Below are 72,089 nucleotides of genomic sequence, written 5' to 3' on the forward strand. Positions count from 1 at the left end.
GATTATTCTCCGTTGTTCTTTTCTTACTAAAATTTTCTCGAGAGCCCTAAATAAAATAATTTAGTAGATATACATTCAAATATTGTTTTTTTTTGATGAAATGGATCTAGAGAATAGAATTAGATGTCGAATATATCAAGTGCACCTAGAATACTTTATCTTTAAAGTTTGTTTGACTTTACAATTAAAAAGTACTAATCGTGTTCCAAAAAATAAAAGTACTAATCATTTAATCAATAGCCAGATCGGTGCAACTCATGCGAGATATAAAGAGTCAACTACTTTCTGTGTTTTCATCGTCTTTCCAGTTAATCTAGTTTAAGACAAGTTCTAGAGAAATTGAGATATATAACCATAAGTTATTAATCATCAAGTAAATGACTATCATATGTTTTAGATTAGTTTTATGATCACTGAGAAACCCTTGCATTTTATTTGTGTATGTATACTGTTTCTTTCATATATATTCTAAACAAACTATATACATATGTTCAGCCTGCATATGTTCAAATATGGGATTTATACGTTGATAACATACTGTATAAACTAGCGGATATTCCACTATATATTTTAAAATTTAATGCATGTCTATGATTTTGGGCCAAATCCAATCTATGAGAGGTTTTGAGCCCATAAGCCGAATGTTAGGCATAGTAGAACCTTCGGGAAACCGCAAGTGTTAAACTGAATTGCAGTTAGGAATTTTAACAAAATGATGACGTTAAACAATGGTCTCAAATTTTAAAGGGTTGACTTCTTTACACTCCCTTTACTAGCATAACCCACACTGAACACTAAGGTTCATTTCAAACCCCCCTAAACTAATTTAACTTTAATGAAATTTGAAATTTCAATTTTCATTTAAAATTTAGTTTCTCGCTTATATTTTAATTTTTCGTTTTAAGATTCCCGCTTGAAACTTAAGTCTTCTGAAAAGTATTTCGGAAGACTTCCTAAAAAACTTCTAGTGAAACTGTTATATATTTGACCTTATATAGTCTTTGATATTTTTTGAATTTGACTAAGTTTTCATGAGAAGTCTTCTCCCTAAGTTGTTATAAAATTTGAATATTTTTTTGTGTTATTGTGTTTTGCTATTGAAATTGTATCGATAATTTCAAATAATGTCAAGTATTTTTGGCAAGATAATAATATAGACATGAACATATTTACCACATTCTTTTGATTAATATCTCTTCAAATTTACAAAATAATTCACAGCTAAAAGAGTACACCTACAAATCACAAAACAGACCATAGACAAAACTATTATAGATCATTTATCCACAAAGACAAGCTTAGATTCCACTTGACATGGAACAATACTCTGTCAGAAGACTTCCAAGAAGTCTTCTAGTTGAAAGTCTTCTAGCGCATTATATGTTGGAAGTCTTCTAACGCATTATATGTTAGAAGACTTCGGAAAGACTTCCCAGAAGTCTTCCAAAATCTGATTCAGATTTGAAAAACCTGCAAATCCAAAAGCGTTGAAATGAATTATAAACATTGGAAATGAGTGGACGATGAGATATATTTACATTTAAAGAACACAGAAATATATAGCTTTAGATATACCTTTAAAAGAGTAAAAGATGAGAACTATATAATAAAAAAAATCTGCAAAACAAGATGAATCAGTAAGAAAGATATGAGAGGAAAAATATTAAATTGATATAAAATTTTGGTGTTTTCAAGTTCTAAAAGATTTGAGAAATGTTGAAGAATTTTAATTTTTAGGATTAAGATAAAAGCTTTAAACAACCATAGATTACCATTTGAAGAAAAATTAGATATAGAAACTTACCAAAACACTCATATCTATTATAAAAATGAGATATTAGAGAAGATTCTCTCAGAATACTTTCAGGAAGTCTTCATTATATTGTTAGAAGACTTCTGATAAGAATTTCCTGGAAGTCTTCCAAATCTTGACTCAGATCTGAAAAACATGTACATTCAAAAGCGTTTAAATGGCTTTGAAACAGCAAAAATTTTCAAAATAAGGTAAAAATTAAGCAACAAAAAGAGTTTTCAAAAGCTAAGCGTTTTAAGTAACAAAAAGTAAACAAATGAAGAAAAATCGGACATAAAGACTTACCAAAACACTAAGATATGTTATGAAAGATGAGACATTGGAGAAGACTCCGTCAAAAGACTTCCATGAAGTCTTCTGGTGCATATAATGTTAAAAGACTTCGGAGAAAAATTCAAAGGAAGTCTTCCAAATCTATCTCAGATCTGAAAAACCTACTTATCCAAAAGCATTCAAATGACTTCAAAACATTAAAAATCTTCAAAAATAAGGTAAGAATATAAAACAAACAAAAAAGAGTTTTTAAAAAGCAGGAGCTTTTAACAACAAGAGGTCACAAGAAGAAAAATATAATTTATAGATCTACCTTTAAAAGAGTGAAAGATGAAAACTATGTAATGAAAAACATATAAAAACAAAATAAATCAATGAGAAGACATGAAATAAAAATGAGAAATTGATATAAAGTTTGATGTTTTTAAGTTCAAAGAAATTAGAGAGATGTTGGAGAATTTTAGAATGAGAAAAATTATATTTTTGTTGCAGCCATTTGAGAGGAAGAGAGAGAATGTATAAATTTTCTTTATATAAAAAAACAAAAATTTCAATAAAGTTAAATATTTTCGATTCAGAAGACTTTCAAATAAGTTTTCTAGATCTTAAATTTACTATTCACCCAGAAGATATCCGCGGAAGTCTTCTAGTGCATTATTTTTATTGGAAGATTTAAGTCACCAAAAATCTAAACTCAAAATAACTAACTAACCAGAAACAAACACTTCATAAAACTTAAAATCAACTTTAGTATTGTTTAATATACACAGAACTAAACAATATAAGTCAAAATTTAACTTAAAGAAAAATAGTTAAACTTCCAAAATCTAACCCTAAAAATACATACAATATGACAACATATGTTACCAAATCCTTAGCCAAAGAATACCATGACACACTACATTCACTCGTATATTTTGGAAAAAAACTCAACTTTACTAGATCTTAAATTATATTATTTCAAATGTTTATAATTACATTATTTCAATTTCCCCCATCAAAATATTTTTTTATAAAATTTATAAATTATTTTAAATTCTACTATATGAGAAAACTTCCTGAAAGTCTATCAGGAAACTTATAGAACTTCAAAAAACTTACAAAACTTCAGAAGACTTTACGGGGTTATATTCATAAAAATGAATTCTGATTTTTTTGTTTGGTCAAAAGATGATGGTGGTAATTTTACTAGTATTTTGGGCTATTTTTGCATTTGATTCAAGTTTGAGTATATTTTTGGGATTAAAATAAAGTCTTGAGTCATATTTGCAATTCTCATATTATTATCTTATTTTAGTTGAGAAAATTTAAGATGGTTAAAAAACAATTTAAACAATCAAATATTAATTTAAAACTTAAAATATTATTGGATATAATACTTATATTTTTGAACTTATATTATTAAAGAGTTGGACCATTATAACTATTTTAATAAATTTGTCAATAAAATAAAATATGATTCTATTTTAATAGAGTAGATATAGAATAAAACCATCTAAATTATAAAATCATATTATATGGTTTTTTTCTTCTCTTGAGAATGAGTTGTTGCATAGTTATTTATTATGAATAGAACAGGTTCTGATTATTATAAAATTAGAAGCAAAACAAAATTCTTTTTGTCCATTTTCATAGTTAGGACCATAGCTTATGAAAACAAAAGTGGCTTTGCACATTTAATTGTTTTTATGCAGAAGGAAAAGGTTTGTAGAGCAAAAAAAAGAGAACGAAGGTAGAAGAAAAAAAGAAAAATTTCTTGAGAAGCATTTCTTTTATGGTTGGATAAAAAATATCATTAATGAAGTCAATAGCCTTGATAACAGAAGAAAAACACAACACAACAGTGTTTATTATTTTAATAATTTCACAAAAATGCCCAACTGATCTGAAAATACTAAAACATTGGTTCTAAATAAATAGATAAATATGTGAAAATTGGCCAACTGATCTGAAAATACTAAAAAAATGGTTATAAATAAATAGATAAATATATTGGCCCCGAGCTTATGTTTTGTAAGCTTGTAGTGAAAGCCGGTTCTAAACATCAACAATGCATCACCTTGTTCTTTAATGCTAGAAAAGTGTATCCTAATGTTACTGAACCCCCAATCTTTAGATACTCCATGATGATCTCTTAAGATCCACCCTCCTCGGCATGGGCATTCGTGGGCCCCGTCGGTTTCGTTTAAGTTGATTTGGATTTTCAGATTTTCGGTACTATGTTCATAAGTTGCATTCAAGTCTTATTAATTATCTGATCGAGTTTGGTTTGGTTCCTTCTGGATTTGATTTGAATCGGATTTTAATCAGTATCTGAAATCATGCAAAATATTTTTAAAACCTGAAAATTTGACAAAAAAATAAATTATTCACAAATCTAATTAGTTAAATTATCGAAACTAATTAAAAAGTATTCAAAATAATAAATAAAATAAACTAAAATAATCTTTTGAATCCTATAAAATATCTAAATTACCTTAAAATATACAAAAGCATTGATATAGTTTACTAATTTTAGATATTATCGGATCTTAATTCGAATTTCGCTTTGGTTCGAGTTATAACCAAACCCCAAAATACTAAGTTCCTAAGTTCCGTTCAGATATTTTTGTATAATGGTTCAGATCCGGTTTTAATTTTTCTAGTTCGAATTTAGGTAAATACTTGAGCTTGGGGTTAAAACGCCCAGGATTATGTATAAGCATCTTACTTACACTTACTCATCCAACAGATGGTCGTTGCCAGTCCAGCAAGATGGTCGACTAATCGCTGCCTTATGAAGATTTATGAAAGGCAGATTCTTTCATCATTGATAGTAGATATGATCCATTTATTGGTCCGCAATGATTTTAGGTGTTGCATTAAAACACCTCCAAATGTTAGACAAATAGTCGTTTCATTGCAAAAAGAAGAAATGATAAAATAAATGAATTTATTGTAAGATTAAGTGGAAAAGAAAACTATGACAAAAGGCAGCATGAAATGAATCTATAAAAATTTGGTGACACGACAGTCGACACCAAATGGTTTAGGTGATATTCATGACACAATTAAATAGTTTGCTCTAACCCAATAGAGCATGCTTTAAAGTTCAAACCAAAAGTCGTTTGACTTTACCGAACACAACATCTCAACGACTTGATCAACACATGCACAAACAATACTTTATAAATAAACCAGACCACGAGCAAAAAGAGAAGAGCAAATGTGCCAAATGGAACCCAAAGAAACAAAGCCACCACCTAGAAAACAACCGAGGCAGCATCCTTCTGTGCCTTTCGTTTGGGAGGAACTGCCTGGCTTACCAAAGAAGAACTGGCAACCTTCACTAGCCGCTTTCGTGCCTTCTCCTCCTACACTTCCGCCACCTATCCCTGTCCCAGTTAAACTGGTCACCTCCGTTCCTTTCTGTTGGGAAAAGACCCCAGGCAAACTGCTACTCAAGCTTCCGCAACCACCACCACCGGAAACCGCCACGACTACTCCACTGCCACCTCCGGTTCCAGTTCCGGTTAAGCTGGTTACGTCTGTTCCTTTTTGTTGGGAAGAAACTCCTGGAAAACCGGCCCCATCTACCGCAAATGACCCACCTAAGCTTCCACAACCACCGTCTAAAACCGCCACGACTCCTCTATTACCACCTCCGGTTCCAGTTCCGGTTAAGCTGGTTACATCGGTTCCATTCCATTGGGAAGAAACTCCTGGACAACCGTACCCTTGCTTTGTTGATTTCGACCCAACTGACCCTTTTGACCGACCGCTGACACCACCTCCCATGTACGGTTGTGAAGCTGAAACCAGCAGTGATATTTATGATGACGCAAGCAGTGATTCCTTCAGCTTTGTGCCGATATCAGGTGCTTTTACAGTGGATGAATTTGATGACAACCTGAATAGGGAGACGAGCTCGATACCAACATCGCCAGCCTATGATACTGATGATAGTACGAGCAGTTACATGACGGGATCTTCGTTCTTGGAAAAGCTATTTCCACGTCTTCCACAGGAGAATTCTCACCATGTTCAGGTTACTACAGCTTCTAATGACATCAACTTTGGCTTTCCTGTGAGGACGCAATATACACTCCGGGAGTTAATAATGATGAGCCGAAGGAGGAACTACATGAGAAAGCAGATTCCTTCCGTGGTAAAACTCTCAAATATCTTCTCTCTCATTCTCTTCAATACAGCATAACTGTATATCATGCTCACAGCCATATTCAATCACAAAAAAAGGAAAGATTCTGAATGTTGAAACTTGCCTGGGTAAACTAGCAGGAATTTACAAAATATGGAGCTGAGAGTTCCTGCCTCTTTGAGCTGGAAGGAAGTGAGTGGAAAAGATACCAACGAAGGATGTAGCTCCTTTAGAAGAAAACCGTATAAAAGTTCCTCTAGATTTGATTAAAGAAACAGAACTTGTCGCAAAGTTGCTCTCTTTTTCATAGAAGTAGAAACTTGTTTTTGTACAAAACAGAGCGTGAGTTTGAATACCAAACTCTTTCTTCTAACAAACGATAAAGTTACATCTTCTAATTCATTCCTATCTTCCAAACTTCTAAAGAACTAACTTGCAAAAAGAATGTGTAACAATGGCTTACTAACCCAAAATATGGCTTGGCCTCAAGATGTGGATGGTTCAGCAAGCAGTTTGATCCGTTCCATGATCACTGGGATGTCTTCATCAGCCAAAGCCGTAAAACAGCACCTGAACCAACCCGGTTCTATACAATAACAAGCTGTTCCAGGAGTGGCATTAATCTTGGCAACACTCAATAGCTTCTCAAACAGCTCGAGTTCGCCTTTCTCGCTGTAAGATGTGAGTAAACTGCTCATGTCAACCCAACAGTACAACCCACCACCACTCTCAGCACACGGAATCCCTAATTGCTTCAAACCTTCCACAAAGAGAAAATGCTTATCCCTGATCCTCTGCCTGTGGGCTGCCATGTACTCCTCGATAAACCTTGTATCCGATAGCAGAGAGATAAGTATCCTCTGGACTGGAACTGGCATAGACGAAAACCTCATCAGCTTCTTGGCCGCGCTTACAACGTCTTCATGAAAGGAATAGATAACTCCGGTTCTAAAACCGGGAAGGGAAAGGTCTTTGGACAAGCCGTAGATGATATGAACCCTACTCTTATCGAAATCCCCCGAGGCAGAGGCAGCTACTACCTCTGCCATGCTAACAAACTCTTTGTCCACCCCGTAAACAGAACCGGCGAATATTTCATCGGAGATGACATGGATGTTCTTCTCCTGAGCAAAGCTCAGAATAGCATGTAGCGTCTCTCTTGAGAGTATGTTTCCAACAGGGTTCGAAGGGTTCGAAAAGAGGATGCCGGAAACCTTACTCCCTCGCTTCCTAGCTTGATTCAAAGCTTGTTCCAAGGCGGAAACGGTGACAGTGAAATTGTCAGAGCTGCGGCAGTGTACTGGTATAAGCTCGATTCCTGTCCTGAACTTAATATCTCTGTCAAAGCTGCATAATTTTTTAGTTTCTTTAGTAAATTGGCACAGACAGATAAAGAATCAAATGAATCACTAAAAGAATAATACCCAGGATAATAGGGGGAGGGAATGAGAAAAGCGTTTCCATGATCAGCCAAGCAAAAGGCCAATACTTCGACAGCAGGAGTCCCACCAGCTGTGATCACCATGTTTGAAGGGTCAAACGAGACGTTACCTCCCATTATTCGTGACATGAAATCAGCAAAAGCCTAAAAAAAGAGTTTCAATACATATAAAAAAAAAATAGAAAATAGAGTTCTACGGGCATCTCCAACCCCACTACATATATATTTTACTCAAAAATGGAATGAGAAATGGAGTAATGAGTAATGTTTTTTTTTTTGTTGAGCTGATGATTCATCAAAACAACACATACCACTCTGACCTCGAGTAAGCCTTCGAAAGGTTGATACATGGCGATGGTACTGACATCGAATCCACTACCATCAGATTGCATCATCAACGAATCCATCAGATTCTCAGACATCCATCTCTGGAGCAAGTCAAAGCACAGCTACAACAACAAAAAAAAAAAAAAAAACTCAATGAATCAAACCTAGAGAAGATGAAAGCGACTGCTACTCACCGTACTCTCAGCTAAACCAAGCTGTATAATCCCATCCCTATTAGTAACCCGATCGTAGGGATCGGTCTTGACTCTCTCAAGCCCTATATAGTAAGGCGAATCGGGAGGCTTGGCGAGAGGAGCGGCTCTGGAGGAGACTCGAACACGTCCGATGGAGTTCCCTCGGGTGAAGAGGCTGGACCGAGACGAGGTCCTCGGTAACTCCGAGGAGGAGTCGGAATCGGGAGGTGGAGGAGGAGGAGGAGGAGAACGGCGTCGTTTGAGGTAAAGCTGGAGAAAGTAGAAGAGGCAGCAAGGGATAAGAGAGCCGACGAAGAGACCTCCGCGGCCTTGAACCACTCCCTGGAGAGGTACTATCAGCCTCATCGCCTAACTGCTCCTCAGCCTTTCCTTCGTTCGTTGGGGGTAACGAAGAGGTACCGACGTGTCAAGGAGTGTGGAGACTAAAATTGAAATTTCCTTCCGAGTGGATATTAGTAATTTTGTCTCCACCTTTGGTAATGCGAGGAATTGGCTGTCATGTCCCTATATCTCACTCCTCAATCTCTATTAAACAGTTTTCTCAATCCAAATACCCTTATTTTATTTTATGAAAAAAACTATTGAAAATTATCATGACTTTCTGGTATTTTGTTGTTTTTGAATTTTCTATATTTCGATACTAACCTATTTAGATTTTTATTCTTTTCGGTTTCGGATTTGAATTTTACTCGGTTTTGGATCAGTTTCATGTAATTTGTTTGAATATTTTTTTATACTCTTCATACAATTTGGAATGATTATTTTTTTTATCTGAAACTCGTTCAAATATTCTATTAAAATTTATATGTATACCCCCAAAATATCAACAAAAGCAGACACAATTTAAATCAATAATTTTAATAAAACTATAACCATAAACACAATTCGTTAAATTATTCAAATTTATTTTAAAATACTGAGAAATATCGAAAATGTATTTAAATTATCAGAAATAGATAATATTTTTCATGATTATTTTTGTAGTTTTGAACATGTAAATTATTAATAAAATCCTCCTTAGCAAAAGATCCATTAATAATTACATAATAAATTCTGGTTTTTTAGGGAATAAAACTATTAAAAGTAATTCAAATTAATGGAAATAAACTTATATGATATTTTCATCATTGTAGAAGTAGAATTGTGAATGGTAATTTTCATAAGATAACTCACAAGCTACAATAAATGACCACATTTTAGGAATTTGTTTTGATGAATTTTTGTTCATTTTATTTTATACCAATCATGTTAAACTTTTTGTCAGTTTTATTACATATAAGTTTCATTCAATTCTTCTCGGCGACGATTAGTGACACATATTGTGGATGATTGGTTGGACTTTATCTCCTTACTTTAGCTTTATTTATTTTTAAATCACCAAACTTTATTAATCATGTTGTAACTTTAATTTTAGTAGTTAAAGCCTACATCAAGTTTCTATAATTTTTTACTAATCGTGCTTTAGCTTTATTTTTAAAGCTACAGCAAAAAAAGTTAAAGCAATTTTTTTTCTTATGTATTTTAAGTATAAAACCTAAAGCTCTCTTTTATAGACTGTAGAATCTATAAAATAAAAAACCTATCTATAATATAAAGTAAATTAGATAATCATAATTAAATCATCTTTAAATGTTTAATTTAAATTTGGATGTTTTTAAATTGATTGAAATATTTTAAATAACATCGTTATTATTTACATATCACATTTTAAATAATAGTATACTTTGATAATTTATAAAAAAATTAATATAAATTCTTTAATTGATAAAAATTAATTATTTTATATATACATTAAATATTTCACATATTTTATTTTAAAATGTCTACAGTCTATAAATTACTGCTACAACAAATTTAATTACAGCAAAAATCTCTGCAAAAAATCTACAGTAACAACTGTACAGATACAACCAATTTATCTACAGCTAAATTTGTACAGCTAAATTTTTAAAACCACAGCCGAACCAATCTTCACCATTGTTTTTTTTTAAACTTAAAGTGACACATATTGTTATACACTTAATGAACCAACTAAATTATTATTATAGTAAAAATAAAAACAATATAAAACTGGTTATGGATCTCATTCATTCAATTTTCAACTTGGGTTACATCCCGAACCAATTCATCGGATGTGATAATTCAAGAACAGTTCCGAGTATTTAATGTAGGTCCAGTTCAATACCTATTATATTAACAGTTTTCGAGTTTTTATTACACTTTAGAGTAGTTTGTGCTATTAAAACTATGTACAATAGAGGTATTGAATAAAAAAATTCAACAGTTGAATCAGGAGATGTTGAAAAATAAAATTTGATGATGTAGATTAATTGGTGTTGAAAAGATTCAACATATTGAATAAGAAGAAAATGAAGACCACCAACGATACATGTCACTTTCTAAAGATTTTTGATATTTTTATATTCTCTTAGTTATTTAAAACTAATAATTTTATTATAAATTAAATAATTTATTTTTATTTCTTAAAAAAAATATATCAATTTAAATTCTCTATAAATAGAGATTAAGTTTATTTAATTTGGATATAGAAAAAAAAATAATTATTAATTAGTAAAATAGATTCAACAAAACCATTATAGTGGGTATGAATTGAATATGTGTTGAATGATGAGCAGAAAAAAAAGAGAAAATGACATGGGGTGTTAAAAAATGAAGTGGAACGAGTGTTAAATTATGAAATGGAAGATGTTGAATTTTGAAACCATTTTATTTAAGGCAGTTTTTCTTCACCAAACCACTTTCTAGCTATAAACAAACTAAACAAGTTTGTCATTAAATAATATTTACCCTAATTAAATATTATATCTGATTTTTAGAGATGATACGTTCTTTCTAACAAACAAAATAAAATGGGTCTCATATTTCTCTTTCTCTTTCTTCTTCATCTTCTCCATCTTTTCTTCTTGAGTTCTTAATTTTTCTTTGTAAAATGGACGTTGTTTCTTCAGATTTTTTTTTAAAGAAAACATGTATTTAATCACTATCTTTATTATTCAATCTATCTTTTAAGATATGTGAAACTATATCTCGGAGGGTGATGTAATTGCAATGTATACGGTGACGTCAATGACTATGGTTGCGGTGAGTTCCAGTCTCCGTTCACTCTTTCATTCGCTGTCAAAGTCGAAGTTCTTTCATGCGGCAAGTTCCAGTCAACGACTATGGATCGGTCAACTCCAAGTCGAACCTCTCCTCCTCCACGATTAAAACCTCCATGAAGCTCATATCTACCATAATCAAAGCTCCAAGCCACTGTGAGAGCACCGTACAACTCTTCTTCTCCGCCGTTGTGCTCTGCTCCTACTATGCGACCGCCGGCAAATCACACCAGAGTTCATTCACGATCAATCTATGTTCAGTTGCAATCGTTAAACATGATTGATCCGACTTTCTTCTTACTACGATTTGGTCCTTTAGCTTTTGATTAATCATGATTTTGTCCCAAATATTTACATATACACATTTTTCTCTGATTTAATGATATACAATGTACACAAGTGAAAATGTGCACATAAAAACATATAAATATGTACACATATACATATGTACACATGTACATATGCACACATGCACACATGCACACATGTATGCATTCCAGACCCTGGTTATGCAATTATGTATGCAAATACAATATTAACAATTAAAAGCTACTCAAATAATCTTAATTAACTAATTAAGAGGCAATAGTAACATCTAAGTGCTCATATTGTACACGTACATCTATTTCATAGTGTACATATGTACATCAACGGAGAAACAATAGTTTTAATTTTGAAAAATGGATATGAACATGTGGATGAATGCCTATTAAGGAAAACTAATGTTTTGTTTGTGGGTAATAATGTTGTGGTTAAATAGTGTGGTAATTCGTTTTAAATTCGTAAATAGATTATGAAATTGTATATAATTACATATTTGTAAAATTTTAGATCAAATTTACAAATATTTGTACATGTAGATTTGTCTATTTGTACATGTAGATATATTTATTGTTGAGCTACTTGAAATATTTCAAAATGTACATGTTGATATTGGTAAACAAGTGTACATGTGGATATTAAATATTGGTGTACATGTGGATTATGTACACATCACCTAAACTCATGAACTTTAGATATCATCTTGGTGTACATGTAGATATCGTTTACAACTGTGTACACGGATATAGTTACCACAGTGTACAAAATGATATTTTTACAACAGTGTACACATCGCTAAAGCCCACAACTAATATGCAACTTGTTTTAAATGAGTGACAATTTTGTAAATAACTTGTGTTCTTCCTTTTATGTTAAAGAAAACTCTTCAACTTTCTATTCAAACAGCCATCAATTTCCTTTCACTTTATCATCACTATATTTTGATCCGCTCGACCGAGCGGGTGTCAATTTTTAATTTTTGTTTTGTTTGTACTAATGTTATACATGATTTGCAATGTGTGTATTAATATAACAGTTTGAGAAACAACAATATGTTTAATTACATCGAATAATTTCTTTTTACGTTCTACAGTAAATTATATGACCGATATTTATTGAACATTATATAGAAAATCCAAAATTGTATAATTAGAATTATGTATAAAATATCTAGAAAATAAAATTTCTGAATTAAAAGTAAGAAAATAGATAAATATGAATTAGTACGATACTAAAAATTGATACATTAGTTATAACATTTGTAAGAAAATAAAAATATTGTAGGCTATTTATTTCATAGAATATAAGATTTGTATAGTTTTATCTATAGTTTTCAAAATAGAGAAGGTGTATGTATCGTGAAAATATTTTATAAATCACGTTAGGAAGGATCATAACTGCCTTAGCTGATTGTACATGCTAATTTAATTGATTTATGAGTATAATGTTTAATTTTAATTTCTTCTTTGTTAACTTTCTAAATACTATTGTTATACTTAAGATTACGAAGATACCGAATATATGGATTTAAACTTGGTTATGAAAATTTTAATTAGCTAAAATAGCTAGGAGTGTGATCTAAATTGGTAATAAGTATTTATTTGTATAAGTGATAATATATATTTTTAAAATTTACCCGATTAAATAATTTTTAATATGATATTTCTAAACACAATAATTTAAAGTTTATATTGAGTAATTTTATTTTGTTTTGTAAACCACCAATTGTATCATCCATACTTTTTAGAATATGATCCGTATATAAACACAAATGTATTTTATTTTTTTTATGGATCAAAAATTTATGATATGTATAATTAAATTGTTGTATATGTTATTGAAAATATATGGTGCTATATATTTTATATTTTCAACATTTATCATACTGAACTGACATTGAGGTATTATTTATATGAAAATATATGTAACATAATATATTTATATATTATATAAACGATTCTTTCAATGTGATTTTTATTTTATAGTTATTACTAATAAATAATATAAATATAATTACATAACTTTAAAATAAGAAAAAACAATAAATACTATATGTTATGTTTATTAATTATTGTTGCCATATTTTTAGTTAGAATTAGATTTTGAAAATGCATTAATTAAACATAAAAATAAAAAATTCTAAAAGATAAATTAATTAGTAACTTCAGTGATATACTATTGTAAATAATTATGAAAACTATGGATAATTTATATTTATACTCCCATTTTAGCAGATTAGATTTTCTTTGCGATTTTAACACAAAAAACTTACAAATCTTATTTAGATTAACCAAAAACAATCAAAGAAACAAGATTTTTCAAAAAATAGAGTTTTTAACTGATTATAACCAACATATTTCCGGCCACCACCGCCGCGTTTTCGAATACAGATAAGAGAGTTACGACACGGTGACAATGTGGACGACTAGACCTTGTCTCCAATAAGAGCTTATCGACTTTCTCGTATAACTCTTCACAACAGAGGAGGACGAGCAACATGGTTTCCTTCTTTTGCCATTAAAAACCTCTTCATCCCTTTTTTGCCATTAAAATTATTGTTTCCCAAATTTTTGCCATTAAAATCAATTCTCTACCACTAAAAGTTATTTCTTATTTTTTACAGAGAGAGAAAGAAACCAAAATTAAAATTGTGGAATCTATTTAGTTTCAAGAAAAAAAGTAGTTAGCTTGTAATTGTGAAAGACTACCCTACGGATCATGATATTTTGCCAGTCCAAATCAAAATCACTTGAAAAGAAAAACATTTATCCATATCTTTATGGAAGGAAGCATTGAAAACAGTACAATGAGCATTTTAACCATTACATATATATCTGTTATCGATGATATTTTCCATAAGATAGTAAATCTTCTTTTGAAAAGCACATGGAAACATATCAGACCGCTTGATCGGCGCTGCTGCTATGCCAACCTTTGGTGCAAGGAGGTATCTCCATGAACTCGTCGAACTCTTTCACGTGAACATCGCAACACTTCCACTGCACAACAAAAATAAATAAAAGCACAATCAAAAACAGTTTAAAGAATAAAGATAAAAGAGTGTTTTGAGCAAAATCAAAGGTGTTACAAACGCACCCCTCTCAGTCTGTCGTGGAAGACCGCAGGACCTGGATGATAGCTACAAGCCGTCTCGTGATTGTCTCTCTCCTTGAATGTTTTGCCACATCCCTTGTTTTTGCACACTTGGGGTTGATTAATGTCTATAACAACCTTTTGAACTGGAGCTGGGGCTACTAAGGACTCAGTCTTTTCTTCTTCCGCTTGTACTGGTGTGCTCAGGGCCTGCTGCCTGGTCTGTTCTTTGGGCTGGGAGCCTGTGAGGTTAAAGACACAAGGTTAGAGATTTTGTTGGATTCACCAGTGTGAAAACGGAGAGAGAGTGGAGATACCAACCATGGTCTGAGCAGAAGAAGCCTTGGCGGCATCGGGAGCAAGAGTCTTTTGTTGCAGCATCGGCGGCTTGTGGAGATGAAGTAGGAACCGTGACAGGTTGTCTTGGAGCCGGTTTGGCCAAAACTGGTTTCTCAGTTGTGTGTTTACCTGTCTTACATCTTTATTGCAAAAGAACAAACAAAAAAAAGTATCAGTCAGTCTGCGATCAACCACAACACAAAGACATGGATGTTATAATTACCCAGGAATTTCCAAGAACAAAGTGAAATCGTGACTTCTTTGCTTGCAGCAGCTCCATTCTTTCATTCCGTCGTGAAAAAATGGCTGCACGTATGAACGTTTCTAGCTTTAACTCTCTGAGGAGATTGAGTGTAACAAAATAATAACTAGTATTTTGAAGAGTAAATTTGACTTACTCCCTGCTTGGTCAAAAACCAGTCGAAAGCAAAATGTCAAAGCCAAGCCAGCCCGGAAAAAAGTGGTAAATGAAAATATGTAAAGATACAAGAAATCTCCAAACAAGCATAGATGAGAATGAAAGACTTGTAAAGATGCATTCTATTGTTGGTACCTCGCTACCAAGCTACTAAGAAAGATAACAACAGCAAGACCTACTTCTGTGAACAATAGTTCTTATAAATGCACTACATCATTAACCAGAACGAGCCAGCTCTAGTGGTACGGTGGTAAAGGGGTTAAGGCTGTAATTTCCGCCACTAGGGTTCGATTCGGCCTGGGAGGAATTATTTACAATGATTTGGTGGTTCGGCAAAGAGGTGAAAAAACACTACATCAACTTTAGGTTTCATTGCCACCATAGTTGCTACCTTATATCTCTCAGTGGTGCTAGTCAAGCTTTCCATGGATAGAATAAACGAAATCTCCCAAGCTCAATGGGTTGACTAATAAATATGCAAGCAATCAAAAAGTCTAATGTTGGGTAATAATGTCTCAAGACTATAGACCTATATATGATATGTTATAAGAAAAACCAAACTGAATCAAATAAAGGGAGGGAAGAAGACGTACAGAGGCATGAAACCGACAAGAACCGTCTGGATTGTCGTCATCGGTGAACATGGCGTTGCAGCCAATACGTTGGCACTGAAGCTTCGTTGCAGATCTTACTTCCATTATATAGAGCGTCGAAGAGTACCTTGAGTGAGTGAAAACTTTCAAGAATCTTGAGCAGCGTGAAACTGATTCTATGGCTATCGGCTTCAGATCGTCTCTGACCCTAACAAACAAGATTGCAGAGTTAATGCGCAGCTAAAGAAAATAAACGATTTGCTATCCATTATGGGCCTGGAATTGGGCTTACGCTTTGGAACAATCTCGACCTCCTGTCTTCCGTACAATACTATTAAAACATTTATTAAAACATTTAAAAAGAGAAAAACCCAAAAACCCTATTTTTCTATGGATTTAAACAAATTCATACTGACTCTGACTCTTTAAACCAACACTGTTTCTATGTAATTGACAAAAACCGGTTGTTTCCTAACATTTTATGCTAGATTCTCCACCTTCAAATTATGCATTCGTGGCACATGAATGATCTTTAAGTTGAGAAAACTTTTTTTTTTTTGGTAAAATGTTAAATACTAGACCAGATTTTTGAATTTGTGACAGAAGATACATAAAGACTAAATGCAAAAAATAAAACTAAACAAAGAACCTTGACACAAACAATAACCAAATTGAAAAAGCTGATGACCGGACTTGAACCAAACTGCTAATGTAGCGAGGAAGAACCAGAGGGAAAAGGCCAAAGCAGAACAAGTATCTGGTTGCCACGAGAGACCGGAGAGATGGGCGGCTCAAACCCTGATGCAGCCGGCTCCTACAGCTTTCTTAATACCCACAAGCCTCCACCTGACCAAAGAATCATAACCACGGAATCACTTACTTACTCAAGAAGCTTAAACCGGCAGCACGGGGAGTATCCCGAGATCGACGATGCCGTCGTTCGGAGAGGCGATATGAAGATTGCTGCCTCCATCCATACAACCCGTAACCGTGTACACCCCTTTAACCCGAGAGCCCTTATAGAGCAATGGGACCGATTCAGAACACCACCTCCGAAGAGAAACCACCAAGCAAACAAGAGAGCCGATTACTAAACTGACGCTTAACTTTCATCACAGACCCAACCCACTTCCAACGAAGCCAAAGTCGCTTGAAGATTCAAAAAGGAAAGAGAAACGGTGACAAGGAGAACACACCATTGGACCTCAGAAACTTTGGGGAAAAGTCGACAACAAACACGGGTTGAGGACAAGCTTCTACGCGCCGCCACCGAAGACCACCACAGGAGCAGGCACAAGACCCACTCACGGAGAGACTCAACGTGCAACCACCAGAGACCACCAGCGAACTCAAAGCAAAGAGAGAGATCTGAGATTCACGAACCCCAAACCCTAGTGTCACCTAAGGAACACTAACCAACGCCTCACGCGTCACCAGACTCGCGAAACTCCACCGTAGAAGAGGGAAAAACCTCCGGACAGAAAGCCCAGAACAGAAGCTAGAGAAGAGCATGACGAGTGGAGAGCCGTCCTCAAACTACACCGACGACGCCATGCACGACCCAGATCTGCATCGGAGCTTGCCAGATCTGAACCAGAGATCTACGATTGAGCACCACCTCCGCCGAAAAAACGAGACAAGAATACAAAGATAAAACAGGAGAAGCGGAAGAGAAGGGAAACAACAGAGGAGAGGGGCTCCGGCAACCGCCTAAAAGACGCGGCGGCGCCGGAGAAACACAATCGTTTAAACGGAAACCCTAGGGAGAGGCGAGAGAAACTTTATGAGGAGAGAGAAGCCCTTTCGAATTCTTATAGAATCTATATTATTAAAGGATTCTGCCCTTAAATTTCAAAAATATTTACATTGTTATGCCATTCCCTTTTTGAATTTTTTAAAATTAATTTCTCTATTATTCTCTCTCTTTATTTTAGCTAAATTGATATTTCCTTTTATTACTTTTGTCAAGTTTGGAAACAAGTATATTCGGTTAATTTGTGTGAAATCTTCCAAAACGGCATATAAAACAAAACAGAGGGAGTATTTATTATGTCATTTTGTACATATTACTGACATGCCAGTTTTGAGCTCAAAAATATTCTAAATTTATCATAAAATTAAATTTTAGATCTAAATTAACTAAAAATATAAACTTATCTTAGGTTACCAATAACGAAAAAACCTTATTTTGTCATATCAATAAAAAAAAATCTATTACTATTTTTTCATTTTCGTCAAATGATATAATAAATTTTTCATCAGTCTAAGAAGTACAAGTTTTTTTTCAATTTTAATTAATGTTTACAAGTATGAACTATTCAGTTTAAAAATTTAAAATATTATCGGATATTTTTGAAATTTTACTGGATCAACTGATGTCAAATCGCGAACTGATAGCGGGTTTTTAGGTTTTCACCTGGTTTTATTAGATTATTAATTAATACTTTTTCATTAAATCTGAACTGGAATATTAAATCGTCAGATATATCATTTCAACCATATATCTGAATTGGATATAAAAACACTGCTTGAACATAAAACATTATAATTAAACAACCTTTTTTAAACACTGATTGATCAATTTTTAAATTATTTATAAAATTATAAATTTAATCAAATTTATTAAAATTTTAAAAATATCCGCGCTTTTAAAGCGCAGATCAAAATCTAGTACAGAGATGAAACAGGAGAAGCGGAAGAGAAGGGAAACAACAGAGGAGAGGGGCTCCAGTTGAGAAAACTTTCTTTCATAATTTTGATATCTTCCAAATAACTTGGAAAGACATGTCATTCTTCTGGTTTTGAAACTATTTTCACCAATGGAAAACAATCTAATATGACCCGAAATTAGCGCAAATTCCTCATATTAGTGCAAAAACCCTAAAATACTTAATTTGGATACAATTTTTCAAAAAAATACACTTAATCAAAAATATCATAATATATAAATTTAAATTTTAGTAATTATTATTAAAGATTTAATATTTAAGGTGTGTAGTTGAGTTTATAAACTTATATAAATGTTTTATAATTATTCTTAAATAATTATAAATGATTTAAATTTAATATTTTCATCATATATTTAAGATAATTATGAAAAAATATCCCTCTTAAAGTAAATTTGAAAAGAGGTATTACACATATGGTAAAATTGAAATTTCCAAAATACTATTAAAATTTGTATTTCGTATTTGTAAAATTCAGTCTTTTTGATCATCTAAAGATTATTTTTATCTATTAAAAATTAAATAAAATGAAAAATAAATAAAAAGAACCAATAATAAGATAGTTTTATTTCTCCAAGTATATATTTTAATTTTATACATTTATCCTTACAAAAAATGATTTACTGCCCCCAAAAATATTTAATGCATATTCAAATGAAAAATAAATAAATTATAATAAACTATATTTTATTTGTTTTTTTCAGAATAGTGATTAATGTATTTTTTAGTTAAGGGAAAACAAAATAAAATCGTATAAATTTGTATCCTCTTATCTAAGTCAACTGAGATTGAAAGCTAAGGAAGTATTATTGGATTGGGAAATTTAATGGAGTTGAATGTAATTTAAATCTAAAATAAAATCCAGTATTATTGGATTAAGGATTTGATAAAAGTGAAATTTGATCTGCGATTTTAAAGAGTGAGATTAAGGATTTGGATTAAGGATTTGATAAAGTGAAATAAAATAAAGTATTATTAGATTAAGGATTAAGTAGAATTTGATATGCGCTTTTAAAGAGTGAGATTATTTGTTGATAAAAGATGTATTCGATTGTTTAACTTGTTTCTTATTGGTTATAATTTTATTTTAAATCATTTTAAACATGTTTCACGTTGATGCATTTTTCCGTATTCTATGATAAAAATGAAATAGATGTTATTTCAAATCATTTTTATTAGATATATGTTTTATCTATTTGAATGAGTAACCCGTAGAAAACTGCAATTTCGAAAATCTCAACTCCAACTTGATTCATTATATAGTCAAATAAAATAAATATTAATTTTTTGACCTACCTAGATTTGTAATTTTGTAAATTTTTCTTCTATATAAACTGAGTTAATGAAGTGGACTTATATTTGGACATCGTTTATATTAATCATTATTTTGGATTTTAGTAATTGTGCTTCATAAGTAAAAAATGCCATTTTTAGAGAATAAAGCAAAATTTATAGGTTATATGTAATTTTAATTTTCTATAATATTAGTTTAAGTGGTTGCATTAGAATTGTAGTAAAACTAGGTGCTTTCCTGCACCATGTGCAGTAAAAAAATTTTAAAATATTTTCTAACAGATAAACATAAATTATATTTATTTTTTATTAATATTATAAATTTTCTTTTTCTTATTAATATTTTAATATAAATTTGATTTAACTGAACATTAAAATTAAGATAAACAATTTTGTTTATTTTGAAATATATTTAAGAATGTGCATGTGTATATTTAAAATTATAATCTGAGGTAGATTTTTCTATCTATTTATTTTAATTAAATATATTACATAAATATGTAAAATTTCATAATTGTCAAAAATTAAAATTAAACTATATTTATAAAATCTGTAGATATATATATAAGAAACTAATGATTTTACGATTTAATTTGATTTTATGATTTAATTTTTGTAATTTTCTAAAAATATGTATATATTTTTGAAATTTTTTTAATTTAAATGATATTTCTAAATTTAAAATGTCATAATTGAATATATTTATTTTAATGATGATTTATGAGTTATTACCATATAAAGTCCAAAAATATAAATCGAAAATAAATGTAATATATGAGTTATTACCATATTTTAAAAAATTGACCAAAAATATAAATTAACATTAAGTATAATTTTCCATGTCATATTAACCTATAAGACATGTTATCAATTTTATTAGCCATGTCATATTATTTTTGTGAGAATGATTGTAGAGAAGACATGTGGCAAAAATTGTCAATGTCATATTAATCTATAAGACATGTCATCAATTTTAGTAGCCATGTCATATTATTTTTGTGAGAATGATTGTAGAGAAGACATGTGACAAAATCACTTCTCAAATATAGTCTACGGGATATATCAATTCGGGTTCGGTTCTAATTTGGTTTTGATTATCCAAATACTACTCAAAGTACATATTTTGTTTTGGTACACACTCTGGAAGCTTAAACAAATTGCACTAACAATGGTTTGGTGGCATTACTAAGCAGTGATTGTTGAAAAAAGTAACATAAACAAGTTAAAAATAGTGACTAACAGCCGCATAAAACATAAGAAAAATTATTTAATCTTCAAAACTAAAATAACATTGTTAAAACTTTGGAAGAAAATTTATTCATAATCAAACTTCTAATGAAGTTGTCAAAACATAAAAATCTCAATCTTTGAGAAAATACTAAAAATATATTAAACTGAATATTTAATTTAATTATTCATGTTATAAATATTTATTGAGATCTTTGAGCCTCATTCGGATATTACTAAATTTCGGTTCAGATCTTTTCGGGTTCTGGTTACCCATTTAAATTTATTATTTACTTTAAATTTTTCAAAATCTATAAACAAAATAAATTTATATATAAATTTGAATAACATCTGTCAAAATATATAAACTTAGCATATAAATTAATTTTGGTTGAATATTTGGATGGATAATCAATAGATATTTTAAGTATTGTGAGTGTTGTGAGCATATTTTAGCTATTTTAAAATATATTATATATTTTAGATGTTTTTAATATAAAATAGTTAATAAATTTAGAATTATAAATCTATTTCGGATACATTCAGGTACCCGAAATATTTGGCAGGATCGAGTTTGTTTTTGGTTTTCTAAATACCAAAATTTTGAAGCCATTCGAATATTTAATCAATTTTAATTCAGTACTACTTTTCAGATTAGGTTCGGGTTTGATTCGGTTCTTCGGATTCAGATTTTTTGCCTTGGCCTAGTATTATATTTCTTAATTTCTTGTTAAATATATATATATATATATATATATATATATATATATATATATATATACTAGGAAAGGTCCGCGCTAAGCGTGGGATATCGACGATTTGTTATTTCTTTTTACTATATTTTGGTAACAAATGTTGTTTGTGGCATGTGTTAGCGTTTGAAAGTATTAATTTCTAAAAAGAGTTGACAACCACAGTGGAGTAGTGTATTGGCTACACCGTTAGCACTATGTCCATGTTCATATAGTTAACAAAAAAATGTAAGGGAGCTTAAATATATTTTGCACATAGTTTGAGTCTATGCATACTAAGAAGAGACCATAAATTTATAGTTGGTTATGGTATCGGTAATGTTAATTATTGAACTCACTAATATGAAGTTTATACTCTTGCTAGTATGTTTTAAAAATGGGTGGGTTTGGTAGCGAATACGTTTGGATGGACCTTATGAAGTTTGGAATATAAAGTTAGTATGTGATTGAATGTATTACCCTGGGTCTCGTAGAAGCAATGGGTTCAACGTTCGTTAAGTTGTTTGAATAGTGTTTTAGTCTTTTTGTATCGGAGAATAAGGTTAGGGGTGTCAATTCGCGCTGGGAGGCTCAAACTCGCTTAGCCCGTAAATATTTGGTCCGGTCCGACCCTTATAGGGCTATAGGGTTTTTTGGACTTTTTAAAAATAATTTAACATTATCGTTTTTAGCGTTTTAATACATTTGAATTTTATAAAAAAAATCAGTTTTAACTTTTTTTAAAAAATGTAAAGTGAGTTTAAACTTTTATTCTTTATCAAAAATATTTTACTTTTTCGTATGCTTTAAACATATTATAAATTAACCGAATTTAATAAAATTTAAATAATCAAATATAAATTTAAACTATACACATAAGAGAACAAAAATTATGATAAATAAGATCAAACATTTTGGACATTGTATATTGAAAAAACAATATCGAAGAAGAAGTTACATTTACAAATTTTAAAATATGATATTTGTAATAATCAAACAATAAGGTGCATTAAATTTACAAATTTTACATTATATTTTTCTATTAGAATTTGGATTAAAAATATTAAAATAATATGTTATTACTAATAAAGATTTTGATTGTAAGAATGATAATATTTAAAGTAAAATACAAAGTTTTGGGTTTTTGACTGGTCTTAGCTCAAATGGGCTTAGATACAAAATATCTAAAACTCAAATGGGCTTAGACTGAAAGACTCGATTTTTTGGGCTTTTTCTTTTTTTTTGTCACAGAAAAGAAAAAAAAAAAAAAAAACTAAATCCAAACCCAATAATTTTTAGGGTCAGCGGATTCGTGTTGCAGAGTTCGAACATGTCTAAATAAGGTTGTTTGTTCTTATTTATACCCTTTTTCTTTGTTCTGGTGGTGTGAGTATTTACTTGTTAGTCTAGCAATCTCCGAATCTCTAACTTCTAATACCATATTTTGAGACTTGTTTTAACCATCGTACGTATGTTTGTAGTTATGGTCAATTTTAGTATATACTATTTAATAAGGTAAAAAAGCAAAGGATGCAATTTGTGGTCAAACGAAGTTATTACAATATTCGACAAAAAAAAAAAGAAACAGAGTTATTATAGTAACGTAAAAACTTGAATGCAAGCTTGGTAAATCAAGTTATTATAGTAACGTAAAATATTTGGTACGCATTTAACAGATTAAATTCTTTATATTTTAACCAAATTGTTGAGATACATCACATAAAAGTCTTTCTAACATTTTTTTTGTCAACAGTCTTTCTAACATATATGTGTAGAAAGAAACAGAGTTATTATAGTAACGTAAAAACTTGAATGCAAGCTTGGTAAATCAAGTTATTATAGTAACGTCAAATATTTGGTACGCATTTAACAGATTAAATTCTTTATATTTTAACCAAATTGTACATCACAAAAAAGTCTTTCTAACATTTTTTTTGTCAACAGTCTTTCTAACATATATGTGTAAACGTAATGTGTATAAGTTTATGCTGCTTCAAAGAACTTACCAGAGAATTCATCGTGATGCGGGTTCTTTTCAAGCTTTTCTTATCGTAATGTGTATAAGTCTTTTCTTATCTAAATCCTGTCCTATAACTGAATGCCATCAAATACGCAAATTTTGATTGTATGCTATCCTACTGTTATCAGGAATACTAAACTTCAATCTCATTCATCAGTTTCACAGCTTCGATCATGCAACCAACTTGACCCTTATTTACCATCTGTAGTAAGCATTGTCATTTAAGAGAACTTATCAAAAACGTTAAGAGATTTCCAAAGGTAAGAGTTAAGAGACTCACTATTGTCATCTCCCGTAGACATAGTGCCGAAGCTTCTTCACGGAGATCAATTTTATTTTCGCTCCTCCTCGTAGATAGAAACATTCAGTATCATAGAACAATAGGAACTAAACAAATGTACAGTTTACAAACTGAAAAGAACAACAAATCCAATCGAACAGTCAGCAAGAAATTTATAAAACATAAAACATAAGGCAGCAAAGAAAAAAAGGAATTAAAGACAGTTCTGGTTCAAGAAGAAGAAGAAGACAAAGTTAAATAAACCCCTTTTTTGTTAAAGTCAATGGCAAACCTTGAGGATTCATCTTATGCATCTGTTTCGTCCGCTCAAATTCATGATTCATCTTGAGATGTCGTCATCTTCTGTAGTAAGCAAAACAATTTAATTTAACCGGGTAATGGACAAAAAAGAAAAATGTGATGGGAGAGCATTTAGAAGATCTCACCATGTTGGGTTTAATGACAGGAACAGAATAACCATCTCTGCAATGGCGCAAAGGAATCGATCAGAAGCTATAGATTACAGAATGATGAAGCGATTCATCGCCAGAAAACGTGCGCAGGGTGTTTAAGATTTGATCATAAACGATGGAGACCGGAAGAGGAATCGCCAGGGAAGATCTAGACAAATGCAGCAAAAGCCCTAATCTTCGTTTATTTTGTTTCGTCGAGAACCCTGAAGAAGAGATATGGGCTTACAGAATATGGTGTTTTAATTAAAAGCCCAGAAAAGGTAAAAAAAAGCCCACCCGTTAAAAAATGCTAACGTGGCGCAATGGAAGAGTCCCAACTCTCTCATTATATAATAGATTATATATATATATATATATATATATATATATATATATATATATATATATATGTTTTTCAATAATCAGTGAATTGTAATATTAATATGGGTCGATTTGCTCAATAATCATATAAACACTGACAATTAAGAATATAGCCATTCATGAAAAGCTGTGTCAATTTGATGTAGAAATGGACCACGTTCTCCTTTCTCGCACGTGAGATTTGATTAATGCAACGATTGATATCCTACTATACTATGTTTGTCAAATATATAGTACAGAACAATTAATTTATAACAACAACCATTATGAATAAGATAAAGAAAATAAGAAAGCTGAAAAAAATTAAGGGTTTGTATAGAGTACATTTTACCCTAAACCAAATTATATACCCACACCATATACTCTAAACCCAAACTCTAAACTCAAACCAAATACTCTAAACCCAAACCATAAACCCTAAACCCTAAACCCAAACTATATACCATAAATCCAAACCATATATCCTAAACCCAAACCCTAAACCCAAACCATATACCCTAAACCCAGACCACTAAACCCAAACCATATACACTAAACCCTAAACCCAAACCATATACACTAAACCCTAAACCCAAACCATATACCCTAAACCCAAACCTTAAACCCAAACCATATCCCCTAAACCTTAAACCCAAACAATATACCATAAACCCAAACCATATACCCTAAACCAAACCCTAAACCCAAACCATATGCCCTAAGCCCAAACACTAAACCCAAACCATATACCATAAACCCTAAACCCAAATCATAAACACTCAACCCAAACCATATACCCAAACCGTATACCCTAAACCCAAACCCTAATCATAAACCCTAAACCCAAACTCTTATCCATTACGTGACTATGCTATACATGTTATGGTATGAAATACTCGACACACCCACAAACTTTGTATATATGAATATCTCTAAAATTTTCTTAGAGAAAAATGATGAGTGGTGACGGTGTTGGAGAACAAAACAGTGTAACTGATCAAGTATTGAGTAACAAGAATCATGAGACAGAGAAAGAGATATAAATTGCAAAATAAGAGAAAAAGAAATGTATTGTACTATACTGTAATTTAAAATAGTATAGAACATATGACGCATGATATGAGATAGGGATTATGAAGAAAATTAGAGAAGTTTACACGATGGAAAGAGAAAGAGAAAAAAACGGATGGAAGGGAGAGAGAGGGAAGATGTCAAATAGATAGAAGAAAATGGGATGCCGAATAGATAAAAGATGATGGAGATGTCGAATAGAGGGAGGGAGAGGGAGAGAGAGAGAGAAAGTGGTGAGGGATGGAGTAGAGGAGAATGAGAAAGTGGTGGTAGCTATGGTAGAGGAAGGAGATAGAGAGAAAGAGGGGAAGGGAGGGATGGAATAAACAAAGGAACATGGGAATAAGTGGTGGTGGCTATGGTGGTAAATGAGGGAGGGAGGAAGAGAGGAAATAGACAAAGAAACATGCAGAGAAGGAGAAAATGGCGGGGCTATGGTGGTAGAAGAGGGAGAGAGAAAAATAGTGGAAGGGAGGGAGGGATGCAGAGGAAAAAAGAGATTGTACTATGCTATGTTTCTGACTATACTATACATGTGTGTAAAATAGTATAGATTTACAATCGTGATTATAGAATATGATATAAAATTTACAAAATATATGTTTGTTTTGAAATTTTCAAAACATACTATATGTAAAAGAAAATTTATGTTTTTATCATGTTAACTACAAAGTTCAATAGTTGCTTTAACAGAAATTAAAAGCAATTAAAAATAGAAAGGGAAAACATTTTTGTGAGAAGAGTAAAAAATGAAAAAAAAAGAAAAAAATCAGAAAAATGCATGTCAAGGACAATATGACAATTATTATACAAATATCATAGCCCTTCTTTTGTTATGTGTATATACTTGGTTTAATTCCTACAATGGTTATGATTCCATATTTCCCTATTAATATAACACTCCGAGTTAATTTGGGTAGCAATATCGACCATCTATATATATATATATATAACTATTATTGTTTTTCAATAATCAGTGAATTGTAGTATTAATATAACATTCTGAGTTAATTTGGGTAGGAATATCGATCATCTATGTGTATTGGCCATTATAATTTTTTTTTTGGTAAACATGTTAAGATTTATTATCGTTTTCAATTTTTTATAGAGTTTACAGGGAACTACGAGAAGCGAAAACAACAAACTACAACACAACAACGAAGAACTGAATGTAAAATACGGTAACTAAACCAAAGCCGAGAGTTGACGAAAGAGGTGAGAGGACATCACAAAGCTACTTAGAAGCGTGCGACACTCGATGCAGAGAGAAAGTGTTGAGGCGACATTGAAACACACGATTTACGAGCTGGTAATATTGGCCTCCCCAAACTCGCCTCCAAAAACATTTCACCTACCACGGACCTCCGACGTTCAGAATCAAGCACCGATACAAACGTGAGGAAGAAAGTTGCAGCAAACGACAATAGAGACTACTCTGGCCGACCCACCAAACACTTGTCAAAGCATCGGTTGCCGTTTATCACCTCCACCAGACCTGCCTCCTCTACTCCTCCTTATCGAACCTCACAAGCACCCGATCTCCTATTGAGCTCAAGAGAACCCCACCAAACCACCAACACTATAGCAACAATCTAGCCAGCCGCTCTTATTCGGAAAGGCAAATGGAAGAAAGCACGCCACAGCCACCAAAACCTGCACAATGAAAGAAGCTAACACCACAAGGATTGAGTCCGAAGAATCTCTCCTATATAACGTGATGAAGCAACCCACGCCGCCACCGAGTGAGCAGAACAGGCCGACAATACCATGGACCAACGCACTCGCACGAGGGTCAACCTCCGAGAACCGGAGACTGACAAACATCATACAAGAAAGCTCCAACCTACTCACTTCATTGAAACGCCACAAACCAACTCCGATGAACGGGAGAGCTCAGACCTCAAAATAGATTTGATGGAAACGCCTTCTAGCCACAAGGACCAACCGCAACCACCTACACAGAGAGTCCCCCGACAGCAACTCACTACCACTACCGAGATAGACGACCAGAACCCAAAACCTAATCCGACTACAGTCAATCTCTCACTGGTGATGAGAGCAAAGAAGGGCCTGCTAAGAGATCCAAAAATCGTCAGCCTCCCTACGGAGAACGCGAGTTCTCTTCATCGATCACGCAAACCTCCACTGGACGGACCTAATCAAGACCCCGAGCACCACCACCGAGTCCCGACGGACCACCAGGAAAATAGATCTGGCCAGATCTGAGCGAGATCTTAGAGAAACCAGCGGAAGAGACCACCCACTCTCTTACCCTCGACACACCTCGCCTCTGCTCCAAAACTCAACCCTCCGGACAGCAACGCCGGAGACGAACCCACAACCGAAAGCATATCGACAGACTACGGTAAAAGAGAAGGAGGGGAAACAAGAGAGAAACAGAGAAGAACGAAGAACAAGGGAGACAGCCGACGACGACAGTCACACCGGAGCCGGAGCACCGGAGCGCCGTCGGCTGAGCAGATCTAGGCAAGGGTCTTTTGTCGCGAGAGAAAAGGTGATAGAGAAAGAGAGAGAGCTCAACTCATCTCTATTTCATTATCAAACTGTTTAGGGTTAATTTTTTATAGTGACTAGCCCCACCGCTTGCGCGGCCCCAAATCCAGAAAATCCCTCCCCTTCGGCTTGGACCTACGGATTAATGTATATTCCGCTTGCCCCTACTCGTATGGGGAAATCCCTCCGGCTTGGACCTACGGTTGGTATACACCGCTTGCCCCTACTCGTATGAGGAAGGATTTATTTGGAGAGGCATAGTACCACCCTGCTGTCCCTGAGAATCGAACTGACGACCTCGGGTAGGCATGTATGAGAAGATTCGCTGGTAACCACTAGGCCACCAACGCTTCTCAAATTGGCCATTATAATTAGGCTACGTTAACTAACGAAGCAAGAATTTATCCCAGTAACGATATTACGTGAGAAATCTTCCTATCTAGTCTTTTCTCTATACAAGATGTCTGTCTTATACCTCAGTTACAGTGTGTGCTAAACTTCGGGACTTTTCTGTACATCAAAAACTCTAAAGTTTGCTTTGGAAATTATCCCATTTGATTTTATAAAAATAGAAGATTGACATCACACCGCGTGCGTACCCTAACAAACGTATTTTTAATTATTTTCCTTCTTTTTCTGATACGTCTAACAAACGTATCTTCTTCTCCAATTAAATAATCTTGTCGGAAAAATATTTTTATTTAATTATATTGCTCAATCCTCTAGACTGCAATAATTTTCAACTTTACATCAAAGCCCTGAGCTGTTTCTTCTTAGAGAATAAGATCAAACCAAGATCACAAAATCCCAGGAGATCAGATCTTGCTGTCTCAGCATCATCAGGAGCGAATTCTTAAAGGAATCTAATACTATTAAGACTATCAAAGCCTTTTGATGGACGATTGTCGGGAGAAGAGAAGACGTTGTACAAAACTTAGAGTAAGTACTGATAATAACGACATGGAGAAGATGATGCATAGAGAAATCGAGAGACAGAGAAGACAAGAAATGGCTTCTCTTTATGCTTCTCTTCGTTCTCTTCTCCCTCTTAATTTCATTCAGGTCACTCCCTTATTCCTAAAACCCTAATCTTGGTTTTGATTCTTGATGACTCCTGTAGATCTTATACTCAGTCTTTTGTCCTTTTACTTGGTCTTCCATGTAGGAAAAACAAAAAGGGATGATAGCAAGTGTTTTGACTTTGTGCTTTCTGACTTAACCATAGTGTTTCTCTTAACAAGTTTCCTGTTAGATCTATAACTTTCTTGTTTCTTGTCGTGATATTCTATTTTCGGTAGGGCAAACGTTCGACGTCAGATCAAGTCGGTGAAGCGGTTAACTACATAAGGTATTTAGAGAGGAAGATCAAGGAGCTTAGTTTGAGGAGAGATGAGCTCATGTTACTGTCTAGAGGAACCCTCTTGGATGATTCGAAGAATGAGATGGAAGCGATAAATCATGTGGTGGTTCGGCAGTGCTTGGTGGGTGTGGAAATAGTGTTTAGCAGCCGCTGTTGCCGTGGCCAACCGCAGCTATCAAGTGTTCTTCAAGTTCTTAGTGAAAATGGTCTTTGCCTTCGTAACACCATCTCCTCTATTGTTGATGATAGACTCATTTACACTATACAAGCTGAGGTAAGTTTATCTTAATCTTACATAATACAGATATGCATATTTGTTTGCATTTACATGTTACAATATACAGTCTCTATTTCTGAAAAGTGTTAGTTTAATATACATTTTTCTTGTTACATAATAAATATAATTTTATAATTTCAATTCAACTTTTAGTTTAATATTAATTATAAATGCATTGCTTTTATAAACAATTTTATTTATCTCAAATATTTTTGCTTGAATAGGTGTAATTAATAAGAACTTAAATACATTTCAATCATTTTTAATATATGTGAAAAATGTCAAAATAATAATTTTGTGAAATTGTGGTAGTATATAATTTTCAAATTGCTAATAAAACATAGCAAATTTTAGTTTCCATTTAATAATTTACAAAGTGAAATAAAAGTTTTTTGTTTTCTGTTTTGTATTTAGTTAATGTTATTATTTTCTTTAAAAACTACATGTTATGGTTTCCTTCATTTAAAGATAAAACACTATTCTATAACATGTCAACTGAAATACACAGAAATGTTTTTGAAGTCATTGTAATCAGAAATTGTTAAAACGAGAGTATATATAGCCAGATTTTTTTGCATGAGATTCAAGACTATACTATCTTAAGCATCCAATATGTGTAAAGAGATTAGTAATAACTACCATGGTCATATTAATTTCAAGAAAATGTTTACACATGTGGTAAAATTCTTTCTGCCACACTTATTTATGTAATATAAACCCCAGCCTTTGTATACGAGTATACGACACTATGCATACAGTTTATGATATGTTCGAAGGTACAACAATATGTCTAGTTTTGTTTGCAGGTCAAAGATTCGACCTTGATTGACTTATCAGAACTGGAAGAGAGATTAACCAGAATGAAGTAAATGGTTTTTCTGTTTGTTAAACGATATCCTAAGTGATGTAAATGGTTGTTGCATTGGTTTCTCTTAACATGTCAAGCAGCGACTAATATAAGCACGTGGTTAGTTTATTTGTACTTGTATTGTTATGTTGTGTTCAATTTGCATCTATTTGAATGTTTATCTTCTTTTTTCCTTTTTCGCTGAAGTGTAAATATTATTTCTGAAATGAAGTCAGAGATTTTACAAGTAACTAGGATAAGACCTGTGCTTTGCGCATGGTGAAATATTTATTAAAATTTTATATTTTTATATTGTAAAATCTGATTATTTCTGCGGATCTTTACGGGTCTGATTTGGTTTGAGTTGGATTAAAACTTTAGGGGTCTTGTTCGGATTCCTTAGCTCATGAGTTAATCTACATATTTAAAAATGATACACTATTTTTGAGTTAAAAATAATAAATTAATAAAAATGTTTATATTTTTTCGAAAAATCTACTACAATATTACCCGATCAACATCGTATAGCCTAGGTTCTTCAGTTTTATCAGGAATTTCAGCTGATATTACCCGATCAATATCATCTGTATTTGGATACTTGGGTGACTGATCCATGAATAGTAAAATATGTGCATGGGAAAGACCTCTTTTTTGGAACTCTATAGTGTATACAGCTACAAAAAAATTTGATAATATTAGTATTTATCATGTAACTTAACAGGATTAATTAATGATAAATTTCTTACCAGAAACTGTTTTTCCGAGAAGATGTTTCTTCGTTAGATCATCCATCAAACTATCAAGCTTTACTTTGAAAAGTCTGCAACACAAATCGGGTCTATCCTCGGATCTAAAATTGTATTTCTGTAAATATCTCGTCAGTTCTGGCCACTTTGGATTACATGTAAATGTAATAAAATTATGTTTTGCCATCTAGGATGTCCCTATAGTGGACTGGTTCAAATCCAGTTAGCTCATCAGGGAGAGCATCACAACACCTCACACGTGTGGTCGAGAGAAATCCAAGTTTGTATGGATGTATGGTGGCTCGGTACGAACCGCACGAGGGGGTGAGCGAGAAGTTGATCAGAATCTTAGAACTACCTTCCGAAACAAACGATTCAAACTAATTGACCAGATCCTTCTTAATCGAAGCAGTGATCTTAACACCCCCACAAACAAAAAATTATTTAGTTTCAAGAAAATTTGATCAGACGTGATGTTTGCCAAAAATAAAAAACAAAGAGTGAAGATGATTACATTGGAGTCGATTAGAACCATCTCGATAGTGAGACCACCAGCAGCAGAGTATTGTCTCCACAAATGTATGATCTTAACTCTAATCTTCCACATCAGTTTGAATGGTTTCAAATCACACACAACAGTAAGGGAAGACATTTTTGTAGGATGTTAAGAACTCGACTGTTTTCCGAATGTTTGAGATGCAATAATATGGAGAGGTTGAAGGCTACTTATATAGGTAGCTAAACCTAACTATACCGTTAATATATGGCACCAATGATAATTAATAACGTATATTCTCACTTTGCCGTACACTCGAAGTAATACATATATTACCATAACATATATATACACGATCAAATATATTACCATAACTCATTTATCCACGATTAATTATGTAAACACAGCTTATTATTTTACTTGAGAAGGTCACACAATCATTTAATTAACCATGAAGACTCGATTATGCTGGTTTAATTCGATTTTGATTACTTATTGTCAGTTTCGGTTTAATTAAATTAATAATACCAATCGAAAAAATTATCAGTCGACATGGGAATCTTCTTACACGTACGTGCATGTGTAACAATAACATCAACTTCATCAAAAAGTCGAACCTCACAAAATGTATATCAGCAAGCAAGAAGAGTGTCATGATGAAGAACACCATTGTCTAAAAACGCCATTACTTGGTAGTCGACATTTCACTCTCACGTTTTGTAAGTATCATAAGTGGTCTCCCGAATAACACCCACACGATAAACGCACACCCACACAATAACACCCAGTCATTTAGTTTCTCTTCAAGCTTAGAGAATTAGATATAACTTGATGTGCCCTAAATCAGCAGCAGAAACAATTCGAGAAAACTTGGCTTATGTGTTTGGATCAAACGAGATGGGTTTGATGATTTATGAAAAATATGTTTATAAACATATTTCAGCCCAAAGAAAGAAGGGCCCAATAAGAAAATGCAAGCCATGGTCGAATAATATATCAATCTGACGGCAATTCAGAGACCGTCGATCATGCAAAAGAGTGCGAGCAGCTGATGAGTTTCGCGAGCACAATTTCCCAAGTTCAGTCAAAAGTCTTTGGTCTTTGGTCTTTGGTCTTTGGTATTTAGTCAAGTCTACAATATTTATTAGTTTACAAGTTTCTAGGTTTTGACTAAACCTTTTGTATGCTTTGCCTATTATATAAAGGCCATTTGATCAATGAAATAAAATAAGTTTTGAGTGTTTATTTTTGGAACCTTGAGAGGGTATCTCACTTTTCTTGTTCTTGGTGTGGTTAGCTCCAAGTAACACTCTCTTTCTCGTTGGACCGGTGCGTCACATCCGGCAACAGATCAAGTTTGCTTCTTTGTCGGACCTGTGAGTCATATCAGGCGACAATCAAGCACCTCTGGTAGTATCATTGGGTCATTCCGCAACCCTTTGTGTCACCGTTCAATCCATCAGTTCTCTTCGGAGTTCACCTCTGGTAGTATCATCGGGCCTTCCGCAACCCTTTGTGTCACCGTTCATCCCACCAGTTATCAATCCTCTCGGATCTGAGTTCATATCATCCGTACCGGTAGAGTGATCCGTATTTTGGTTCTATCAAGTGGTATCAGAGCCACTCAACCGGTACTATCTGTTCATTTTTCTCATCTTTCCATCTTCTTCATCCATCTTCTACCTTTCATCTTCTTTTCTTAAAAAAAAAAAAAAAGAGTTCTACGAAAAGCCAAGAGATCATTCTATCTGAAGCTAAAGAAAGACAGATTTGAGGGCAAATCTTTTTAAAGAAGGAGGGAATGATGTGCCCTAAATCAGCAGCAGAAACAATTCGAGAAAACTTGGCTTATGTGTTTGGATCAAACGAGATGGGTTTGATGATTTATGAAAAATATGTTTATAAACATATTTCAGCCCAAAGAAAGAAGGGCCCAATAAGAAAATGCAAGCCATGGTCGAATAATATATCAATCTGACGGCAATTCAGAGACCGTCGATCATGCAAAAGAGTGCGACCAGCTGATGAGTTTCGCGAGCACAATTTCCCAAGTTCAGTCAAAAGTCTTTGGTCTTTGGTCTTTGGTCTTTGGTATTTAGTCAAGTCTACAATATTTATTAGTTTACAAGTTTCTAGGTTTTGACTAAACCTTTTGTATGCTTTGCCTATTATATAAAGGTCATTTGATCAATGAAATAAAATAAGTTTTGAGTGTTTATTTTTGGAACCTTGAGAGGGTATCTCACTTTTCTTGTTCTTGGTGTGGTTAGCTCCAAGTAACACTCTCTTTCTCGTTGGACCGGTGCGTCACATCCGGCAACAGATCGAGTTTGCTTCTTTGTCGGACCTGTGAGTCATATCAGGCGACAATCAAGCACCTCTGGTAGTATCATTGGGTCATTCCGCAACCCTTTGTGTCACCGTTCAATCCATCAGTTCTCTTCGGAGTTCACCTCTGGTAGTATCATCGGGCCTTCCGCAACCCTTTGTGTCACCGTTCATCCCACCAGTTCTCAATCCTCTCGGATCTGAGTTCATATCATCCGTACCGGTAGAGTGATCCGTATTTTGGTTCTATCATAACTGATCCAAAGGTGGTCTCTTCTGTTCCTTGAAGACAAAGATTCTCACGTCCGACGTATAATATGATGGGATAGAAGAACACACACATAAGACCCGCGCCTTACATACATTCATACGTTCGAGCTCACCAACAACACGTATTTCAGATCTTGGTACTTGCGAGCTCAGCAACAAAATGCAAGAGACTGACAATCCTCCTTCTCCATCGACGTAATGGCTCTCATGCCTTTGCATTGTTCCATTCGTAATGGCTCTGACGCCTCGTCCTTGCTCCATTCGTTAACCTTCTTCCTTGTGCAATTCATAATGCGTCTCATGCCTCTACCTTACCAACAAAACGTCTTTCAGAGCTTCATACTTTAGAGAACACCATTAGTGCAACGTAAGAGACTTACAATGCTCTTTCTCCACCGCTGTAATGGTTTTGATGCTCTGCATGCTCCATTCGTAATGTCTGGCATGCCTCTCCCTTGCTCCATTTGTTAAATTTCTCCCCTCATCCATCTGTAATGGCTCTCATGCTCTGAAACACTCCATCCGTTAACATATGCCATGCTCCATTCGTTAATATCACCCTCCGTTAACCTCACGTGAGTCACGACTCACATTGTTTTGTTTGTGTAATCAAAGTTTTTTTCTGTTCCGATAAACACATAATGTCAATGCAAATTAAGAAAGTATTGCTCGATTTTTTGTGAGAAGCTCTACTTGCTTGACACGTCATCCCTCTCCTCTCAAACTCTCCTCAACCTTCCATATATAAATTTTATAATGTGAACGTATTTAATGCAAAATGCTTCTCTTTTAATAATAAGGGGATCATCAAAATACCTTGTTCGGAAACTCGCTAGGCGCTACGCGTGCAGTGCACACGGGCCTAGCGATTTACTAGAAACGCGGGATAAATACGTTGAGTAATCGGGGAGGAATTTTTTATACTTTTTATATATAATACTCTATATATACGTATAGGACATGTATAATACATCAATTTTTTGTAATCTTTTTGTATAATACTCTATATATATGTATAAAACATTTATAATACATCATTAATACTTAGATTCATAATTTATAAATAAATATCCAGTTATATGAGATTTAGCCCAATTTTGCTAACTATTTAATTTCAGCAAAAGCCCATTAAAACCCCGTTAGCCCCAACCCTAATTGTCTAAACCTTCTTCTTCGTTTTTGTCTGCAACTGTCTCTATCATGCGACTGTTTCTATCATAATACAAACTTATCTCTATAACTCTTGCTCAGATTATAAACCTTTTCAGTTTTTATTTTAATAAATCATCATGGTTTGTCTTTAGAATTAAGGCGGTCTTAGAATTAGATCGCCGATTTGTAACATTCTACGGACGACGCGGACAAAACTCGGACAGCCGCGGCCAAAACTCGGACAGCCGCGGAACGCCACCGATCACCACTAATACGCCACGGTGAGCCACCGATCTACGAGTTTCCGGCCGAGTAATCGCTTACGCGGATGCGTTTTTGAACAAGGGACAAAATATAAGACATTTAGACTTGATTCCATGGTAAAAAAAAAGGGTAAAAAACATAGAAGCAAAACTATAAATACTTTAGCCGTGTTGTTTGAGAGCAAACATGACTAGTAGCAATACAATCTTAAAAAATCTGAGTGAGAAATTTAACTGAGTCAAGCAAGAAAAAAAAAGATCCGAAGACAAAGCGAAAGAAAATATTATACAGAAATTAAGTTTTACATAATTTAAAACTGAAATTGAAAACAAAATTTAAAAGTTTTTAAAAAACCTAAAATTCTGAAGCTAACAAACGTTTTATCTTCTCCAATATCTTTTGGTTAGTCTTCTTTTGATCCACCAGTTCAGCAAAACTTTCGGCGTTCTGCGTCTCAAACACTACAATCCGGTCATCTTTGTTCTACAGTTGCTCTATAATCATGGGATTATCATACGGGACTTGTGAAGAAGAATAACCAGAAGAAGCACGATAAGCCAACCCAACTAAATAACCTTTCTTCTTTGGCATCGTCTATAAAAAAACAAGTTAAATAAAATGTTAATGAAGTTAAATAATACTGAAATTATATAGTAGTAAAATGAAAAATATAAAATTACCTCTTCTACCATTTGATTTATTCGAATTTGGGACAAGTTAGTGGAAGCTGATGAATTGTCATCAGAGATAGACTGAGAAACTAGAAATGTTTTTTTTTGTTTCCACCAACTTTATGACATCTCTGATAACAAGATTCTCAATTTCGTCCGTCTTCTTGTTAGTCTACGCCTTTTTCATAACATCGAGATGATCAACGGGATTACCGTTATTTGCTTCAACCTAAAACAAAATTAATCAATAAATATATAAAAATAACTTTAAATATATGTAGAATTTACAAGCTGATCCTCCTTAGAAAGTATAGTGCAAACACCGAGGTTGTGGACGTAAACACCTTTCCCGCCACGATATCTCTTCCGATTGGCTAGTTTTTAAGAGATTTATCTATAGTCTCCTACTTTGCCCAATGCCCTGCAACTCTTGCCAAACTGTCAAGTTAATAAATCTTGGTGTCTTCCCTTAAGCCATAGATGCTTCCACTTATGGATCTGCTTCGTGTAAAAGTTCATGGTCTTTTCGTGGAATGCCTGACGGACAGTTTTGTGAGATCAGACTCCCAATTTATTTTTTTTTGCTGAAAATACAACATAATTAATAAATATATAATAGAAAATTAAAACCCAAAAAATTTAAAATATAGGAGAGTTACCGAAAACTAGCTAAACCAACTGAAATTTAAGTATAAGTTTATATTTTTTAAGACGAAATTTACACTCAAAAAACTTATATTGGATCATTATCAGAACTTCCATGAATTCGTCCTCTTGGGTTAATTGACGTTACAGTGATCCAAGGATCGTCTCTGTACGTAACCTGATGGTAACTGATGTAGCAAAAGACACCCTGTTCGGAAATTCTCTATGCGCTATCCGTGAAGTGACCACGGGCCTAGCGATTTACTTAAAAATCGGGATAAACTCGGGGCATAATTTTTATTAAGTTTAATAATTAATATGCAAAAATTCATTATATGATTGTGGTCCAGCTAGTTTGCATTGAAAATAAATTGATGTTGTGTTTAACTTTGGGCCAAATTAAGATGTAAGAGGCTGCTTCTTAGATTTGGGCTGAAAATCTTATGAAAATCTCTTTATTTTTACTTACAATATACATTTTCAATAGCTGTATATCTATTAATCAACTTCGATTCATTCCAGAAAAAGAAAAGAAAATCAACTTCGTTTGGAATCTGTCTTGTTTTTGGACTCTTCTCTTCTATGATATTTAAGTCGGTTCTTCTTCTTCTTCTTCTTTATGTGACAGCTCATTCTTTCTTGTTTAGCAAGAGTAACATCTTTGCAACTATTGAGTAAAGCTTTTTGCAAAACAAAGAATTGAGATTTGATTTACAATGAAAAATGAAGAATCAATAAAAATCAAGTCAATCCATGTAGCTGGGCAGGCGAAGCCATCGATTGGCCTAGTCACGCGGCGTCGGGCGGTGTAGTCGGGAGTTTCCTTTCTCGAAGTTTATCGAAGAACACGTGTTGTTGCAGTGGTGTTTAATGGTAACCTTGTTTTATTGCTGCATCTTTGATTATGGGCTTAATCTGATTTTGTCTGAATGTATTATTAACTTATTTTTGGCCCAAAACGTGTTAAATTAGGCATCCGCGTAACATTTATATGCGCTCTCGGCGGAGACAAATCGGTCTAGTGCATAACACAACCGTATTGATTCAACTCGCTATGGTGACCACCCACATCACGCGTACGCGACCGATTACCGGCTAGACGGCCGCGTTTTAGAACAGGTTATTGGGGTTAAATATCCATTAAAATAACAAAAAGTAATAGTGACGACTACATTTCGGCAAATATCAGTGTTATCGGTGTATATAAAATGCAATTAATCTTTAATAAATTATCTATTTGGTGTTAACTTTGTATATTTTAAAGGCCTCATATGTTGTGGCCAAATATGTTTCTGATCTAAATTATCCTTTTCTTATTAATAAAGAAGCAAAATAAAAAATTAACTTTTAATTTGATATTTATTTACACTCATGCTATACTTAGGTGGCATCACCATATGCCTTCTCAACCCATAATTTAAAGTACCATTTCATTACTAGACAAATTACATAACATGCCATTGGTAACAACATTCACTAAAACATTTTTATTTAATCGTTTCATATAGTATGAAGTCATTATATTGGAGAAATTCTTGGGTTCACCCCTAAAGTGAGCCTTTAGGTTCATCCAACTAATAGGATTTCGTTATTTCATATTCAGTATCTTTTAAAAAAGGAAACAAAATATTGTCAAATTATATTAATAAATAAAAATTAATATTAATTGCAAAAAAATACATTTTAAAAAAATATATTTTTAATACCGTCAGTTAAACACTAAACCCTAAATCAAAATCCTAAACCCTTGGTAAATCTAAAATGCTTAGATAAATTCTAAATCTTACAGTTTATGATTTATCCAAGGGTTTATGATTTACCCAAGGGTTTAGGGTTTATTATTTAGGGTTTAGAGTTTAATGTTTTACTGATTGTGCTAAAAATGTTTAAAAAAAATCCAAAGATTTAGGATTTATCCAAAGGTTTACCATTGATTTAAAGTTTATGATTTAGGGTTTAGAGTTTAGAGTTTAGTGTTTTGCTTACGGTATTTAAATATAAATTTTTTTTCTGCAACTAATATTATTTTTTATTTTGAAAACATAATAAAACTTTACAATATTTTGTTTCCTTTTTTAAAAGATACTGAATATGAAATAATGAAATCCTATTGGTTGGGTGAACCTAAATGTTCATTCTAGGGGTGAACTCAAGTATCTATACTATTAAAGGAGGATCCTATTGGATTTTTTACTAAAAATACCCTTTCATTTACTAACATTTCATATTTCATTAAAGGCAATCAAGTAATATTAATAACACATTTATATTGGGTCATTTTTTTGGATCCAGCCCACTTCCCACATCAGATCTCTCTTGGGCCATTTGGGCCGATTAAAAAATCAGATCCAACTTTTTTGTTTTTCTTCAAGTTCAAATAATTTATTTTCAATCATTTTTAATATTTTTTGTTGTGAAAAAAAAATAATCACATAATTATTATGTTTTTTCTTTTTAATATAATTTAAGCATTCATAAAAAAAATTGAATTTTTTCATTGAAAAGTATAAATCTTTATTAAAAGTATATAACTTTTTATTTAAAAAATTAGCCACATAATGAAATTAATTTTACCAGAGTTATACCAACTTAATTTATTAAAAATAAAGTTCAATTTTCTAAACATAAATACTCATTAGACCTGGACGTTCGGGTACTCATTCGGGTACGGATCAGTTTTTCGAGTATCGGGTTTTTAGAGTTTTGAAATTAAATCCCATTCGGTATTATAAAATTTCGGGTCGGGTTCGAGTTGGGTATTTCCGGATCCGGGTGGATTCGGTTCTCATGCATAAGAACCTGAAAAATAACCAAATAACCAAAGTATCTAAAACGGGTTCGGTTATTTGTACTCAAAGTAACCAAAATATCCGATTTGGTTCAAATTTTTGTATCCAAATTACTCAAAAGTAACCGAAAGTAACCAAAATATTCATTCTATACAGTTTTTGGGTAAATTTTTATCCAAATTATCATATTTTATCCAAAAATACTCAAAGTACCGAAAATAACTACTATAGTTAACTTATAATATTAATTTAAAATATTAAAATAATTATAAATATAATTAATAACATATATTTTTAGATATATATTCACATTTTGGATATCTTCGGGTACTCATTCAGTTCTCGGTTCAGGTCGGGTTCGGGACCGGTTCTTTGGATATAGCAATTTAGAACTCATTCGGATATTTACCTCGGGTCTGATCGGTTCGGGACCCTGATTTTCGGGTCGGTTTCGGGTTGATTCTTCGGATCCGGATATTGTGCTCAGCATATACTCATTTAAAATGAAACACGATAAAGAAAGATAAAAAGTTTAAGTCTTTATAAAAAACAAATATATGAAAATATGACATTTACTAAATATTTGTCAATTTAAAAAAAAAAAAAAAAAAACCTGCGCTTTCAAAGCGCGGATCAAAATCTAGTTTCTCATTATATTGACTTTCACATCGGGGCCACTCATCCTATCTATTTATTATATTACCTTAACTAAAACATACACTTACAAAAATGGAACACGATACGACTTTTGTTATACGAAACAATTGATTCAAGATATTAACTTTTCAGTAATTAGGTTGCTCAAGATCGAGCATGATAGTATTCACCTTGGTTTGATTTTGGTGATCCATTTACTGAATCGATCTTGAGTTTGGAACTGCATCAAATTTTTTTACTTCATGTGTTGCTCGAAATTGTTTTTTTTTTGAAAAAAAAATGTTGCTCGAAATTGTTATTTTATATGTTTCTCGAATGGAATATAGGAGAGTGCTAATCAGACAGTACTAACATGCTACAATATAGCATTGAATTTTTCATATGTATGTCAAAATGATCAATTTTTTTAAGTCAATCGATCAAATTGTATAGTACAAAGTAATGCGATATATATTTTTAAAAATGGGAGGAAGGAGATAAGTTGTGCACTAAAAACTATACATATCAGTTGGCGTGTATTTAGTTTATGCAAATCTTTTTTTTTTTTTGAGTAAAAAGTTTATGCAAATCTTCTCTATAGAAACATATTTATTGCCTGATTTCCTGCCATCTAAATACAAATGGAAACTATGATTTATTGTTAACCTAAATTCGTGCAAGTCAATGCCAATCTCATCATAGGATACATAAACTGATTAAAAAATATGTCCCAAGTAATTGTTTTCCTTAATTCGGTCATTACAAATTAATGCTATTTTACAAAATCACTTCAATTGAGTCATTATCACAATATAGTGTATTTATGAACACTGCAAGTAAATATACACATAATAACTTTCATGTATTTTTTTTATTAAGTATCTGACGTGTTTTTGTCTTCTATATAAAGTGTTCTATATCGTGTACTAAATACATTATTGATCAAACACTAAAGTTTCTAAACGTTCTCTTTCAATAGCTAATTTCTATAAGATATCAGATTCATTCTTACTCTGGTCCAAAAAAACATTCCTTGCTAATATTCATTCTTATTTTAGTAACCATACTTATTTGTTCTCTTTAAGGTGGCTTCTAACATCTGACTAACATTGAGGGTTTTTCTAAAGTGAATTTTGATCCTGAGGAGATTCAGAATCATATTCCTTTTAAAATGAAGTAGTTTCCATCTAAAATAAATTTTGCTAGACCCTATCCTATGTTATCTTTACTCGGATTGAAAGATGACCACTCCATTGATATTTACTATTTTTTTTTAATTATCAATGCTAGGACTGGGCATTTGGGTTTTCGGTTCGGTTTATTCGGTTTTCGGGTTCTACGGGTTGGGATATTTAGGAACCGGATATTTTTCGGATCGGTTCAGTTCAGGTAATGTCGGGTTCGGGTCGGGTTTCTATGTTTTATAAAACCCAAAGTGGAAACCGAATTATAAATAAATAGGGTTTGGTTCGGATTTTAAAGGCAAAAAACCAAAAAAATTCCAACAAAACCGAGCTAAACCCGGAAAAACCAAAAAATATTCTGATAATTTTGGTACTTCGTTTTTTTGGAATTTTTTTTATAAATTATATTTTATATATATTAAAATTAAAATAACTAATATTTTTAACATATTTAAAATATTTGGGTATCCGTTCGGTTTTCGGTTCGGACCCGGTTCGGTTTCAAGTTTTTTGGATTCAGAAATATAGAACTGCTCAGGTTTTTATAGTTTCTGGTCCGGTTTCGGTCTCGATTTTTCGGTTCGGTTTCGGCTCGGTTTTTGGGTTTCGGTTAATATGCCCAGGGCTAATCAATGCAGTGAAAAAACGTCAGCGGCCCATCATTACGTGATTTAAATTTTGAAGGTCTTTTACCAACTAAAAATTATCAGCCCAGCGGGAACCTAAAATTGTGTCAAGATTACTTATTTTCCTTTTAATTATCAATCCCTCTTTTTTACTAAAATGCATGTTATAAATAATTAAATTTTATCAAATTCCCTATATATTAAAAGAGAAACATTTAAAATTTGTAACCTTAAGTTTGTATTAATTGAAAATAACTCTTTCCTACGTGACAATCAATTAGATAATTAATTAGTCATGCGTGTCAGCCTTACGATGAAATAAAAAACATGTTGGTCTAATTCGATTTTTATATCTCACTAGGAACATTTAATACTAACTATACGATATCTCTTATATATTATAGTTTTCATTAAACTAATTATAAAATTAATTAAAGTGTACAATTAATATTTTATTTTCTTTCCTAAATTAAAAGTTACGGAATTTCTAAATATGACTAATATATATATATGACAATTAATGATTCGAATAATAAAGATTTGATAACAATCTAAATCTCCTCCATATTTTTTTGTTTAATTTTATATTATTAAAATAAATTAAACAATAAAATTAGCTATAAAATTAAAATTTAGATTTTTACGTATATGTTATATTTTGAATTTTTTAAAACGACAATAAATTAATAAAACTGTTAAATTATTATGTTAAAAGTTAATGATCAATGGTTTAACATTTTTAATATAAAAATATACACGTGATTTTAAAAACCATATGAGTAAAAGTATCATTTAATAATAAAACAAATATATATATATATATATATATATATTAAACTATATACCATATAAGTAGGAGTTGGATATGGTTTGATTTATAACCGACTAAACTGAAACATGTAAATATATGTATATATATGTATACATATATTTGATTTATTACCGAATGTATGTGATTTTATAAAACCGAATGTATGTGATTTTATAAAAACCGTAGGAGTTGGATATGGTTTGATTTATAACCGTGTAAACTGAAACATGTAAATATATGTATATTTATAATGATGCATGAAATTCCTATTTGTTACATGAGTTGAACTATAATTATAATTTGTAAATCAATTGAATCACTTGAACTATAATTAAGTAACAATTTACTGCAACTGAGATTTCTTATTTTTTTAGTCTTTTTGATCTTTTTGCTTATTTTAACAGTAACTAAATTGAAGTTAAGATTATCAATTTAATGGACAACAATTAGTTGAAATTCTCAACAACTTTTTTTTTATCTTTAAACAAACAGAGTTGTGTTCAATAGAAGACATATTAATTTGATGAACACCAAATATAAAAGAATATAAAAACTTTTCTTTCATGTTTCTGTTTTGTTTTTTTTTTCAAAATTTAGAGTTTTGATATTAATTATAGATTTGATTATTTTATTAGATGATAGAAGCCTTTTTATTTTTTTTATTCTTTTATTTAAATATATAATATTTTATAATGAATGGATTTTTGACAACATGACTTTAAAATTCGTATAACATATAATATGATCTCAAACTAAATAATTATGTTTTTTGGTATAAAACTAAATAAACTGAAAACAACCTGTATATAAACCAAATCGAACCGAAGTAAATATGGATTTAGATTAGTAGTTTTATTTTAATAACCGAAATACCGACAAAACCGAACCGAATCGAAATCCGATATCCGGATTGAACACCCCTAATCCAAATGAAACCGAACTATTATTTCATTTTTTCAAAATATAATAAAATAATAATTTCATCTCGTGCAAGGCGCGAGTCTTATCCTAGTGACTAGATATTTATAAAAAAATGGTTGCCCTGATCTTTTCTTCATATACATTGTGGGATAAAACTATAAAATGCTATATTTATTGCTACATGAAAAAAAACAACCAAGGCACTCTCAATTTTTGTTGGAAATAATACAAAACTTTTGATATTTAAAAGTATAGTATTTCTTTAACAAATAACATTCTAAATTAATCATTTCTAAGCATTGGTCGAATCTCTTATTTGTTCTACAATAGATATATGACCAGTTTTCAGTTATACTTATTGTGGAATAATATATATATATATATATACGCTATATGCAAATGATTCCTATATTAGAAAAATAAAGCTCCAAAAAGCTTATGTTAATTTATATTTCCGAAAATTTAACAATGTATCATAATTTTTTTTCTTTAAAAAAATCTTTGCAAAAAATCTTCTTCAAAATAGTAAGGAAATGAGTAAGTTACGCTATATAAGCCAACTATTATTTTTCTCTTATTTTGATTGAACTCATATTATTCATTATTCGCAACTTTTTATTTTGAATTCTAACAATTTGCATATATCAAAAAATTTGAAAGTAAGTTCAAATTTTGAATTAGTTGGATGAAAATATCCAAAAGCGGAGGCAATTAGAAAGGAATAAGGTCAGTTGACCCCACTATTTTTCCAAAAAAAAAAATTGTAAAATATTTGTTTGTACTGAAGAAAATTTGCATTAGTCTCACTAAAAAGGAAAATTTATCTCAGCTAAATCTTTTTGATCTCAATATAAAATGCTTTTGGCTCCACCACTGAAAATATCAAATATTCAATGTTATTTCCTTTGGACTGACTCTTGAAGATCGTGTGCATTAAGGGTTGTAGTAACTTGTAAGAGAGCTGGCGTCAATCAGTATAATATTACAAGTAGCTTAGAGTTGAAAAAAGAAAACACCAAGAATTTTGGAAGAAATGATAGTTACAATTAATGTTTTTTTTTTTTGCCAAAATTTACAATTAATGTTTATTAGGAGAGAAGAAGAATCAGAAAGCACTTGGACTAATGTGCATGATACAAAATCCCGAACGTTGTCGTTCAGTTCGGCAGAGATAGATCTGTTAGTTTGTTTTTTCTTAACCTAAAATAATTAGAGGAAACTGTATGATTAAGAGTGAGGAAGAGGAAGTGAACAAAAGAGACGCACGTGATGCGAAGGTGTTTTGGATTTTGATTACGGCGAGTACAAATCAGAATAGCTGGTCTTCTTGTCCTTTTCCCTCTCGTCTCATCTTCGTCTTTATTATCTCATCTCTCAAGTTATCAACAAACAATTTTTGTCGGCTTTAAAAAGAATTAAATCGTTTCATTTATCAAATTGATTATTTTAAGCTAATCCTTTTTGTTATTTATCTAAATGTCATATTTATAATTATAAGTTTATAATATAGAATGTCAGCATAAATTATATAACTGTATATCATATAACAAGGAAGTCGAGTTCGTCTGAATTACAATTGTTAGTATATATTCCCTCTGTTTTCAAAAGATTCATATTTTAGGATTTTCATAGATATTAAAAACACACTAAATTTGCATAATTTTTTGTGATTATCTTTTTTTCTCACAATTTTAAGCCAATAAAAATCTAATAAGTATAATTAAGTTTTTTGAAATTTACAATTATTTAATAAAATATGCATTGAAAATGCAAAAATTAAATCTTTTAGAAACAAATTTTTTTTCTAAAATATTGATATTTTAGAAACGGAGGGAGTATAAAACAACTCGGAAGTCGAGTTCGTCTGGATACACGAAGAAATACGATGTGTCTTTTGGAAAAACTCAAAGTTTTAACTAAATGATGCAGCGAAAATTGGGAGTTAATTAAAAGTAAATTGTGTTTAGTATTTGATGACTTTGTAGTTTTTTATTACAAAAAGGGAGATAAATGAAAATTGAAAGAAAGAGAGTTTTACGAAGAAAAACTTTAAGTTTTATTGATTTTTTGCTTCTCAAGATTATATAGTCTTATTATACTCCCTCTGTTTTTTAATAAGTGTCGTTTTAGAGTTGTGCACACGGATTAAGAAATCATTAAATTTTGCATATTTTTCATACAAAAACATTATTACCCATACATCTCAACCAATAGAAAAATAAAATGCAAAATAAAATTAATAAATTTTGCATTGAAATGCTAAAACGACACTTATTTTGCAACGAAAAAAATCTCTACAACGACACTTAATATGAAACGGAGGGAGTATTATATGTGAACAGTAGATTTTATTCTCTACAGTGACATCAACACATGACAGTTTGTGCACTGAAAAAAACAAATCTATTCGCAACGGTTAGCTGACCTTATCGTACGAAAGCAAGAACGTTGAACATTAACTGCTTTTTTGAAGCTAAACGAAAGAGGTTTAGGCTGAATTTGAGTGATGACCGTGTGGAATTGAACTGACATTTGCCTTCATTAGCAGGCTCACTTGTTTGAGTAGACCGCCCATGATCAGTGTTTCCCCTCCAACTAAGTGTCGGAGGTGGCGAGACACCGAGTTTGCCACACAACAACAAGAGACTTTGTAAAGACATCAGCAATCTGAAGAGAAGCTGGAATGTGCCCGACCTCAAGTTTTTTTATAGAAACTCCTTCTCGAACGTAATGGTAGACGTAGTCAACTTCAAAGTGTTTCGTACGCTTGTAAAACATTGGATTTGCACTCAGACACACAGCGGACAAGTTAACACACAGAAACAGAGGAGTGATCTTCTGTCCCAGGCCCATAACCAGATATTGTTCTATATTCTGCATCAGTTGAAGATTTGGAAATTGTCTCATGACGTTTTGCAGACCAAGATATGATGTTGGATCCATGGAAGGTACATAAACCACTAGTAGACCTTCTTGTATCCTTGCAACCAGTTCAGTCACTGTCACTGTAACACACCAATGTCGAATGTGTCTCTGCACTGATGCTAAATCCGTGATTCACAGTTCTTTTTATATATCTCAGTATTCTTTTGAGGAGCTGAAAGTCTAATACACTGGGTTGATACATCTTTTGACAGATATAATTGATTGAGAATTGAAGATCAGGTCTCGTAAGTGTAAGATACTCCAACTTACCAACAAAACTTCGAAAATATGATGGTTCAGCAAAATATTCATCATGTCCTTGAAGATTATCCAACTTGATCAGCAATGGAGTGGGCATTGAAGCACAATATTTCATACCAGTGGTAATCAGAAGATCTGTTGCATACTTGGACTGATTTAGAGAAACAAACCTCCTTAGTGATAGTGAATTTGTATGCCTAAAAAGTATGTATGTCTCCCATATCTTTCATTCTGAAAATTTTGTTGAATTTAGAAACAAGTTTATGCTAAAGTAGAGGGAACTCAGTAGCTTTATGATATCTGCTGTAGATGTCAGCATAAGGATAGTGAGATTCATCAAACAAGACATGGCGACTAATAAAAAAAATTCCAGTAGGTGGATAGTAACATCTATACTCCCTTGTACTTTTCATTATAAACAAGAAAGACACAAGTAAGTGATTTAGGATCTAACTTGATCTTCATGTATGGCCTCATATATGGAAAACACTTGCAGCCAATTACTCCTAAGCTTGTATAAACCGGAGCAGTTCCAAACAACACTTCATAAGAAATTCTATTATCAGGAAGAACATAAGATGGTAGAAGATTACTGAGAAATGTTGCATTAAAGAACGCTTATATCCAGAGTTGCTGAGGCACGTTACTGCAGTACATCATGTTGATTCCTAACTCAGTAATGTGTTTGTGCTTCCTCTCTGAAAATCCATTTTGTTGAGGTGTGTGAGGACATGACAACAGCTGTTTAATTCCAAATTCGCCAAGTGTGTCACAAACTGAGAACTTGTGAATTGTCCTCCTCCATGACACTGGAATTGAAATATATTTTGTTGAAACTGAGGTTCTACCAAAGTTTTAAATCGGGGAAATACCGAATATATATATCTGATTTAAACTTCAGTGGATAAAACCATGTAAGCCTTGAGTAATTGTCTACCAAAATAACATAGAAGCGAAGGCCTTGTGCAGAAACGACTGGACTTAGTCCCCATAAGTCACAATGTATCTTCTCTAACGGTCTAGTGAAAAAAGTTTCAGATGGTAGAATGGCAGCCTGTAACTCTTGCCAAGTTGACATGATTCACTCAGCATGGACCCATATCTTCATTCAAACTATTGCATTATTCATGGCTAGAAGTTGAAGAATGTCCTTGTGAGGATAGCCCAGCCTTTGATGCCAAATATCCACACTTGTAGCTTGTTTTGTGGAGTAAACAGCTTGAAATCTTGCATCCGTGAACATATACAAATCCTTGCGTCTTCTGCCTTGAGTTATCACATGTTTTGTTTGATTGTCCTTAACAAAAACAGTATCATAATAATCAAATGTAATTTCACATGATGTTGTGTTCTTAGGCTGCAGAATATGGAAACTATTCTTGACCAGTGCTCTGTTCCTGATCAGAAAACCTCATCGTAATGAGAGCACTGTGGATACTATCTGGTGCCTGAAACTCCTGACCATAGCGGTTGTAGCATCTTGCGGCAGAGTGACCATACTCTCCACATATTTAACAAGTTGGTGTAGTGTTGGAACCGTACCATGAGCTTGAGTTTTCTCTACCATTAGCACCAGAGAACTGTTGTTGAAAACAACGTCCCCGTGTAGAATAAGAGTTGCTGCGACCTCGATAGCCACCTCTGTTTCTGTAAGCTCCTCTTCCTCTGTTGTTAGAGTATCCTAGTCCAGCATGGAAGGACGTGAGCTGAGGTTTTACAGCGTTTTTTTGATTGTAGACTTGGAGCTTATCATCAAAGCCAATCAGCTTAAACACCGCATCTTCAAATGACATCTCAGCAACCGAATCCATGGAGTGATCAATCACCGTACAAATCGATTCATACTCTTTCCATAGACTGTTTAAAGCACCACAAATCATATCATGCTCAGAATAAGACAACCAATAGAGTCGAACTGGTGACAAACACTATTAATCTCTCTTAAGTACTCGGTCATGGTTCTCTAGTTCTTAGCCATAACTTGGAGTTTACGCTGGAGGTCGAGTTTTCTTGTAGCTGAGACACGATTGTACTTCTTTTCGAGACAGTAACAGACCTCCTGCGCTTAAGTGAGACCATAGACAAATCAGAGAGTTTCTTCCGACAAGGATCCAAACAACCAAGCTATGACCAGTTGGTCTTTATGCATCCACTTCTGGAACTCAGGATTGGCTTCTGTAACCACATCTCCTTCGCAAACAGTGAAAGTTGGAGCTGGCTGAACAGAACCTCCATTGATGAAACCGAGAAGCGATTGACCTGACAGAAACGATTCAAACTGCGTTTTCCAAAGAAGATAACTGGAAGACTTGACTTTCAACGTCACACACTGAGATATGCTCAGTGATGGCATAGACATAGCATCAGAGTCTTTCATGGCCTGATACCATGAAGATTGAAAGAAACCGAGAGTTTTACGAAGAAGACACTTTTACGTTTATTGTTTTATTGCTTCCAAGGATTACATAGTCTCATTACATATTACAGCCTGTACACTGAGACAAGCGAATCTATTTGCAGTAAGATTGTCAAAAAATTTAGTTTCTAGAATCTTAAATTATGACTCCACTTGATATATAAAACATGTTCTTATTGAATATAATTTAATATTCATTCAAAAAAAACGGCAATATGCACTTTAAAAGTAAATAAATAATTATGAAAATAGAATCGAAATAGGAAACTATAATTCAATAATGATTTTTTCACTGTGCAAACACTATACAAAGGTAGCTGCATATATATATATCATATACAAAGGTAACTAATCTATACAAAGGTGTCATGCTTGTGCAAACACTATACAAAGGTAGCTGCATATATATATCATATACAAAGGTAACTAATCTATACAAAGGTGTCATGCTTGTGCAAACACTATACAAAGGTAACTAATTTATACAAAGGTAGCTGCATATATATATGGTGCCAAACAGGTAAGATACAGAGCATTATAAGGGTGTTGTTCTTATGTTCCTAAGAAGAGAACATTCTTGGGTAGGTTTAGGTGGCCCATGTGTTTTGTTTTTCTCTGCTGACTCTTACTACATTACATGGTGAAGTATATGATGCACAAGTTTCTGTCTTCAATTTTATGTTGGACTCGCTGGTTAATGACACTTGATGTGTACTTTGTCCTTGGATTTTTCTTTCTATAATTCTCCAATCTAATCCATTGCCAAGCATGACACGTAAATAAGAGAAGCGAAAAGTCCTGTACTGTTTCCGTTAGATTTTGTTTATAAACTACCGTCTCATACGCCATATGATATGGCAATATGTATTTCAATCAAAGACTTGATTTCTAATCTCCTTTGCAAATTTCCATGGCATCAATTTTGTATCAAAATAATAAACGTGGTTTAGATCCCACTAAAGCAGTGAATTGTGTTTTTCTTACAATAAGTTTGTGATATCGAAATTTAACAAAAGGAGTAATTGTTACATAATTGATGTTATATAATTTTAACATTATTTTATATGTTTTACGGAATAATATATATTAAATTAATTAATCTATGTTTAATTTTAAATACTTTTATAATCAGTTTACAATTTTTAATATAAATAAAAATAAAAAATTAATGAGAATCCTTTATATATTAATCGAGGATCATTACAAACTTTGAGTCTAGCCACATGTCATCACCATAATGATTTTCAAAATCCTTAGAGAAATAGGTTGGTTCATCTAAATGTATATTATATTTTTTTATTAAATTAACTATCAAATTGATTAGTAATGCATAAAAAATATTCTCCATTATTTCTTTAAATAAAATCTACGGAATACCAAATATGATTAATATATATATATATATATATATATGAAATTTAATGATTTTGAATAATAATGATCTTATTATATAAAGTTTGGTTCTTCAAACTTACTAATTAACATGATCGCGACATGTGTCAATAATTTTTAATTGTAAATATTATCTAATAGTAAATTCTATTTTAAATTCATAAACAAAAGATAATCGCAAAGTATTATTTGATAGTAATATTAATTGATATTGATTTTAAAATATTGATATTGATAATCGCAAATTTCAAAATATTAATTGATAGTAATTTTATTTTTAATATTGTGACATGTGTTAGAATATCTCATAATTAAATATATACTAAGATAACAAAAAAAACAATTTTGAAATTTATTTAGTAGTAAAAAACGAAAAAAAAATATTTAATAATATTCTTTCATAATTTTTCCTTTAAAATCCTAAACAAAAAAATTTGTCAAAGACTATATTAAGCTTGGTTCTTCAAAGTTTTTGATTACATGATTGTGATACATAGAAGTTATTTATTTCAAATTGTGATATGTATTAAACTATCTCATTTTTAAAAATAAATATAATAAGATAATAAAAACGATTTTAATTAAAAATTAATTATATAGTAATTTCCATATTTCATATCTTAAAAAAAAAGTTCAAAATATTAATTGATAGTAATTTTATTTTTAATATTGTGACATGTGTTAGAATATCTCATAATTAAATATATTATATATTCTAATAAAATTAAAAAACGATTTTTAAAAAAATAATTTTCAAAACTATTTAATAGTAAAATATAACTTCTAAAAAATAGTAATTTTCTAGAAATTTTCCTTTCTAAAAATCCAAAGATTTTTTTTTTGTAAAATAACTTATTTAATACTAATTTTCCTTTCTGAAATCTAAAAAAAAAAAGATAATTGTAAAAGATTATTTGGTATTAATTTTCCTTTTAAAATTTTTACATGTTTTAAAATATCTTATGATTAGGATAATATATAACAAGATAATAAAAACAATTGTTTAAAAAGTAATTTTAGAATTATTTAATAGTTTGTTTCTCTACTTTTTTTTATTTTTCAAAGTTGTAAACAAAAAAAATATTCAAATAATTTATTTAAACTAATTTTTGTTTTCTTAATTTCTAATGAAAATATTGTAAAAAAGGTTTTTGATAATTATTTGATATTATTTATTTGATAGTAATTGCCCTTTCCTTAAATCTTAAACATAAGAAAATAAAACTATGACAGAGTGTTTAATAGTAATTATTCGATCCGTAGCCACCTGGATATTCGGTGTTATGTATATCCAGAAAATTTTAGAATTTTGGCATGTTATCCGATTATAAAAAATAAATTAAAAATTAATAAATAAATCAAAAATTACAAAACATAAAATAATAATAATATTTTATTACAAAAATTAAAATTTATTACTTTTAAAAATTCTAATAATAACTTAATAAATTTAGTAGATAAAAGTACTATAAAACTTATACACAATATAATATTTGTATAACTTATATATATACTTCTTTAATACATGTATATATATGCATATAATGGATCAGATATCTATTTTTAAAAATATTAGTATTTGTGATTTGCTTCGTTTCTTTCGGATATTGCATATAAGTATTTTATTTGCTTCATAGAGTTACGGATATTCAGAAATTCGGGTGAAATCGAAATGGATAAGGAATCGAATCAAAATTTACGGATATTTTGTCCATCCCTATATAGATTCTATGTTGTTGTGACCAAGTTAATGTGACTATTATGCATATGTGTGTTTATCATTATCGACATATAAAATTGGTTATGTTGTTGTAGATGCCACTATAGAATTTAAATCAACTAGAACGACTTTGCAATTAAATGTTGTAGTTTATGCTATTAAGGAATTTAAATCAAAGAGAAACACTTTGCAATAGAACAATGTTGCTAATAACTCGCCTATGAAACATGATTATCGAAGCTGAAATACTAACCGGAGGTTATGTGGCAACATGACTATTGAAGGTAAAATCCCAACCGGAAGTTAGGTGAAAAAAACAGATTTTTATTCTTAAAATAAGTCTCATACCAACAGATGTAATATGACCTTTTAAACTGAAAAGATTTTAATTTCCTAAAACAGTTTGTTATGCAATAACTATCAACAATAGTTAAGGTTAAAGTATAAAATGTTGGTATATTTTCCAAGTTCAGACTTACAATTTTACGTTGCACTATCAAGAGTCATTACAACTGGAGAGCTTTCTATTTTTAAAGTATCTATATTATTATTTATGAATTGATTTTGCTGATTTGTCACATTATCCATGATTTTAGCTAATTTTGCTTATTTGTCATATTCTTATTAGTTTTTAGATTAAATCATAATTTTTTTAATTTAGATAATATAAATATTTCGAAATTTCTAATTAATTTATTAATTTAAATAATATAAATATCTGAAGATTTCTAATTGTAATAAAGATTATAATTATTTTAACTTTCACAAGATTTTCATTAGTTTTTAGCTTAAATAATTAATTTATGATTTTGTCACATTCTCCATGGTTTTAGCTAATTTTGCTTATTTTTCATATTCTTATTAGTTTTTAAATTAAATCATCAATTTTTTAATTTAGATAATATAAAATATTTCGAACTTTCTAATTAATTTATTAATTTAAACAATATAAATATCAAGAAATTTCTAATTGTAATTATAATTATTTTAACTTTCACAAGAATTTTATAAGTTTTTATCTTAAATAATTAATTTATTAATTTAAATAATATAAATGTCTCAAACCTTTTTAATTGCAATTACAATTTTAATTATTTTAAACAAGTTAGGATCAATTCTTATGATGTAAGATGTTTTAAACTCTATAGTTTCATTTTTCTAATTCATTCTAAGTTGTCTCGATTATATTTTTTGATATATATATTTATGTACTTTTGATATTTGCTTTTTAGTTGGAGTTCTATGTTTTTCTTCTTTCTTTGAGTTTGAAAGACTATGAGCAAATCGGTTTTGTTACATGGAGTTTGGAATTAAAAATTACTTTGGAAGTTATTTCACGTGTATGTTTTATTAATGTTTAATCTATAAGAAAAATATGCTTTGATATTAAGTTTAGAGAGTTGCATATGTAATCATGTTATGAACATGTGTTTAATGGTTTAATTTCTAAAATGGCTAAATTATATATATTTTTAATGAAAAAATAGATTTATCATTATATAATTAACCATAAATTAACTTTAATAATAAAACTGTCATTATCTATTTTTATTTTATTAAAAGTAAACTTATGAAATATTAAGATAAGTCGATGTATATCTTTATCAAGTAAACCAATGAAATATTGTCATTATCTCAGTTTGTTTTTTTTTAAAAGGTTTTCTTCTTAATTATCATTGAACTTTAGTTTTTATGTACTTTTTATTTATTTTGTTCTCATTTCGTGTGTTTTAGTGTTTTTTTGGTAATTTAATACATGTTTCTGGTTCATAAATACAAAGTAGATTAAGAGAGACCAGAATTTCACATTCTCACTATACTCTATTGTGTGAAATATTTTTGATATGTAATTATGCTCTTATGGATCTCATGGTTTTATAGTATTCATTTTTGTTAAGAAGACATAGACCGAAATAAAAATCAAGAAAACCAAAATAATTAAGAATATAAAAAATAAATTATCACGATATTTAAATTATAATACATACATTAGTAACTATTAGTGATTTTGCTTACTTGTCATATTCTCCATGATTTTAGCTAATTTTGCTTATTTGTCATAGTTTTATTAAGTTTAAGCTAAATTATCATTGATGTATTATTTGTTTTGAGCTGAGTTACTAAATCATTAATTTAAAATAATAGCCTTGATGAATATTCTATATAAATAAAAACGAAATTTATTTTATTAATATTAAATTTATATGTTATATTAGCTTTTCTTATTTGTCATATTTTTATTAGGTTTTAGACTTTTAGATAGGTTATTAATTTATTATTAGTTTCTAACTATTCACTACTTTATTTTATTGATATAAAGTTTATATGTTATATGCTATATTAAATAATTGATTACAAAATAATATTTTAGAATTATAAAAAAAAAAGATAATTCTTCTATATATATTCTTTTTGTGTCTACCTGAAAACAATATTTTTATTATAAAAGTTAAAAAAAATTAAGATACAAACAATTTATTATTAAATATTAGTCAACCAAAAAATATAAATATATTTTCTAAACTATCTCTAAGATATGAGTGTTTTAAAAAAACTTAACACAATATCTACTCAAGAATGGAACTTATTGGGATGCCAAGGAAAATACGGCTGGATCTTGGGCTTGGCGCAAGCTCCTCAAGCTTCGTCCGCTAGCCTATGAGTATTTTAAGTATGAAGTAAAAGATGGAAGGGCTGTCTCCTTTTGGTTTGATAATTGGCTCGGTATGGGGAAGCTGATTGAAGTAACTGGAGAGATCGGAATTTAGTACCTAGGGGTAGCACGCCATGCTACCGTTGCAGAGGTGGCTGGTGAGAGCGCCTGGAAAATTCGAAGTAGAGGATACCGACGTTTCCCTGAAGTATATGGGAAAATATCTTCTGTTCCATTGCCGAGACCAACTGATGGGGCAGACAAGGTTCTGTGGCGCACTAATGAAACTGAGTACAGGGACAAATTTTCGTCATCAAGCACTTGGAATCAGCTGCGAAACAAAAAGGAAAGAGTTATCTGGAGAAGGCTTGTGTTGTTCAGTCAGGCTGTTCCTCGACAGTCCTTTATGGCATGGCTTGCTTTCAGGAACCGTCTATCTACCGGAGACAGGATGAGAACATGGGGAATAACGCAGGGTTGCACTCTGTGTGGTGAAGTAAATGAGACTCGAGACCATCTGTTTTTGCATGTCCATACTCTTTTACAGTTTGGATTGACATGGCGGGGAAGTTAATGGGAGCAGCCATAACACCGGACTGGGAGGATACAATAGCATCACTTCTCCAGCCTGTGCATAGTCGCATTGACTCTGTGCTAAGGAGGATGGTGTTCCAAACAGTTCTTTATGCTATATGGAGAGAGCGGAACTCGCGCCGTCATGGAGGGTCTGGGATCACGGTGGAGAAGATGAAAAGAGCTATTGACAAGCAGATACAGAATCGTATATCCTCACTGCAGTACACCATGGGGCATCCTCTAGAAGGGCTTTGTCGGAGATGGTTTCAAGTTAGCTCTTAATACAAAATTGTTCATTCTTTTATTCTTGAACGCTTAATAGGCTAGATCTTTTTTTCCTTACTTGTAAAGGAGCCATTTGATCAATAAATTTGATATTCAATCAAAAAAAAAAAACTTAACACAATAATAAGTATATATTTTGATTAAAAGTATTTGACATATATAATATTTTGATGTTTGATTTAACTATTTAAAAACATAAATAATAATTTATTATGATGGTTTTAGATTAATAAGAAATAAATTAATAAGTATTTATAAGAAATTTATCCCCGCATGTGCGGACAACACACCTAGTTTGATAATAATTTTTGCATCATCAATCTTTTTTTTAATTTATATTATTAAATTTTTTTTAAACAAACACATTAATCATATAATAAAACAAATTAGTTTTTTTCTTATGTGTTATATTTTAACTTTTTTAAAACAACTATAAATTACTAAAACTGTTAAAAGTCTTACAATGAAAATTTTGTGAACATTGTTTTATTTTTTATTTTTATAAAAAGATACAAATGATCCTAAAATCATATGAATATGAAGTATCATTTAATAGATATTCAAATTACATATTTATTAATTTTAATATCGTTTAAATTAAACTATATACTATATAAAAATATATAAATACTTTAATTTCAAAATTTATACTGAAAATGTATTGAGACCTGAATATTTTAAATTTTGAACATTTTTCATATAAGATATTCAAAGTATACCATTACATAACAAGGCGATATAATATTTAACTAGGATAAAACATGGCTTTGCGAAGGGTAAGCTTATATAATAAAAATTAAAACTATAGATTACTAAAACTATTAAACATCCCACAAATGTTTTTGTTATCAGTTATTTTAATTTTTTATAAAAAGATATAAATGATCAAAAATAGAAAAAAATGTTTGTTAGATTAAAAAATTATTTAAGTGTTTGCCCCAATTTAATTATATATACAGAAGTCACTAATTTTTTTTATTATTCAATATATATTTATTATTCCATAATATGTAAGGAACATATATACATAAAAGTAATTTATATACATTCTTTTTCATTTTAGTTTTCTTCCTAGGTTTATGCACACATATTAAGAAGATATATGATTTTGTAGATTTTCAAAATAAAAACACAATTACTTATACACTTAACCCTATTTTGATCAATAGAAAATAAATTTTATTAATAAATTATGCATTAAAACTCTAAAAAGACACTTATTTTGAAACAATTTTTTTCCTATAACGACAACTAAATTGAAACGAAGGGAGTATAGTAATCATCTCATGGAAAGCGCAGATCTTAACCTAGTAGTTCATTAAAGAAGTAAACATAAACTTATACTCCTTAGATTAACTAATCTAGACCATAGGGTTTAGAATTAAGATTGGAAATTTGAGATTGAGGTTTAAAATTTTATAAAGTAAAAAATAAATATTAAAATTTTGAAAATAAAAAATTTAAAAATAATTTCAAAAGTTATTTTTGAATTTTTTAAAAAAAGTTAAAACAAAAACTTTCGAAAAAATTCTACAAATTCGAATTTGAAAACATATAATTTGAAACGATAAAAACCTATTTAAATTTATTTTTATTTATATTTATATATTTAAGGTATAATGGTCGTTTCTTTTATTAAATAAAACATTTTGGTCATTGTTTTCTTTAGTATCTTTTTTGTGACAAAAACTTGAAAATAGAGAATTTCCCAAAAAAAAAGAGAATTTCCCAAAATTATTATATAACTATTCGTTATTAATATATAAAATAAAAATTTAGTTATTAATCAGTAGAAAACACCCTGAAATCTTGAAAGTAGGAAAAATACAAACATTTTCATTCCCAACTCGTTACACCTTAAGTAGCTAGTTTGTTTATTGTTGTAATTAATTTAACGAGCATTATGGATCTTTTAAGAACGGAATGAGTACTATATACAAAGGTTTCTGAACTTTGAAATTATTGTGACAAAAACAAAAGAACAAAAAGACTTTCAATCCCTTGTGAATGCATTTCACCACGAGAACAAAAGAGACTTAGTAAATGATAAGACAAGATATCGATAGTAATTTGGTTTCTTATATGGGACTTTTGTTGGTGATGACCCAATTTGAAAAGGAATCAAGAGTGTTTTCATCTGCTCTGTAATGCTTTTGAGTAAACTCAAGGAACATGGGCCAAGTGAAATCAGGGTATCTCCTTGGTGTCTTGTCCAAAATCTCACTTGGTGGCTTCACAACTTTGTCTCTCTTCGGACACAAGAAGAATGCCATCGATTTCCTTGCACTCTCTCTGTTCACAACCGCTCTATGCAAACAACTCTTGAATATCCCGTTCGATAGAGCCTATAAAACCAAAGTTTTCAAATATTATTTATATATGATGAGTAACGAAAATGTGTATACTCTTTTAGATGGTCATTAATCACCATGAAAGTGTCACCGATATTGACGACAAAAGCCTTGGGATTGGGGGGAATGGATCGCCATTGATTGTCAACAAAGACTTGAAGGCCATTGACATGATCTTGGTGAAGGATGGTCAAAGAGCTTGGATCACAATGAGGCCCTGTACCTAATGTCAGATCTGGTGTCTGGCATGGAGGGTAATGATTTAGCCTCATTATGGAATCATTCTCTTCGAAAAACCCTCTAAAATAGTCGCGGTTTACGCCTAAACTTAGCCCCAGAAGCTCCATGATCTTTAGAGACAGAGAGCTCATTGCTTCACAGTACTCTTGGTATACATTCCTGCAAAAATGACCGGGAAATCATAAGCAAACCTGATCAAATTATCTCCGGTTTAATGATTTTGGTATAAGAAACCGGTTTGTTAAAGTAAGACTAGAAAAACAGAGGAAATAATCTTTAAAACAAAACAGAATAAATAATTCTGTTTGGTGTTTTTATTCTATTTTAGGACCCTTACCCAAATTGCTCGAACTCTTGTCCTAGTGTATCGGAGAAGTAATCCTGAACTATTTTCGATCCATTATTCTCGTTGGAAAACCGGAAAGAGAGAGTCTCCTTCCACGGGAGCTTGGTGGAAAATCTTCCAGTGAAACTACTGGCATAGCCACTGCTCTCACCGGGTTTTCTCTGAGCTCTTTGTTTTCCGGCTAGAGGCATGTCGAAGAATCTTTCCATGAAACGGTGACCGTCAGATATGAGGGACTCGCTGACTCCATGATTAACGACGAGAAAGAAACCATGTTTCGTGCAAGCTTCTGCGATGAGTCTAGAAGCCTCTAGAGTTGAGTCTTGGCTCGAGATATCGATGAAAGGGACTTTAAGCTCGGGAATGTCAATGGTAGGTTTCTCTTCATCTGGCCATATGAACTGGTTTGGTATTTGAGATTGGAGGTTAAGAAGAGAAGGGTTGAAGATTATTGGAGGAGTTTCATCATTTTCAAGACTTTGTTTTGGTTCTTGTTCTTTCTCTGCTGGAGACGTTGTTGTTGTTGTGCAAATTATCGCCATTTTTTGGTAGAGTTTTTATTTTGTCCTTTTCTGAGTTTGAATGAATGAAAAGGAGAAGTGGGAGTGAGTGTTGTTGAGGAGATGGGGGAACAAAGGGTCCTTCAAGTCTTTATATAAGCAAGCTTTCAACTCTTGTTAATGTTCGTTTGTTTTTATTTTCTTTATATTAATTTAGTTCCAATTTTTTCCAGATTTTTGTATTGAAGGGCTTTGCCACATGGGATTTCATACTAATATATTTTATCAGGTACATATAATAGTAGTGTTATCAACTTTTGCATGTATTGAAACTTTTTGGTATCAATCAAAACGACAAAGAAAACTAGACGACAACTAATTCCTAAATTAAATGTGCATGTTCTTGGCATTCATGCATGTTGGATTCAATCTTGATCTTATATAATACATTCTTATCGAAATCTTGCAATCATTTTAAATAAATATTGTAATGACAATTTGTCAAATGTGTGTATAGACTACCACACTTTTTAAGAATGCATGACCGTTTAACTAAGAAAGCTTTAAGTTAAATTTTACCAAAAAACTGTAGTTTCATTTTTATCAAATGTAAACTTTATTGATCAAATGAGGAAATACTGTTACATTTACAAACTTTTTGAAAGGAAATTAAATAAATGAAACTATGTTAAGACATAACTACTATCGATGCCTCTGATATTGGAGTAACATGGTGGAGTAGGAATATCCGATCAACTAAAACCTTAAACGAACGGTCTATATAACATTAACAGACTAATTAGTAAAGCTTCAATTATCTTGTTTATCTCAAGGGCTTATTCAAGCTTTAGATAGTGAATTCTAAAAAGATCATATATAACCAGTTCAAAGCTAGGTCAAATGAGTTAAGTGATTGTCCGAGATCTCAAGAGTTAGGTGCGGCATGTTCATCCGAGATATGCGAAGTAGTTGAGTTTCGGTTGGTACTAAAAGTACAATTCAAGCGTCGGAGAAGACTTTCACTTAATTCATATATAGAGAGACACACTTACATGTTGCACAAAAAAAAAGAGAGACACTTGCACATTTTTACTTCATTACCAATATTAATCAAACATCGATAGACTATTATATTTTACTCCATTACCAATATTAATCAATTCGTCGATTTACCAAATCTTTATTATGGGTCTTAGCGTCACACCGTAGTTGGAAAAGTTAATCATTATAAACCGTAGCAAGCTCATTCTATTCTAAATAATCTTTTGGATGACACGGATATTCTTTTGGTTAAAGATTTGTAGTTTAACGTATTCAGATTTTATTTACATCATCTTTAAATGGTTATACGTGCACTACGTTCTGTAGTGCATACTATCTCCTTTTTGAACGGGTACTTACTCTAGAATAAATTCATGTTTGACGAATACAAATATTACAGTATAGGTACATCCTCTGGAATCAGTTTTGGCTTCAGTCCAACAAACAAATTGCATGGGAATAGGAACTTGCTGTGTATTTTAATCACACAAAACAATACTGTTTTAAGCGAAAACAAGTAACTTAAATCAATGGATTATTTTGGTGGTGTCTGTTTTTATAGTTGGCAGGAGGAAGAGGTTCCCGAGGTTGTGTTTTGGCTGTATTAGGAGAAGTTTTAACTCCACATACTTATTTACTTTCTCGTCTTGCATAGTTTTAACATTTTCAGCTTAAAAATTTATAGTTGTTGTCTATTTTCTATTGGATGTCAAAGAAATTGGAAATATGAGACATAACTGCGTTTGAATCCGAACATAAGTAAATAACTTTGGGCTGGTCTTATAACACTTAAATGGTTACATATGGACGTTTGAAAACCCCACGACTCGCTGGATCTCCTCCTCTAATGCATACTCTTTCATGGTTGGTTTTATCAATTTCAAGTTTGGAGTTTCTATTTTTCCTGTCCACTGGATTACACTTTACAATTACTAACATTTATATGTTTTGTTTTACACTCGGTAACATTAATGTCTGTACCTAATTCCCAACTCTGTCATAAATTTTGAAATTTGTTTTTTTTTTTTGCTTGAAAAAAGGCTTGATCAATTTTGAAATTTATAAACGAAAACCAAAACATACATCTTGTCATAATATATTTCATCAACTCCAAAGTTTATTATTAAAAAAGTCTCCCAAGTTTATCAGAAAACATATTCTTTTTAAAAAAATTCTTATAGTACGTGTACTTTTATCAATTTATAATGCCAATAATGAAAGAATAAATCAAAAAAATCTTATCTGATACTTCAAAATGATGTTACTGATTTTTTAAATTACAAGAGAGCTGGAGCTGGTCTAGTAACAAAATTTTGTTAGAGACTCAAACAATAAATACTCTTTCTAAGATTGGTTTGTTTATAAATTTGAATTTTATAATTAAGTTACGCTAATACTAAAAGCTTAAATATCTCTGATATTGAACAAGGAAAATAGTGCAAAAATAGTGCAAATTTTACTAGTTATCGACAAGTGAACGTCAATAGTTGTACCCAGGTCAAACAAAAACAAATAGCACAGTCTTAAGAGGGTATATTCAACTAAGGGTTTGAAGTGATTTATATTAAAATGACAAATCTACTATTATTCAAACATGGATTTTAAAAAACATTTTAAAATCCAGTGTTATTGAACTTGACATTTTATAAAACTCTCTGAAATCTACTGTTGTTGAACAAAATTTAAGTTAGAGATTTTGGAGTGTTTTAAGTGTTTCTAGAGTGTTTGAAAAGAGTTCCTTGGTTATAAAAATAAAAATAAAAATTCCACTGTTTTAGATGAGATTCTAGAGTGTTTTAACAAAAATCACACCAAAATCTCTAATTCTCCAACAATCATCTAAAAACTCATTAAAAATCAAATCACTTCAAATTTCATATTCAATACACCCCCTTAATGTTAACAAGTATTGGTGAAAGTTTAGCGGATTTATCTATAATAGTAACACCAAATCACCCACACGCCCTTGTAATTCTATATGGGTATGTACAATATAAGATATTATAGTCTTGCGAGTTAGGATACTTCGGTTTATTTGGTTTGGGTATTTTCGGTTTCGGATAATTCGGTTTGGCCAAATATCTACCGAAGTGAACTGTAAAAATCGGTTTGGTTTTCGGTTAACTTCGGTTTTTAATTTTATTTCAGAATTAACTGATTATTTTTTGTTTCAGTGTAATTTTCCAAAAAAAAATCGGATATTTTCTGTTAAATTCGGATATTTTCGGTTATTTTCGGTTGTTTTGTGTAATTTGGTTCGACTTTTGCAATGTTTTGAAAACCGGACCGGACACCAACTCGGTGAAGCTACTGGTTGACAGGTTAGACCGGTTCAACCGGTCGAACCGGGTTTTTTATTTATATAAAAATGTATAAAATTATATATTTATACTATATAAACTTTACTTCTACATATAATACTTTCTCTATTCTTTTTTTATTAACTCAAAATAAACAACAAACATAAATCTGATTACTATGTAAACTAAAAATTTTTAAAAAAATGATTTACAGCTAAGACAATTATATTTATTTATTTTTACAACTAACATTTCAAATTTTAAAAATATGGTAAAATAAAAATAGTATCTGAGAGTCAAAAATATATTTTCACATTTTTTCTTAGAAAAATAGAAAATCAATTAAATAGTGATAGTTGAACACTAATTATAAAATATTAAATTTTAGCTAGTAATAATTAAAAACACTTAATTATATGTTAATTTTTGAGAACCGGGTTTTAAAATTAAACCGGGTCACCGGTTTTACCGGGTTTCAGCCGATTTTACTGATTTTTATCAAATCCGGGTTTTAAACCGAACCGGACTCGGCTTCTTCAGCGAGTCACGGTCGGACCGGCCGGTCCGATCTGATTTTCAAAACACTGATTTTTCGGTTATTTTTGGTTGTTTTCGGATATTTTCGGGTATTTTTCTGTTTTTCTATTTTTCAAAAAAAAAAAAATCAAAAACCAACCGTAAACCCCAATTTTCAAAACCATTCCGAACCAAACCGAAATCAAAAACCGTAACCAAACCAAAAATCAAAAATTTCGGTTCGGTTTGGTCTGATCGGTTTGGACAAAAGTCGCAGGGCTGAGATATTATGAAATCTAGCAGTAGTATCACACATTGTGTTTTTGGCATCCACTGATGTCCGTAGTAAACTAAGTTAAATTTGAAGCATTATTGAACAAGAAAAATAGTAGAAAATTTAATAGTTCTCGACAAGTAAAGACGTCAAAAGCTGTACCCAACAAAAAAAACGAGGTATGGAGTTTTGGGGGTCCATCGGTTCTATTATGCATATTTTCATAAGAAAACCTGAAGTATTATCAAATAAAAACAAAATGAGATAATCGGTGTAATTAGGAAATATATTAACTGAAACAGTTCTCATATAACATGAACTTATATGACTTGCGATGCCAAAAAAAAAACGTTATAAGTTACAAAAAAACTTGGCATTTACACTTATGCGTTAATCTTCAAATTTCAAACCCCACAAGAAAAAAACTAAGGGGGTGTATTCAATCTGAAATTTGAAGTGATTTGGTTTTTAATGAATTTTTAGATGATTGTAGGAGAATTAGAGAATTTGGTGTGATTTTTGTTAAAACATTCTAGAATTTCTAAAACAGTGAGATTTGTATTTTTATTTTTATAACTAAGGAACTCTCTTCAAACACTCTAGAAACATTTAAAGCACTCTAAAATTTCTAACTTAAATTCTTTTCAATAACAGTGGATTTTAGAGGGTTTTATAAAATGTCAAGTTCAATAACACTGGATTTTAAAGTATTTTTTAAAATCCACATTTGAATAACAGTGGATTTGTCATTTTAATATAAATCACTTCAAACCCTTAGTTGAATACACCCCCTAAAGCTTAATTTTATACTGATTTATCCTAGAGAGAAATCCTTAAATATTTTAATGAAGGAAATTTTGATCATTTTTCTTCTTTTAAACTATTTTTATGATAATTTTTTTTCGAAAAGCCATTCTAGAATTTTTTTTTCAATTGATAGGCCTTAAAAAGAATGACCTCATCCCAATCATACTTGAAGGAGGGTGGGCGGATCGTTGAGATTTAGATAATTTAGACAGGAGGTAATCTTCAAATAAACTGCAGAATGTCTTAGAGTTGTTTAGTAGCTCTGAAGTTATGAGTTCACCTCGAAGATTAGTTCTGAATATCTCTTCCATGGAGATTAATCTCCTAAAGATTGGTTTGTCCACACATTGACTAGCCTAGGCGAGGGAGTCCCCAAAGAGACAATTTTGTTTGCTCAAAGATGATGTTTATTCAATAATGGGATGGATGGTATAAAACATGCATAGGGTACTTTATAAACCTAAAACTAAAATCCTAATCCTAAACAAAAAATGTTTAATGAAAACCATATTTTAATCATGTTCCTAATTGGTTTAGAAATCCAAAATACTAATTTAAAAGGGTTACATAAATAAGAAAACTAAAAATATACTTGAATAGACCAATTTAGTCGTGGATACTTTTTTTTGGTCCGATCTTTGATCAGGCTGGTTGGTCTTTCCATATTTTGACTGATAAAGCTTTGCTCGACCAAGTCCTTTTTGGGTTTATTCCACTTCAATTATGGCAAGCTGTTGTGTTTCAAGGTTCACTTGGTTAATGAAAATGTTCTTGTTTCTCTATTTCTACCTCTAGATCTTCATTTTCCATTTCCAAACCATTTTCATCCATTTCGGTTTGACCAGCTCATTTCCCGAACATACCGGATTGCCAAACCATTTCCTGTCTAACACGAGTTTTCCAATCCATTTCCAGATCAAGATCAATATCAAAACACTCGAAACTTATAAAAGCCGTATCATGGACAATTTTCTTCTCTCGGTCTAAAACTTCATGGACTAAACCTATTAAATCTCTTTTGCGCTCTTCAGATTTTTCTTGAGTCCTTCACAGCCTACTAAAATATTTCATAGTCTAATGTTTAAAATTTTGAAGTTGGGGCTGATCAAGGTTGCATATCATCAATATAATACTCCATCTGTTTCAAAATGTATTATGTTTTTTTTACAACATATGTAGGATTTTTAAGTCTATGAACAACTATTAAAATATATTAAAAACATATCAGTAAAATATAACTAAGACTATTTTATAAAACGATTATAAAATTTCATTGATTAAAATTTTTTTAATAAAGTAAAAAAAAAATACTTAGAACATCATACAATAGAAGACAACTGAATATATTTAAGATATTCTCTAGTACTTTACACCATAGCAATTTCCTTGAGTTTGAATTATATGTGGACATGACAATCGGACCCAAAAAGTCTGAATTGAAACTAAACCAAAATAATCCGGTTTTAATTGATTTTGGATATGGCGAAAGTATATAGCCTTAATGCACATTATTATATATGGGTACCGCTATGATTATTAGATATCCGATGATCCAAAAATATGAAATGTATATATGGTTTTTTTGGTAAAATGAGTATGTTTTAGTTATTTTCAGTTTATTTTAAAAATTTGTATATACTTTTTAAGATCTTTGATATATTATTGATATTCGAAGTAATAAATACTTCTCACATTAAAAGTTAGATCGTTTAGTCGTAGTTATATTTAAGGGATAATTAAACTAATCATTAATTAATTATAAAATAATTATGATTAAAGTAAGTTAGCCAAAAATAAAACAAATGCGTGTTTTATGAAAAATAGTATAGTTTATCGAATGTTTGAAGTAATAAATACTTGAAACAAATTATAATATATTTTTGGATAATCTTATATTTTAAAAGAGAAGTCATGACTTGTTTCATGTGTGATATTTAAAATAGACCATCTCCTAGAAAATCATTAACTAAACTATATCTATCATTTAATTTTAATCTATGTAACTACTTTAATCATAAATTTTTTTGATATATTTTCATTTTAGATATATATATATATACATATATATATTAAGAAAAATTCAAACATCTTTTTGAAAAAGATTTTAACAAGATCTCAGAACTTAAAATTTGATGTAAAATATTTCCTCTAATTTTGTAATTAATATTAAAATATTTTTATACATTAATTTATACTTATTTATCATTTATAAAACAAAAATAATAACTCTATCACATTTTTATTTTTTTATAATCATAATTGTTCAGATTAAAATAATTATTATGCTGAACTAAATATGATAAAATTATATTATATTATATTATATTATATATTTTATTTTATAAATATAAAGACTTATGTTAAAATAATATACTAAGTTAGTAAAACGGATATCACATAAGAAATTATATAATACATGTCTACAAATTAACATATCTTAAACTTACATATATAACAAAATAATCTATAAAATAAATAAACACTAAAATTGTTAAAAGTTAATCCAGATTTTGAAGTGGAGGTAAGAATTTAACAAAAATAAACATTAAAATTGTTAAAAGTTAATCCAGACTTTGAAGTGGAGGTAAGAATTTAACATAAATTAAATAAAAATTAATTTTAAAATATTTTGTTTCATGTATATTTTGAATCCTTTAATAATAAATATATATGACGGTTTGAAATAATTGATTAATTACGACATGTAAACTATAAAATTATTGTATTCAAAATAATTATATAAATATTTAAATATATAATTGACATCAATATATAACACTAGTGATGTAAAATAAATATCTATAAACATATATAAATAAAATGAAACATCCGTGCGGATCATAGTCTAGTTACACGTTAAATTAAGACTGAACCAATTTCAAACAGAAAAAAAAACGAGTCAAAATTATGTGGATACTTATGGCAATTTTATCCGTAGAAACTATCAAAATTTCTATAATATAATATTTTAATAAAATTTGTAGTCTTCCTTAATTATTAAAGCCAGCAAAATATGACATTGGTAAAATCTAGTATCTGAAACCCTCTTTTACAGAGAACACTCCATTATTCTCTCACATATTTTTTTGATTTTTTTTATTTTTCTAATAAGATATACTCTCTTTAAATATCATCGTTGGACTTCTCTTATATGAAACCAAATCCTATTAGTTGTCTTCTCAATCTATCCATTCTTTTGGTAAACCAATCCAGATACTTCAGTGCGCAGACCTAGTTTGAACTTTATAAAAGAGTTAGTTTGCTGATAAATAATGTCATTCCTTTTTATCATTATTATGTTCATTCTCTACATTTTTCCAATAAATGAAAAGATTGTATTAACCAAAAAGATTGAATTAAAAAAAGTGGGAGGCAAACCAATATGTACTGTGGTGTGTTAGGTGTTGAGTAAGATGATGTATTTGGAATACTTGTATACTTGTTAGGTGCTTTCCATTCTTTAGAGTGGTAATGTTTGTGCAATTTCTAGATTCGGAATTCGAATCAAAATGAGTATAGAGCAATTGAAACAGCTATGGAAAAAAGAAATGAGATTATGTAGACAAGTAAAATCTTTAGCGAGTGTAAAACCATGGGAATCGCACCAAAACCATGTTGTCTTGTCGCAACTTTATAAAACCACTAAAAGGGGTCCCTCCTCTTTACTAAACGATGAAAGAAAACTCTGTTTTTGAAATGACAATCTCACTATCAACCATTAGCTCTCCTACTCTTATCACACATAACAGGGAAATTGCAGGTAAGTGATATCCAAAAGTGAAAACAAACAAAGTTTTCCGTACAAAGTCATGTTCTATGAACCTATGATCAGATTCAAAAGGATCAGTTGGGTAGAACCCATCAGACACGAGGGAGAACAGAGACTGATCAGTAGTTGTAGTTCAAGCAGGCCAGTCTTCAGGTGGGAGAGGTATGCTGAAAGGAACATCTAACAACAAATTGGGTTACCGAAACGACAAGAAAACAGATAAAAAGAAGGTGGGGAACAAGGGAGATATGTACTTAATTGATTACACTAGACATGAGGGAGCAGATATGATCTCTAACGGATCTTTCTTTCTTGATTGCCCCAGGAAAAATACATGACTTTATCACTAAATACCGCCAAAGGCATGCCTCTTACTGTTTAGGATAGTATAATACGACCAGGCGGTTGTGCACACAGGATATATTGAATAGAGAGGATGAGAGAAAAAAACTAGCCATTAGTTCATTTATACATATGTCCATCATCCTCTGAGCAAAACCCCAAACTAAACATGGAAAAATAGGCATTTAAATCTTCAACTATTTGAAATCAGCAAGTTTAATATCGAATTATGACATGCACGATTTTATTCTCCAACTAATAGTTGACTTGGCAAATTAGTGACTAAAAAATCATTTGTTAAGTCGTAAATGACTCTTGCTAGTCTTATATCAATTATTTTTGTCATTAAATCTGAAAAACTTTAAATTTCCAAATTCAAATCCTAACTTTGAGTAAAGACGATTTCTGGTAACCACGAAGGAGATTTCCGGTGATAAGAGAGCAAATCCGGCCCAATCACATAAACAAATATTACCAGAAATCACCTTTACCGTTGTTGGAAATCATCTTCGCTCAAAGTTAGACTTCAAATTCAGAGATTTAGAGTTTTCATGTTAAGATCCGAGGATAATTGATATAAAACGAACGAGAGTCGTTTATGACTTAATGGTTGATTTTTTAGTCATTAATTTGCCAAATCAACTATTAGTTGAGGAGTAAACTCGTGCAAGTAATAGTTCGATTAAACTTGCTGATTTCAAATAATTAAATATTTAAATGCAAATTTTCCCAACTAAACACTTCTATTCTTTTTTTTTCTTACTAGATTTAAATAAAATATCAAGATAATAGATATTGGTGTGTGTGTAGAACTAGTAGTAGAAGTCTTACTTGTACAGCAAATGGACTGGTCTTTGAAGGGCCATTGGGAGATAGTCTCTATCATGGAAACAAGTCAGCTAAAGGAGCCTGCAAGTACATAGACCAAAAAGCAAGTGCAACTTCTCTGCTTTCTTTTCTACCTGTGTACCTTTAACTGAATATTCACTAGGTCTCCTCTAAAGCAAATGATGCACCAATGAAAAGGAGTAGGTAAGATATAATAATTGAATTTGAAGAATTTAATAACAAGCAGCATAATAGACGACTGTTCTTATCACAAAGGTATACGAGTATCAAGTGAGGTGGTCAGGATGGTTGCACATGATTACATAGACCTAGAAAATAAATCTCAATGGATTTTGATTGCCATACCAAACATCTTGCAATAAGCCTTTCTTTTTCAAGGATACTCTTCCTATAGTTATGAATCGTCGAAAACATGGAAAATAGAACCGACAAGCATTTCATTGCTCTGGAATTTTCAAATAAACATGGCAGACAGCTGAAATCAGAACCCAATTTGCCTTTACAAAAGAGACCATGTGACACAGAATAGATTTTTCTTCATATAACGACAGTGGGTTTATCCCTCCCGATGAACTTCTTCAGCTTTGATACAGACAATGCAAGATCTGTAGCATGAAAACGAGATAAATCATTTCAAAAGTCATGACTAGTCTACCGAAACAAAACAACAGCCAACCAATCAAAGGTTTTGGAGCTATTCATCCACATCATGCTTTGAAACGTCTTGCTCAAACTGTTCAATGTACATTCGAACCGTAGCACCAGCTGAACCAGTTCCCTGGACAAAATAATTTTGTAAGTTAGGTCACTGTGAAAGTGGCCAAAAGACTCTCTTTTATACATATGAAACTCTGAATGTGATAAAAAGAGAATCTACAATTTACGGATAAACGAAATATGATTCTGGATCCATCCGCGAGAACAAACCGAACACCTTGCTTGGATGCAACACTTCGATCAACCTATCCAGAATCATTTTAAACATTCACCCATATTGCACATATAGGCATAGTCGTACTCGTATAATTATCAACATTATTTATTGTCCAACTTACAGGGTCCGTGTTTGAAAAGTCATCTGCAAACTGGAGGACATAGTCTCCTATGAGATGAAAGTTATTATGAACAATTAAAGGAATTTAGTAAGTACAGAACCTAAGCATATCTGTCACCGGCCTTACTCTTACACACGATATCTCTAAGATAATTAATCATTTATTCATTGGCTCCTTCAGATTACATTCCTTATTACACAGATACTGAGGGGTTTTTTACAATGAAAGTAATTATTCAGAGACATTTTATAAGAAATCATACACAATCTTACTTCATAGTCGTATCTAGAAAAAGGTTCCTTCCATATGTGCCCCAGGGCCGTATCTGGGCACAAACGGTTGAAACATTGGCCTCAATCCACAAAAAATTTCGAGCTTTTTTACATGGTCAAAATCCCTCAAATCATAATTTTTTATTATATAAAAATTCTTTAAGAAAATTTCAAGTCTCCGTAATCCAGATCCGACCTTGTGCCCAGTACTCTTTTACAATATCTGCAACATAAACCAACCTCTCCCCTGGATTCTTGTTCTTGTAGCGATGATCTAGGATGGAAAGCATGATACAGTTAAACTGTATTGGAGTGCAGAGCTTTTTTATCCTGTAACAAACTTCTTCTTCTTCCAATCACAAGCAGCCACGTGTAAGTTCATTCTCTTGTTTCTTCCTTTGTACTGTCACGT

General features: G+C 31.4%; 5 protein-coding genes and 1 long non-coding RNA gene across 13 annotated transcripts; 2 read left to right on the forward strand and 4 right to left on the reverse strand.

The window, feature by feature from the left end:
• Window positions 1–5,001: 5,001 nt before the first annotated feature.
• On the reverse strand, window positions 5,002–8,645 carry LOC108843159 (probable aminotransferase ACS12). Of its 5 annotated transcripts, XR_008940495.1 has the most exons (6): window positions 8,187–8,645; window positions 7,977–8,114; window positions 7,649–7,809; window positions 6,692–7,571; window positions 6,349–6,406; window positions 5,002–6,150 (listed from the first exon to the last, which is right to left on the reverse strand). XR_008940495.1 is itself a non-coding variant. In XM_056997612.1 (5 exons), the coding sequence occupies exons 1-4, from the start codon at window positions 8,550–8,552 to the stop codon at window positions 6,710–6,712; spliced, it is 1,527 nt and encodes a 508-aa protein (XP_056853592.1). In that variant the 5' UTR covers window positions 8,553–8,645; the 3' UTR covers window positions 5,002–6,150; window positions 6,692–6,709. The 5 variants fall into 5 exon arrangements, 4 of the variants coding, with proteins under 4 accessions (XP_056853592.1, XP_056853585.1, XP_056853597.1 ...); XM_056997612.1 differs by lacking the exon at window positions 6,349–6,406; XM_056997605.1 differs by lacking the exon at window positions 5,002–6,150 and having other exon boundaries at window positions 6,158–6,406.
• Window positions 5,291–6,603, forward strand: LOC108843160 (extensin-like). The gene is made up of 2 exons (XM_056997623.1): window positions 5,291–6,233; window positions 6,365–6,603. The coding sequence occupies exons 1-2, from the start codon at window positions 5,292–5,294 to the stop codon at window positions 6,446–6,448; spliced, it is 1,026 nt and encodes a 341-aa protein (XP_056853603.1). The 5' UTR covers window position 5,291; the 3' UTR covers window positions 6,449–6,603.
• Window positions 8,646–14,396: 5,751 nt separating the features above from the next.
• LOC108829948 (cysteine and histidine-rich domain-containing protein RAR1) lies at window positions 14,397–17,878 on the reverse strand. Of its 4 annotated transcripts, XM_056997650.1 has the most exons (7): window positions 16,975–17,878; window positions 16,091–16,298; window positions 15,478–15,480; window positions 15,303–15,385; window positions 15,062–15,219; window positions 14,744–14,982; window positions 14,397–14,646 (listed from the first exon to the last, which is right to left on the reverse strand). In XM_056997650.1, exons 1-7 carry the CDS (start codon window positions 17,061–17,063, stop codon window positions 14,545–14,547), a joined length of 882 nt encoding a protein of 293 aa, XP_056853630.1. In that variant the 5' UTR covers window positions 17,064–17,878; the 3' UTR covers window positions 14,397–14,544. The 4 variants fall into 4 exon arrangements, with proteins under 4 accessions (XP_056853630.1, XP_056853626.1, XP_056853620.1 ...); XM_056997646.1 differs by having other exon boundaries at window positions 15,478–16,298; window positions 16,971–17,876; XM_056997640.1 differs by having other exon boundaries at window positions 15,478–16,292; window positions 16,383–17,876.
• A 6,130-nt stretch (window positions 17,879–24,008) lies between these two features.
• On the reverse strand, window positions 24,009–25,066 carry LOC108841294 (uncharacterized). Its single transcript, XR_001948095.2, has 3 exons — window positions 24,814–25,066; window positions 24,368–24,730; window positions 24,009–24,289 (listed from the first exon to the last, which is right to left on the reverse strand). It is a non-coding gene; the product is annotated as an uncharacterized LOC108841294 (long non-coding RNA).
• A 4,410-nt stretch (window positions 25,067–29,476) lies between these two features.
• LOC130507935 (transcription factor bHLH36) lies at window positions 29,477–31,444 on the forward strand. Its single transcript, XM_057002779.1, has 3 exons — window positions 29,477–29,826; window positions 30,063–30,398; window positions 31,208–31,444. Exons 1-3 carry the CDS (start codon window positions 29,659–29,661, stop codon window positions 31,268–31,270), a joined length of 567 nt encoding a protein of 188 aa, XP_056858759.1. The 5' UTR covers window positions 29,477–29,658; the 3' UTR covers window positions 31,271–31,444.
• A 27,502-nt stretch (window positions 31,445–58,946) lies between these two features.
• LOC108840776 (gibberellin 20 oxidase 2) lies at window positions 58,947–60,562 on the reverse strand. The gene is made up of 3 exons (XM_018613595.2): window positions 59,944–60,562; window positions 59,444–59,765; window positions 58,947–59,360 (listed from the first exon to the last, which is right to left on the reverse strand). Exons 1-3 carry the CDS (start codon window positions 60,492–60,494, stop codon window positions 59,094–59,096), a joined length of 1,140 nt encoding a protein of 379 aa, XP_018469097.2. The 5' UTR covers window positions 60,495–60,562; the 3' UTR covers window positions 58,947–59,093.
• Between the last annotated feature and the right edge of the window lie 11,527 nt (window positions 60,563–72,089).

Source organism: Raphanus sativus, chromosome 2 (genome assembly GCF_000801105.2).
Source record: "Raphanus sativus cultivar WK10039 chromosome 2, ASM80110v3, whole genome shotgun sequence".
NCBI classification, from domain to species: domain Eukaryota; kingdom Viridiplantae; phylum Streptophyta; class Magnoliopsida; order Brassicales; family Brassicaceae; genus Raphanus; species Raphanus sativus.

What these genes read in the sequence shown, in the direction of transcription:
- LOC108843160 (XM_056997623.1), top strand. Translation starts at nt 5,292, where the DNA reads ATGTGCCAAATGGAACCCAAAGAAACAAAGCCACCACCTAGAAAACAA. An exon ending in GAAAGCAGATTCCTTCCGTG is followed by an intron (nt 6,234 to 6,364) that starts GTAAAACTCTCA and finishes GTAAACTAGCAG; the next exon opens with GAATTTACAAAATATGGAGC.
- LOC108843159 (XM_056997612.1), bottom strand. Translation starts at nt 8,552, where the DNA reads ATGAGGCTGATAGTACCTCTCCAGGGAGTGGTTCAAGGCCGCGGAGGT. An exon ending in TTGGTTTAGCTGAGAGTACG is followed by an intron (nt 8,115 to 8,186) that starts GTGAGTAGCAGT and finishes TTGTTGTTGTAG; the next exon opens with CTGTGCTTTGACTTGCTCCA. An exon ending in GCTTACTCGAGGTCAGAGTG is followed by an intron (nt 7,810 to 7,976) that starts GTATGTGTTGTT and finishes CTCTTTTTTTAG; the next exon opens with GCTTTTGCTGATTTCATGTC.
- LOC108829948 (XM_056997650.1), bottom strand. Translation starts at nt 17,063, where the DNA reads ATGGAGGCAGCAATCTTCATATCGCCTCTCCGAACGACGGCATCGTCG. An exon ending in TGCCGGTTTAAGCTTCTTGA is followed by an intron (nt 16,299 to 16,974) that starts GTAAGTAAGTGA and finishes CTTGTTTGTTAG; the next exon opens with GGTCAGAGACGATCTGAAGC. An exon ending in TCCACGACAGACTGAGAGGG is followed by an intron (nt 14,647 to 14,743) that starts GTGCGTTTGTAA and finishes TTTGTTGTGCAG; the next exon opens with TGGAAGTGTTGCGATGTTCA.
- LOC130507935 (XM_057002779.1), top strand. Translation starts at nt 29,659, where the DNA reads ATGGACGATTGTCGGGAGAAGAGAAGACGTTGTACAAAACTTAGAGTA. An exon ending in TCCCTCTTAATTTCATTCAG is followed by an intron (nt 29,827 to 30,062) that starts GTCACTCCCTTA and finishes TATTTTCGGTAG; the next exon opens with GGCAAACGTTCGACGTCAGA. An exon ending in TTTACACTATACAAGCTGAG is followed by an intron (nt 30,399 to 31,207) that starts GTAAGTTTATCT and finishes TTTTGTTTGCAG; the next exon opens with GTCAAAGATTCGACCTTGAT.
- LOC108840776 (XM_018613595.2), bottom strand. Translation starts at nt 60,494, where the DNA reads ATGGCGATAATTTGCACAACAACAACAACGTCTCCAGCAGAGAAAGAA. An exon ending in CAAGAGTTCGAGCAATTTGG is followed by an intron (nt 59,766 to 59,943) that starts GTAAGGGTCCTA and finishes TCATTTTTGCAG; the next exon opens with GAATGTATACCAAGAGTACT. An exon ending in ATATCGGTGACACTTTCATG is followed by an intron (nt 59,361 to 59,443) that starts GTGATTAATGAC and finishes TTGGTTTTATAG; the next exon opens with GCTCTATCGAACGGGATATT.